General features: G+C 43.1%; 1 long non-coding RNA gene across 1 annotated transcript; it reads right to left on the bottom strand.

Moving 5' to 3' along the window:
- Window positions 1–21,848: 21,848 nt before the first annotated feature.
- LOC130360558 (uncharacterized) lies at window positions 21,849–45,227 on the bottom strand. The gene is made up of 3 exons (XR_008890706.1): window positions 45,099–45,227; window positions 42,369–42,534; window positions 21,849–22,049 (listed from the first exon to the last, which is right to left on the bottom strand). It is a non-coding gene; the product is annotated as an uncharacterized LOC130360558 (long non-coding RNA).
- Between the last annotated feature and the right edge of the window lie 26,862 nt (window positions 45,228–72,089).

Here is a 72,089-nt window from a genome sequence, read left to right on the forward strand (position 1 = left end):
ATTACAAAGACCTATGCTATCAAGACACAAAGACATTTTAAAATAGAGTCCACTCTGTAGCCGTCACTGGTTTACTGTTTTTTACCTAACAAAGTGGTTGTCTGCTCAGAAATTATGCAGACAAAGGTTCTACCTGAAATAAAGATAGCGGGATTCCTTGTGATCAGCTTATTTTTAGGGGACTATTTTAATGCCTTGGCGATGCAACAATATTTTTTTTTCTTTTTGCTTCTGAAAGGTATAACTTTTATTGTAGAAAGAGCCATCTGCTGCTTTTATTGGAACCATTTTGGGATAGATATGACATTTTTTCATCCTTTTTAATGCACACTTTTTGAGGTGAGGTGAAATTCTGGCATAGGGTCTTTTTTTTCTTTTCTTGCATTCACTGTGCTGGATAATTAATATTATGGGATAATTTTTCATTAGCGCAGATTTTTGCACAATGCAAAACCTGCTGTGCAAGTGTGTGGTTTTCCCAGTTGCTGAGCAATTATGTTGCGTACGTAACTTTAAAAAATTTAACAAATGACATGAAGCCCCTGGATAGTGGAAAAAAATAAATAAATAAGAACTCATTCCTATACCAGCTGGTCACTGGAGTATATATATTTTTTTTTTTTTATCAAGAAATTTAGCACCAATCAGTGCATCTGCTAACCACGCCCCCCTGAAAGTGCATAAATAGAAAAAGGATGAAGACAGCACTGACAAATAAAAAATAAGCTCAAAATTAGATGAAAATTTTACTGCAAGTCAATGCGTAAAAGAAAAAAACACTGCGCAAACTAGTTGATAAATTTTAACAAATGTGGCAATAACTATGAAAGGGGTACTCTGGTGGGATTTTTTTTTTAATCAACTGGTGCCAGAAAATTAAACAGATTTGTAAATTACTTCTATAAAAAAAAAAAAAAAGAATCTTAATCCGTCCAGTAATTATCAGCTGCTGTATACCAGAGACGAAGTTGTGTAGTTCTTTCCAGTCTGACCACAGTGCTCTCTGCTGACACCTCTGTCCGTGTCTGTCAGAAACTGTCCAAAGCAGGAGAGGTTTGCTATGGGGAATTGCTCCTACTCTGTACAGTTCCTGACACAGACAGAGGTATCAGCAGAGAGCACTGTGGTCAGACAGAAAAGATCTACACAACTTCCTCTGGAGCATACATCAGCTGATAAGTACTGGAAGGATTAAGATTTTTTAATAAAAGTAATTTGCAAGTCTGTTTAACTTTCTGGAGCCATTTGATATGAAAAATAAATAAATAAATAGTTTTCCACCGGAGTACCCCTTTAATTTTATTAGTTATGTAGTTTATAGTTATAATTTTGTATGTGAAAAGTGGGTATTTTCAATTTTTAATGTTAGGAGTTTGATTAAACATTTTTATTTATTTATTAACTTTTTTTTCTATACAGAAAGTTCCCCTAGGGGACATGCTGACCCTTGCACTTTAATTGCACTATTGCTTGTAATTGAAGGGTGTAATTGAAGTCAAGTTCACTGTTAACTGTGGCATCTAAGGCTGCTTTCACACTATAAAATTCATCCATTTTAAAGATCCGCTTTATTTTCCGTTATGAAAACTCTGAAAATCGTCCATTAAACGTCCGTTAGAAAATCCCATTATAGTCTATGGGAATTTTACATTAGCTGTTTTAATCCGTTATAGTCCGTTATGAATAACGGACTTTATTTTGTGACGGAAGAATGAATGGAAGGAAGAGTGCATGCACTATTTCTTCCATTCATTCTCCCGTCACAAAATAACGTCCGTTATTCATAACGGACTATAACGGATTAAAAGGATAATGTAAAAATCCCACAGACTATAAAGGGATTTTCTAACGGACATATGGGATTTTCTAATGGACATTTAATGGCAGATTTTCAGGGTTTTCATAACGGAACATCAAACGGATCTTTAAAACGGATGAATTTTATAGTGTGAAAGCAGCCTAAGCAGCAAAACAGCTAAAATTGGGTTAATCTTCAGTCCAGGTGTCAGTTGCCCCCTATTTCCCTAGCACATATATAAAATCTGGTCCTGATAAGGGGGGTCTACTCAGGGAAGTGGTCTTCCTGAGAGCTTTGCTGTACATAGAAAGCTGCATTCACCATCATATTTGTATTATGGAAACTATAAAATTCATAAATTAGCTGCATAACATAAAGGCAGAACTTAATACTTGGCTTCAGAAATTTGCAGTTTTCTGTAGACCGAGGACACATTTGGATAAAAGCCCTACCTCATTTTTAGTAGCCTTTATTAAAGAGATTTGTAATTCCACTGAACAACCTTTTCGGCATTTTCAAGAAGAAAGAGGATTTTACACAGTGTACCTGACCTTGTTACGTTGGGAGTACAAAACGTTTCAAGACAATAATGTATAAAAGAAAAACAACATACAAAACAAAGAGACAGAATAAAATAAAAATAGCCACCTAGATGAAACAGACTCAATATTAGAGTGAAAAAGACAAATTCAATTTCCTCTTATCATCTGAAGCAGTTTTCGTAAACTTCAGAGAACTTATAATAAAGTTTCCTTACAGTCGGAATATTATAAATGTCTCTACAATATACAGACGGACAGGAATCCATGTTGTTTTCTACAGTAACTATAGTTAAAAAAAAAATCAACCATCGCCCACGAAGAGTGTAGAGTTACGTATCTACATATCAATCACATCCTGTGAGTAACTATTTTGGATAATATTTATTCTGAGCAAATCTGAAATTCCCTAATGCTTGGCTCCCGGTTCTATAACATGTGGGTTGTCCAGCCAAATAAAAAAATCTTATGACCTGTCCCGGAAAGAGAATAAGCATCTGATTGCGGGGGGTCTATTCACATCAATAAAAGCTGAGCTGCGAGAACACAGCACCATCATTTTACAATTTATGGCACATCCCCTTTGGCACCATTCCTTGTATAGTATGAGGCCCCAAACAGCTGATCTGCAGGGGGCCACTCTGCCAATCAGCAAATGATGGGCTATCCTTAAAAAAAAAAAAAAAATGGGGGTAGATGGATTGCAACATGCTAAATCTGTTCTTTCTTTAGTAGGTAAGCAGAGGTGTCTGAGGCTAAGTTTCCACTTGGTTTTTTGTACTGCAGTTTTTTGTGTGAAACAAAAAAACGCCAGAAAAAATGCCATGCTGCAGAATTGGCATTTTTCTTGGCGTTCTTCCCCAAAAAAATAGTGGAAACTTAGCCTGATACCTTTTTATACTACATTCCCTATTAACATAACTGTGCATGGTCTGCACCCCCCTGTGCATGGTACAAAATACAGAAAAATAATTTTCCCTTTTTGTGAGTTGCAACAGGATTGGTGATGGTGTCTCAAAATAATGAGGAAGAAATTATTTTTGTAAACATTGAAATTTTGAAAATAAAAATGGAAAAATCATCAAAAATCTTGAAAACTTTAAAAATGGTCCCTTTTTTGGGATCAGCGTCAGCAGGCATAGTTGGACTATTGGTAGCTGTAGCCAGGGAACAGCAGACATTGGTGGACTGATGGCAGTCATAGTATCCAGCCTACAGCAGTAAGTGATGGACTGGTGGTAGTTTTAGTAGACAGCCTACAGCAGGCAGTAGTGGACTGGTGGTATTTGTAGCCAAAGGACAGCAGGGGTGGTGGGCTAGTGCTAGTAGTAGCCAATCAAAAGCAGGGGTAGTGGACTAGTGGTATCTGTAGCCGGGCGACAGCAGGCAGTGGTGGACTAGTCATAGTTTTAGCTGGGATTTGTGATGTCGCTCCATGTGGTTGTGTAGAGTTGTAATTTAAAGCAGTGTTTCCCAACCAGTGTGCCTCCATCTGTTTCAAAACTACGACTCCCAGCATGCTCAGACAGCATTTGGCTGTCCGGGCATGCTAGGGTATGTAGTTTTGCAACAGCTGGATGCACAATGGGTGGGAAACACTGCCCTAGTTCAAAAAGTCTATGAGGAATATATCTAATGCATATATCTAATTGTGAGCTCAGAGCAGGAGACTAATATGTCGGAGCAATTATTACTTTCTGCTCAGCATCCAAACAGCTGAGTCTTCATGTGAATATATTAGAAAAAATCCTTGAAATATTTGCATTTGCTATCTGGGTTGTGTATCTGCAGCCACATAGTAAGTGACAGTTGTTGTAATTTACAGGAACATATTAAGGTACACTGCTTCTTTTATTTTTGCTTACCTAATAGAAATATCACAGTTTGATATTAGAGCTTCTCAGAAATACAAGGTAATCTGCAATGCAGATTTACCTGGAACCATAAATAAGGAGAAATCAAATTGCAGAAAACATTCCTGGCACATGGTACAGCTTCTTAAGATTAATGCATTTTCACATAAGCGACTATACTGGAAGTGCATTATGATACACAAGAGCCACAGTGCGACCCTACAATTTCTAAGAGAGTTTACAACCCTAGATAAGTTACCATTGAACCCCAGAATGATTTAAATGGGTACTCCGCCCCTAGATGTCTTTTCCCTTATCCAATTAATTACCAAACCCACAGGCCTTAACCCAGGGTGAAACACCCCTACTATACCTTCAACTTATACTTTACTTGTATAATTATAATGATGAAACTCTCTTTGATTGGCGGTTAAAAGAATCAATTGTTGATACTGCTGTGACACTATATAACTAGAAGTTCACTTACTAGTTTATTAGGTCAAGAGCTTGCAGTGCTCTATACTTGTTAGCCAGAGCATCAGCGTAGTTAAAATCAATAACACTTTGCCCCTCTTCATGTTTCATGTTTTTATCAGGAGGATAAGATTTCTGATTGTGGGGGGTCCGGCTTCTAGGGCCCCCCTTGATCTCCAGGCCAGAACCCCAACATTCTTAATATTTAAGTTCAGAATGCCGGCTTCGGGCTTTCGTTTTCGCGAAGTCACGCTGTGCCTCCTCCTTTCATGTCTATGGGAGGGGGCGTGACAACAGTGGAGTGGTGGAGTGGATAGGGGAGAAGATGTCACGTGGGTGGAATACCCATGTAACGCTTATTTAGCAGTGTCACAGGGGATCTGGGTATTGTGTTGGGCCATAATGTACGGTACATAAGACTAACTAGGCCGATGCCTAGGGCTATCCAAGTGTGGTACCCACAAAGAGGATGAGTGTAGAAAACATATGGTGATGTCATGTGTGGCAGGGTAGTCTGGCTAATCTGATAAATCCCCTTGTGAGTTTATGCAATATTTTTGTCAACAGGGGGTATGCACTGAAAACATAGGCCTTGATCCTGGGGTACATGTGGGGATGTGTCTGGAGATGTACCTGAGGTGTTATGTGCAGCAATGGTACTCCTGATACTGTTGTAACTGAAAAACAAAATGCAGTTTTACTGAAGCCTTCTGTGCAGAATCCAGATAATTTTTACAACACATCAGAGGGAAGGTATAGAATACATTTGTACATTACTTTGTAAGCTATTGCACTGACTACAAATCTCAATATATGCTTATCGTACTTTAGGTAATGTTGTAGGTTAAGGTAGATACTAGAGATGGGCGTGTTTTTAAAAAATTTGATTCGACCGATTCACTGAATTCTCCGAAAAAATTTGGTTCGGTCTGAATATATTTGCAATTAAAATCGCAATTAAAAACTGCTATTTCCGGGCTACAGAGAGCCTTAATGGGGTGTAGAACATTTTGCCTTGCCGTAACATGTATAGGGAGTGTGGTGGAGTAGTAAAATTATACTGTTATTCAGTATGACATGCAGATTACAGGAGTCACTATTAGAATCACTGCTGCAGAAAGGCACAATGCCAGCAGAGTCGGGAGACCATATGGCGTAACAATGGTTGCTTTCAGTCTTTGAATGGGGATTGCTTCCTGTGATTATCTCAATTGGCAGAATATAAAATGACTTCTAAACTCTCCCTGCCTGCCTGCAGTGATGCAATGGATTTCCCCAATGGAAATGGAAATGCCTGTTTTCGGCAATGGCTGCTGAATATATAAGACTTTGACACCACAGGGCTGGCTGCTGATAGGCTGCATGCCGCCATGTGATTAAGGGTGATTCCGCCTTCCCGCCTTCCCAGACTTCCTTGCCCTATGTCCTCACACGTGTAGCCACCATATTAGCCTCTTGGCCCACTAAAAATGTAGTTAATGAAGCGATTTGTTACCACGAAACGCGAGGAAATTCATTTTCGTTCAGAATCAAATTTTTCATGAAATTCGAAACAAATTTGACTTCGTCAGCTTCGATTTGCCCATCTCTAATAGATATCGTCCAATTTGAAAATACTTTACTGCAGAGGGCCAACACAGGATGGTTTACTGTGATGCCAGCACTTGTAAGTCTTTACTTACAGTTTGAGGCTCTATACCCTATTGCAGGGTGCACACTAAAGTTGTTTTTGCACTTACTCTGTCTGGGAGCCCACAAAGAGTTAAGTGTAAGCAGAAGAGTCCTTGGTCAGTTAAAATCTCCCTTTCTGACTAGTCAAAAGTGATGTCGCGAACATAAAATTTTCGGTTCGCGAGCTGCGAATGCGAACTTCCGCAAAAGTTTGCAAACCGGCTAACCAGGCGAGCCGCCATTGACTTCAATGGGCAGGCGAATTTTAAAACCCACAGGGACTCTTTCTGGCCACAATAGTGATTTAAAAGTTGTTTCAAGGGGACTAACACCTGGACTGTGGCGTGCCGGAGTGGGATTCATGGCAAAACTCCCATGGAAAATTACATAGTTGATGCAGAGTCTGGTTTTAATCCATAAAGGGCATAAATCACCTATTATTCCTAAATGGTTTGGAATAACATGCTTTAGCCCCTTTATGCAGCACATATAGCCCCCCTTTAGGCATTACATAGTTAGATTCCCCTCTTTAGACAGCACATAGATTCCCCCATATTAGGCAGCACATAGTTAGAGCCTCCCTTTAGGCAGCACATAGATTCCCCCATGTTAGGCAGCACATAGTTAGAGCCCCCCTTTAGGCAGCACATATATTCCCCCATATTAGGCAGCACATAGTTAGAGCCTCCCTTTAGGCAGCACATATTTAGATCCCCCTTTAGGCAGCACTTAGATTCCCCCATATTAGGCAGCACATAGTGGGATTTGAATCCAATGCCCCATCGCTGCAAGTCAGCAGTGCTAACCTCTGAGCCACCATGCTACCCTTACCATACATCTAATATGCACGGTTGCTAAAATGGACAGAGATGTTAGCAGAGAGTACCAGAAAAATTAGGCATGTACACATGGCTCAAAAATATGGTATTGTTGCAGCCGCAGCTGTAGCAGTGCCCCAAAAAATTGCGGCAGCATAAAAAGTGCAGCACCAGAGGCCAGAAAAATTAGGCATGTACACATGGCTGAAAAATAAGAACAAGAACATATCCAAGAGTCCAGAAGACTCTATAATGCAGGATGGAGAAACAGACAAAGAAATTCTTTTCTAAATAAAATTTTTCATCAAATAAAGAAACAGAGTTCTTCCCTCTCTGTATTTTCCTTTTGAAATTTTAAGTTAAAAAATCACACGCAACAAGTGTTCCTTGGTGTAATGGATAGTACTCTTGAAAATTCAAGTTTAAATTATCATAAAGTCCAGAAGACTTTATAATACAGGACGGTGGTGCGGTGTGACTCTCCGCTTTGAGATAAGTCAACCCCAAGATGGCGGGACACTGCCGTATCCGGGATGTGGAATAGCATCTGTGGAGCTGGGGGGGGGGGGTGCGGGTGATGTGGAGCAAGAAGCAGCAGTGGAAGAGGACTCGGCCGAGGATGTTATGGAAGAGGATGGAGTAGGAGGAGTAGAGGAGGTAGCAGCAGGCCTGCCTGCAAGTCGTGGCAGTGTCACCAACTCCTCTGCAGAGCCACGCATTTCATGCCTGGCAGCCATCACCAGGTTTACCCAATGCGCAGTGTAGGTGATATACCATGCTTTGCAGACCAGGTATCAGTGATCAGATGGACCCTTGCCCCCCTGGTCAGATGGACCATGCCAGACATGCCATAATTTCCTTTTGCACAATGGAGTAAAGGATGGGGATTGCCTTTTGTAAAAAAATAAAATTTGGGCCGGGTACCTTCCACTGCGGTGTCCCAATGGCTACAAATTTTTTTAAAGGCCTCAGACTCCACCAGCTTGTATGGTAAAAGCTGACGGGCTAGAAGTTCCGACAAGCCAGCTGTCAGACGCCGGGCTAGGGGGTGACTTTGAGAAATTGTCTTCTTGCGCTCAAACATCTCCTTGACAGACACCTGACTGTGGGCGGATGAGCAGGAACTGCTCAAGGCGAGAGACGGAGAGGCGGATGGTTGAGAGGGGGTAAGGAGGGCAGCAGTGGTTGACCTGGCTGAAGATGCTGGATCAGGAGGAGGATGGCGGCTTTGACTTTGTGTGCTGCTTGTACTGACGTGTTGATCCCATAGGCGTTTGTGATGTCACATCATGTGCCTTCGCAAAGCAGTTGTGCCTAGGTGGGTGTTGGACTTCGCATGACTCAGTTTCTACTGGCACAGGTTGCAAATGGCCTCGCTGTTGTCAGAGGGAGACACACAAAAAAAATGCCACACTGCTGAGCTTTGCGATGACGGCATTCTGGTGGTGGCAACAGCATGCGTTGATTGGCGTCCCGTCTGGCTGATCCCGGGTGCCGATGCATGCTGTCTGACTGTGCCACTAGCTCCTTGTGATGACCTCCCCCTGCTTCCAACTCGTCTCCTCCTCCTCTCTGTCTCCCCATTTGAACTTTCCCCCTCTTCTTCTCTTCTAGCGGGCAACCACGTGGCATTCACGGACACATCGTCATCATCAACACCTTCACCGCTGTCTGACACCTCAAGAAAGGAAGCAGCAGCGGGTACAACATCATCATCACACCGTACGTCCATGTGTGTAATGCTGCCTGACTGAGACATATCCCTGTTAACTACATCCTCTGGCAATAATGGTAACTCCTCTGACGGATCAAGTAAAGCTGCTGTGGTGCTAGTGTTGGTGGTGGCAGGCGGGCAAGTGGTAGCATGAGAGGTGCCCGAAGCTAAAGTAGAGGAGGAGAAGGACGGTGCATCAAGGTTCCGAGCGGAAGCTTTAGTAGTAGATTGGGTGTCTTGTGATAGCCAGTCAACTAAGTCCTCAGAACTTTGGGGGTTCAGGGTACGTGGCCTCTGAACACTGGCCATTCTAGGGCCAAAGGGAATCCCAGCACCACGATGGCCCCTGTGGGTTGGCCTTCCTCTGCCTGTCATTTTTTTTGTTTAAATTTGCAAAAGTTTCACACCTAATGGGATTTGCACTAGGGTGACACAACTTGCCCTGCAGGCAAGAAAAATGGCAACTGTGACGTGACTAACAGTGACGACTGATTTTATTTAACAGCCAAAAAGGGTATTTTTTTTTAATTTGCACAACTGTCACACCTAATGTGATTTGCACTAGGGTGACACAATTTGCCCTGCAGGCAGGAAAAATGGCAATCGTGACGTGAAATGACAGTGACGACTGATTTTATTTAATAGCCAAAAAAGTTTTTTTTTTTAATTTGCACAACTGTCACACCTAATGTGATTTGCACTAGTGTGACAATGAGCAAAAAAACTTGCCAGCGGAGTTCCCCTTTTATGCAGTGGTCCCCAACCAGGGTGCCTCCAGCTATTGCAAAACACACGGACTGATATATTTCAGCCCTTTGAATACTGTAGTAGTTAGTTGCTTAAAAGAAAAAAAGCTTGCCAGCGGAGTTCCCCTTTTATGCAGTGGTCTCCAACCAGGGTGCCTCCAGCTGTTGCAAAACACACGGACTCATATATTTCAGCCCTTTGAATACTGTAGTAGTTAGTTGCTTTAAAGAAAAAAAGCTTGCCAGCAGAGTTCCCCTTTTAAGCAGTGGTCCCCAACCAGGGTGCCTACAGCTGTTGCAAAACACACGGACTGATATCTTTCAGCCCTTTGAATACTGTAGTAGTTAGTTGCTTGAAGGAACTTAAGTTTGATTCTGGAGTACCCCTTTTAACCAGCGGTTCCCTCCCAACCAGGTGCCTCCAGCTGTTGCAAGACTAACGGACTGATATCTTTCAGCCCTTTGAATACTGTAGTAGATAGTTGCTTGAAGGAACTTAAGTTTGATTCTGGAGTACCCCTTTTAACCAGCAGTTCCCTCCCAACCAGGACTGATATCTTTCAGCCCTAAAAAGGGCTTTTTTGGGTGTTGTCCTTAAAGCAGATGTTACACTAGTGCTTTAGGAGTAAACTGGACCCTGAATACACCACCTAGCAGCAACCTAGCTATCGCTTTCCCTATACAGCAGGAGCAGCTTCTCTGACCCTCCACTTCCTAAGCCTGCAGCATGCTGAATGAGGCTAAAATGGCGTCCGTGCAAGAGGTAGGAGGGTCTGGAAGGGAGGGACTGCTGCTGATTGGCTGTAATGTGTCTGCTGACTCTGACTCACAGGGACAAAGTTTACTGCAATGTTAAAGTATAGGGGGCGGATCGGACTTCACATATGTTCGCCCGGCGATGCGAATGCGAACATGCGAAATTCGCCGGGAACTGTTCGCCGGCGAACAATTTGCGATATCTCTACTAGTCAATTCTCCATCTTGGATCAGACAGGATACTTGAAGATGAATGCCTTCTCAGTGTGTATTGGACGTAGCCTTGGGTGAAAACCTCCTAAATGACCCAAGTGCCTTGATCACTGTAATCCCACCCAGATTCGGCTCAAGGTAAATTGTAGCAACTGTAACTAAACGTGCTTGTAGTAGTATTCTGGATTAAAATAGGTTGTTATCTAGGCTCGTATTGCACATAATACCAGGCACTTCTGGTACAACATAGCAACAGATAAAGAACCAAAACTCAGTATAATCCCCTTACACACTGTAAACTGTAAATATAAATGAACTGCACTGTGTACATTATAGGGTTACTAAGCAATGCTATCACATATAACTTATTCAAGCCTAAGCTATATCCTATTAGATTTTCCATTTACAATTATCTGGAAGCCAATTTTCTTTTTTCCTACCAGATAATAAGCAAACTCTGCAAAATGAAAAGAAATACAGATGACGATGAAAGAAAACAATGACAAGATGATGCAGAAAAAAATCTTCTTGAAATATTATTCAGCTACCATATAGTATATCTTATTATTTACTGAAGATTTTCTGTACCTTGACCACACAATAAAATGTAAATTGAATGTTCCAATGACTGGCACTGACTGTAATTCTACTACTTGCCATCAGGCACCAATTTAAGTTGACCACCTAATACCAAGGACCAATTGCTGACCTGACATGGAGCCCTTGGAGAGAGAAGGCCCAGTCTAAGTTGCTTCCATCTGCTTTGCCATTGCATGGTGAGGACTTGAATAGGACTCTGCTTTATAGAACAACTATAATACTAGCAAACAAAGTGATGGAGAATTAGCTCAATGATCCTTGGAAGGTTGTATGGGGGAGAGTTACCTGGTCTTTTTGTTCATGGCGGTACAACCTGGCATCTTAATAAGGGAGCTGTGATCTGGGACCTTCACTCAAACTGTATCACTGACTTGAGCTATTAACCTCTTCAGGACACAGGGTGTATGGATACGCCCTGCATTCCGAGTCCTTAAGGCCAGAGGGCGTATCCATACGCCCGTGGGAAATCCGGTCCCCACCGCTAGCCGGCTGGGGAGCGGAGCCGGATGCCTGCTGAAATCATTCAGCAGGCACCCCGACACATTGCCCATGTCGGCGATCGGAGAAAATCGCATGTCAATTCAGACATGCAATTTTCTCCAATTCCGGGCTGATCGGGTCTCTGGTGACCCGATCACCCGGAAAATAGGGCTGATCGGAGCTGTCAGCAACAGCCCCGATCAGCCTAAGGGATAGGAGTGAGGTCGCAAAGCTTCGATCTCCTCCTATCCCCGGCCATTAGTCAGAACGGAGTTCTGACCAATGGCAGCGCAGGACAGTGGGTTGCCATGGCAACCCCCGTTCGGCCCGCCCCTGGATGTCGAGGGGATCTGGGAAGAAGATGGAGGCCGTACCTGCAGGAGAAGATGCCTGGGGACCTGGGATCTTCGCTGGAGCCTGCTGGATCAGGTAGGGAATCGACAGTGGGGGGGGGGGGGGGGGAATTGAAAGCGAAAGTAAAACGATCTTTACTGTGGCAACCACTAGGAAGGCCAAACTGCAACTCGCAGCATGCCCAGACAGCCAAAGGCTGTCTGGGCATGCTGGGAGTTGTAGTTTTGCAACATCTGGAGGGTCACAGTTTGGAAACCACTGTTACAGTGGTGCCCAAACAGTAGCCCTCCAGATGTTTCCAAACTACAACTCTCAGCATGCCTCGACTGCCCAGGCATGCTGGGAGTTGTAGTTCTGTAACATCTGTCACTTCAGATTTAGCAATTTTCATGAAATCTTTGAAAATTGCTGCTCTAATTTGAAGCCCTCTAATTTTTTCAAAAAGCAAAAATATGTCCATTTTATGATGCCGACATAAAGTGGACATATTGTATTTGTGAAGAAAATTTAAAATTTTTTGGAATATCCATTTTCCTTACAAGTAGAGAACTTCAAAGTTAGAAAAATGCAAAATTTTCATGACATTTTGGGATTTTTCACCAAAAAAGGATACAATTAACGCCGAAAATTTACCACCAAAAAAAAGTAGAATATGTCACGAAAAAACAATCTCAGAATCAGAATATTCGGTAAAAGCGTTTTCGCGTTATTAATTCGTAAAATGACGGTGGTCATAAATGCAAAAAAGGGCTCAGTCCTTAAGGTGAAAAAGGGCTGCGTCCTTAAGGGGTTTAACGGGTTTACTGACCATAAAACCTATTTTCAACCATCCAATAATTTTATATATTACTGCCTTTATGGGATCTTTCATGCTTTCCTTTTGCTTCTGATGCAAACTGTCTGCTCTGTTGTTTTTTATTGGCCCAATTTCCTGTAACAGACTTCCTGTTCCTGTTGTACACTCTAGCCGAGAATTCAGTCAACATTTTCCAATACACCCACAGGAGCCTCCCACATAGTGGGGGGGAAGATAGAATTGAATTCCTGGCTAAAGTTTCCTGCAGGGGCAGGAAGTCTGCTGCAGGATGCACAGTAGGGCTAATAAAGACAATAGAGAAGTTGGCATTACATGCTAAAGGTAATCCTAAAATAGCATTGTAGGGTAGTAAACTATTATTTACCAATACATGCTAATTTATTAGACATTTACAAATAGGTTTCATTATTGAAAAACCCCTTTAATGTTTAATCTGCTACAAACCACCATGGGTGTTGATTGTACCATTGCCTATGAGAGTCCCATTGGCCTATGAAATGTAGTGCTTAATATAATATTCAGGCTATATGCATAGACAAAATTTTGAGACTCATTTTGAGCCTTAAAAATTTTTTGGGACAGGAAAATTGAGTTTCAGACTTTCATGTAAGTTTAGATTTTATTTTCTGCCATTTGGAATTTTTTCAAGCTATTATGCAGTTTGAAAACTAGCCTTTAATTGTAAAGGGCTGAAAATGTTTAAAAAACAGATATTTGATATTTTTTAAGACGAAAATCGTAAATGGTCCAAAAGAAGTCTATAATAATTACAAACCTAAAACTAACTACAGTAACTAAGACATTTTACCATTCACTTCTATTTAATTAAGGGGGGGGGGGGGGGGATAGCCATCTTTTGGATGTACAACATCTAAAAATGGCTCCCAAAAACTGCAGCCTTACTGTTAGGACATTACATTGCTGTCTATCCTGCAAATCTTGACTTCTATCTTAGGCTAAATACTTTGAGTTCCCAAAATATCTATTAATTGCTATGTTTCTCTATTGTTTACTGTAAACTGTACATGCACTGCATATAAAGGCCCTTGTATATTACTGGTAGGTGACATTCTCATGGTTCAATGAACTTCAATATAAATCATTTGTACTTTATAAAAATATATTAGATTATATTTGTCAGTCACACATTTTTGTTTAGGCTTTGCAATTTACATAAAAAATGAATTGTGAATACATCTGTAACTTTTTAAAAGTCTGAGATATATATATAATCACTTTTGTGTCCAAACGGCAGAGGAGGAGGATGGAATGAATCACCAAAAATAACCAATTATATTAGTTTCTATTGCCATTCTAGCAGAGCTTGAGTAATACTGGTAGTTCAAAAATACATCAGGCAAATGTTGGTACGTTTTGTACGTTCTTCATATTTCCCAAATTTGCATTTCAGTGAAGAAAGTATTTTCAGAGCTACTGAACTTTCCAGCCAGGCATTTCTAAATAAAATAGAATCTTTTCAACTGGTAATAGAAAAGCTCACACAATTATGTATTGGAAAATGTCAAAGTATTGTCACACAAATTATATATTTTTAAATTTTGTAGCATTTTTTTTATTTAAACATATTAACAATGCTCCTCCCAGAGGCGGTCAGCTCACTATACCAGGGATCCCTCTACATATCTAGCAGAAAAAAGACAAAAGCAAGACTAAGCAGGCACGTCCACCCTGCCACATTTACTGAGTTGGACACCATTAACATTATTGCTGGAATATCTGTAGAAATTTGATTTTTTTTTTTTTATTAGTGTTGTTAAAATTTGGTACCAGATTTAACCACAAACAATATAGTAGTTGGAGAGAGGCCTTGGCATGCCAACTTGCTACAGCCTTCACATTGCTTAACACACTTTGCATAGAGCTGTGTACATGATCGGCAATATGTACACATAATAGTCTGTGGCACCATATGCAAATAGCACAGAACACAATGGAAACTTTGTAAGTGGAGCAGGGACTCCTATCAAAATCTAATAGGAGTCATATGCTCCACTTACTGAACAGTAAGCCAGTAATATATTATGCATTGATGGCTTACTGTTACTAAATTTGATGGGCTGTGCACTCTACAATCGATCTAGGGAATCTTTGTTAAAGGGGTACTCCGGTGGTCAACGTGTTATTCCATTTTTGACTTACCCTATTTGTTTTGTTTCATTTCTATTCTTGTTGTTTAGGCGACTCTATTTCCGTTCTTTGTTGTCTTTTTATCCCCCGCTTTGTTTTCCTATCTTTGCTTCTATTTCCTGTTTCTTGCTGTGCTGAAAACTATAAATCCCAGCATGCCACAGGCCTTGCTGGTTTGGGACGTCTCCTTTTTTTTTGTTTGTTTGTTCCGCCCTTTACCCATCCTACTATTTTCCCCGGGTCGGCCCCCTTATACACAGCATACTAATATAATCAGCCCTGGTTAGGATAAACTGTCATACACACACACACAAAAGGGACTACAACTCCCAGCATGTGTCATTCAGGTGTCTTCAGTCTGTGGTATAACACCAGCATGCTGCCTCTGTAGTCTCCTGGGGGTTGTAGTTCACCACACCTCTATAGGGCATACATCAGTGTTTACCAACCAGGGTGCCTCCAGGTGTTGCAAAACTACAACTCCCAGCATGCCCTGACAGCCTTTGGGCATGCTAGGAGTTGTAGTTTTGCAACAGCTGGAGGCACACTGGTTGGGAAACACTGGTGTAAAATGAATAGGCTAGAACAGTGTTTCCCAACCAGTGTGCCTCCAGCTGTTGCAAATCTACAACTCCCAGCATGCCCAAAGTCTGTCAGGGCATTCTGGGAGTTGTAGTTTTGCAACAGCTGGAGGCACACTGGTTTGTAAACACTAGCATACACACACATAACAGGGACTACAACTCCCAGCATGTGTCATTCAGGAGTCCCCCCCCCCCCCCTTCACATATAGAGATCATTCCCAGTATGAGATTTATTCCCTTGCAGTCCATACATCCCCAGCCCGTGCACCTTCTCATCCTCCCCTTCAGATAACACTTCTCTTCTCTGTGTTCCTTCTCCTGTGCAGACCTGCGTCCTTGGAATACAGAGCAGGGGGGGAGGGGAGGGGAGGAGCTGTGTACTCAGCTGGATGAGATGAGGGGTGTGGCTTCTTTCTCATGCAGACAGAGAAAAAAAATGCTATGACATCTTGTCCTCAACAGACTCAGAACAGTGGACAACAGTAAAAGAAAACCCTCTGAACTACAGAACTTCCTGCCCAACAAACAGGTAAGAAAAACACACACATGCTGCCAAAACATATAACACATGTATATTGCAAAAAAACTAAACTTACAAAGAACGATGCCATATAGTCAAAAAAATTTACCACCGGAGTACCCATTTAATGCTTAGAAGTATGCCAGGGATGGTTAATGCAATGCCAGCTAACTTTTAACCCCTTAAGGTTTTCGGCTTTTGCATTTTCATTTTTTCCTCATCACCTTCTAAAAATCATAACACTTTAAATTTTGCACCTAAAATTCCATATTACAGCCTATTATTTGCACCACCAATTCTACTTTGCAGTGACATTAGTCATTTTACCAAAATATCCACGGCGAAACAAAACAAAAAATTGATTGTGCGACAAAATTGAAGAAAAAATGCAATTTTGGAAATTTTGGGGGCTTCTGTTTCTACGCAGTGCATATTTCGGTAAAAATGACACCTTCTCTTTATTCTGTAGGTCCATATGGTTAAAATGATACCCTACATATATAGGTTTGATTTTGTAGTACTTCTAAAAAAAATCTACTTTCAGGAAAATGTATACGTTCAAATTTGTCATCTTCTGACCCCTATAACTCTTTTATTTTTCCACGTACGGGCCGGTATGAGGGCTCATTTTTTGTGCCGTGATCTGAAGCTTTTATTTGTATCATTTTTACATTAATCGGAAATTTTGATTGCTTTTTATTCATTTATTTTTGCCGCTTACGCGATTAATTTATAATTTATAATATTTAATTAATTATATATTTTTATAGTTTGGACATCGCCGATCGGACATAACGGAGGCAGGTGAGGGGACCTCCACTTGCGTTCTAGCTGATGCAGTGATCAACTTTGAACACCGCGTCTAAAGGGTTAATAGCGCGCGGCACAACGATCGGTGCCGCACACTATTAGCCCAGAGGACCGACCGGGTATGACGCAGGGTCACGATGTGACCCCGCATTTTATACCAGGACCCGGCACAGGGCATACAGGTACGCCCTGCGTCCATCAGAGGTTAATCTAGTCCTGTTGTTGTATCAGGTGAAACACATGGTTTCTGGTTAACACATGATCACCCATGAGGTGAATTAAACCAAAATTCTGTTATTATGGTGTTCGATTGTGTGCATTGGGACTATCTACAAGAGGTTCTCTGTAAATTTCAGTTTCCTCCTAAATTACAGCGTGCCATTATGGTATTATATTCTTGTCCTTCTGCAAAAGTATATGCTGCTGGTGCAGTATCCCATAGATTCATCCTTAGTAATGGCACTCGGCAAGGGTGTCCCATGTCCCCTCTTATTTTTACATTAATAATGGAACCTTTTGCTCATCATATAAGGACGTCATCGGCTATATCAGGGATTCAGATAGGACTGCAGAACCACCGTATTGGTTTATTTGTCAATGACATCATTATTTGTTTAACTAATCCACAAAGTTCACTGCCTACAGCTACAGCAATAATAGAGAACTTTGGGAATGCTAGTTACTACAAGATGAACCCTACCAAGTCCACCATTATGGGTCTTAATTTATCTACTTATTACAAGCCACTATTGTTGAATCTTTTATTAGCTCGCGCAGTTGGCTGTGCACAGCCGGAGATACATAGTGGTCATGCAATAACATGGAACCAAGCGCACGGCTTGTGCGAACATGAGCTATACAGTACGTCATCGGAGGCGGAGAACATGAAGAACGGGCGAGTGTATGTTTACTAACGAGCGCCTAGCAACAACGCAGGCGTAGTAGTGTATTGAGACGGGATCTTCCTCTAACAGTACGCGCAGACTTACTTTGCGCAGCACGTCAGGAAGGGATCACTGCTTCCAAAAGGTGAGCGATACTGTCAATCATGGCTAGGCCTGCCCTGATTGGCAAGTGATGGTGGATAGATACAATTGGATAGTATTGGGAATGATGTATCACACACTAATTGGTCCTTGATGAAATCCGTCATCAGTTCAGTTGGTGGATTGGTTCAGTAACCCTTGGTGTATACAATCCCCTTCCTGTGATGTCACAGGGGAGGTTTTAAAACCCCTAGTATCTGCGTTTTTTAACCAGTGCCCGCTTACCTCTTGATAAAGCTGGTGGTCCAGCGAAACATGTCGAGGGGGGCAGTGTGAAATATTTTAATATAGGTAGCCATCTGTCCAAGCATCCAGTTTAGTGGTGTTCTGCAGGCACCGCTATCTGAGGTGATCTATATCAAACACTGAACCAGTTGGTTATTTCACATTTATTAGGAAAGTGGATTACAGTGGCTCTTAGTATTTTAATATAATTTGTGTGCATATAATACAATAAAGATTGCACTTTTAATCCACGTCTTTAAGGTGTATTGGAAGAATGGATAATTTTTGGGTCATCTCTGGATGATCTATAGGAATTTATTGGATATTGTGACCCTCCATACATCGGTCTCTCTCTTCCTTTTTGGTTAATTTATCTACTGACGCAAAAGAATATCTGCAAACTAACTTTCCCTTTTCTTGGTCAGAAGGTCAAATTTCGTACATGGGCATTATACTGACTGCCCATCCCTCTAAAACCGCAAGTGTAATGTTTTCCTCTCTGAAGTCTCAAATAGCTAAAGATATTGCTGACTTTTCTTTCCTTCCAGTACCCTAGGTTGGTCGCATAGCAGCAGCAAAAATGGTCTTTTATATTGCCCAGTCAGAGAGGGAGGGATGGGGCTTCCTTGCTTACGAACCTATTATCATGCACTTTTAATAGACCAGCATAAAAGATGGTGGTGGCAAAAAGAACACACACACACACACACACTGGGTAGACATAGAATCTGACTTATAAGTTCTCCCTCCTTGTGCAATTTCCTTTCGTCTCTACGTTTCAATCCTATTTCTCTTCCTTCCTCCTTTTGCTCCTCTATCACAGCAGCTATAAAAGTCTGGAGTAAATTGGAATACATGAGGGTCCTGTGTCCCTGGCGGATAACAGACATTCTTCTTGCAGCGATCAGCAGCTATTTAAGCGATCTGGACCTCAGACTTTGGACTAGAGTAGGTATACACACTGTCTCTCAACTTTTTGACTCTTCAGGTCTTCGCTCCTTTTCCTCTGTCACCTCGGCTTTTTCTCTCTCTCACAAGGAGTTCTATAAATATCTAAGAATATGCCATTTCTTCTGCTCTCTAGCCTGGCCCCAGGTAACAAGTAGAACAAGATATGAGAGTTTTTTCCTAAATAATAACGCATTGTCTAAGGGTATCTCTATCGCCTATACTAAGCTTCTTCAGATTAATAAACCCCAATACATTGACCCCCTGACCTACGATGGCCCCGACATACGATCATTTCAACATACGATGGCCTCATAGGGGCCATCGCATGTTAAAGGCAGCATCAACATACGATGCTTTTGTATGTCGGGGCCATCGCATAAACGGATATCCGGCAGCACAGACTGCTTCAGCGGCCACCGGATAGCCGTTTACGGTGCCCTATGTGGTCCGCTGACGATCATTTATCTGTCCTCGGGGCTCCGGCGCGTCCTATTTGGGATCCCCTGCATCGCCGGCGCTCTCCATCGTCGTGATCACGTCGCTGCGCACGCCGTCCCGTCATCCAATAGGAGCGGCGTGCGTGACATGATGGCGGCGACGGAGAGCGGTGACGGAGAGCGAGGATGTCGGGGAAACAGAGGCCATCCCGGGGACGCGGCTACAGCGATGGAAGGCGACATCCAGGGCAGCGGTGACGGTCCAGAGTGGCGGGGACACGTGAGTACAACTTCCTCTACCAGTGGTCTTCAACCTACGGACCTCCAGAAGTTGCAAAACTACAACTCCCAGCATGCCCGGACAGCCGTTGGCTGTCCGGGCATGCTGGGTGTTGTAGTTTTTCAACATCTGGAGGTCCGCAGGTTGTAGACCACTGTCTTATACTTTACATTGCACGGATCCCTCAACATACTATGGTTTCAACAAACGATGGTCTGTTTGGAACGGATTACCATCGTATGTTGAGGGACCACTATATTTCACATTTCAGCAGCGATGGTTGGAGGACCTGGGACAAAAATTTACAGATGAGCAGTGGAGGTTTGTATTTGATATACATAGAAAAGCTTCCAGTTTGTGGAGAGATTCAAAATGTTCTAATCATTTTGAATCTCTACGAAAATTGCTATATAGGTGGTATTATACTCCTGCTCGTCTCACCAGACTATATCCTTTATTCTCTAAATATTGCTGGAGATGTGGCAAAGATGTAGGTACACTAATGCAAATTTGGTGGACGTGTGATCATATTTGTCCCTTTTGGCTGGATATTGAGCACCTTCTCGATCAGCTCCTTCCTATTCCTTTCAGTTAGGGTCCTGAAGTAGCCTTTGACCCTCAATAGACCACCTGATTATTATCTATCATGTTCTTACTGTGGCAAGAATCTCCATTGCTCATTGTTGGAAATCAGTATATATCCCAGAAATCGCAGTTATTAAAGCTACTGTTCATCGTAATCTTACGATGGAGGGACTCATAGCTAGGCGCTCGGGCATGCGTGGGGCAAGAACTCATAGATGGAGTAAGTGGGCTGATATTATATAACAAACTTCAACCTGTTTTAGAGATTTAAGTATATTTTGAATATTTTCACAGTATTTTTTTTTCCTTTTTCTGGTTTTCCCTTTGTTTCTAATTATATTTGCTTCCCTTAAAGGGGTACTCCGCCCCTGGCATCTTATCCTTTGGATAGGGGATAAGATGTTAGATCGCCGCGGTCCTGCTGCTGGGGACCCCGGGGATCGCCGCTGCAGCACCCCGCTATCATTACTGCGCAGAGCGAGTTTGCTCTGTGCGTAATGACGGGCGATAAAGGGACCGGAGCAGCGTGACATCATGGCTCCGCCCCTCATGACATCACGGCCCGTCCCCTTAATGCAAGTCTATGGCAGGGGGCTAGACGACCACCACGCCCCTTCCCATAGACTTGTATTGATGGGGCGGGCCATGATGTCACGAGGGGCGGAGCCATGACGTAACGATGCTCCGGCCCTTTATATTGCCCATCATTACGTGCAGAGCGATCTCGCTCTGCGCAGTAATGATGGCGGGGTGCTGCAGCAGCAATCCCCGGGGTCCCCAGCAGCGGGACCCCGGCAATCTGACATCTTATCCCCTATCCTTTGGATAGCGGATAAGATGTCTAGGGGCGGAGTACCCCTTTAATTTAATAATTGTTAATACCGTAGGGACCACTTTCTTTTTTCTTCCCCCCTTCCTTTTTTTTTTTTTTTTCCTTCCCTAGCTTCATTATATTGTGTATGCTTCATTTTATTTGCACATTATGATTGTTTGAAAAAAAATTAAAAAAAGAGTTTAAAGTTTTATTGCCTTGTTTTTCCTCCTGGAAATATATGAATAAATTGACACCTGGCTGTTGCTAATGCCCTTGGCAATGGGTATGTCCATACACACCTAACATATTTATACTTATATGAGCATTATTACAAGAGAAATCACACAATGTAACAGCATTTTGTAAAATAGACATGTTGGAGGACAATCAGATCCACTTAAAAATTAGATTAGATTAAAGACATAATGCACAGACTTAGTACTCCCCCATACACCTCCTCCCTATTATAGGCATATTCTATGGTAGAAGTAATGATTGTATTGACAATTATTAATTTAAAATACTATGCTGGACTTCAGTACCTTATAATCAAATTGACCGGGTCCAAAAATAATTAAACAGTAGGAGCTTAGCTCCTATTATAGTGCATTTCTTTTCCATGGGCTACCTCCAATATTGCAGTTCAGACGGATTGGAGTGTGTGGGGCCAATCTGTAATAATCGACAAGGCCCATGGAAAAGAGCCCAGATCGGAGCAGAGCTAGGGATAAGAACAAGGAGTAGAATAACAGGTTCCAGGTGAACAATCCCAAGGAGTATTCAGGAACATAGTCAAGAGCAGGTTCAATCAGGAATCTGGATCAATATAACAAGGAGAAAGAACAATAATAAGGAATGAACCACATTAGCAGACAAGGAATCAATGGCAGAATCTCCTTTAAAGGATTTATCTCATAATGTAAACTTATGACATTTCAACAGGATAAGTCATAATTGTCTGATTGGTGGTAGTCTGACTTTTAGAACTTAATAGGGGGTCCCAAGTGTCCCTGTTTGAATGGAGCAGTAGTCAAGCATAGACACTACTGCTCCATTTAAAGGGGTTATCCAGGATTCAGAAAACAGAAATAATTTCTTTCAAAGACCTATCCCTGTCTGTCCCTAGGTTGGGTGTGGTTCTTCAGCTCAGTTCCATTGAAGTGAATGGAGCCAAGTTGTAATACCACACCCAAAGTGGAGACAGACAGGGAGCCATCTTTGAAAGAAAATAGACCTGTCTTTGGACTTGGCTAACAAACAGGGTCTATCAGTAGTGTTGAGCGGCATAGGCCATATTCGAATTCGCGAATATATGGACGAATATTCGTCATATATTCGCGAATATTCGCATATTCGTTATCTCCTCGTTTTATTTTCGCGTATGCGAAAATTCGCGTATGCGAAAATTAACATATGTGAAAATTTGCATATACAAAATTAGCCTACGCGAAAATGCGCATATGCGAAAATTAGCATGTGCTAATTTTCGCATATGCGAATTTTCGCGCGGCAGTCTCACACAGTAGTATTACAGCCTTCTTTACACCACACAAGCTGGAAGCAGAGAGGGATGATCACTGTGATGTGTACTGTGAAGAAACAAATAAAAAAAAACAAAAAAAAAACGAATATTCGTAATTACGAATATATAGCGCTATATTCGCGAAATTCGCGAATTCGCGAATATGCGATATTCGCGAATAATATTCGAATTGCGAATATTCGCGAGCAACACTATCTATCAGGAACCTTATTCTCTTAAGGGGGCCTCAGTGGTTGTACCTACACTGATCAGACACATCATTTATCCCATCGTTAGGTGTTAAGTTTTCTTTGTGGGGTAACCAATTGAAATAGGGAGCAGGATGATGGGGCTGTGACGGCTCACTGGGACCTAACACTGGAAATAGGTAAGGTAAGTGACATTATCACTTTATTGGAGGCGGTAATCATCGATTTTATGCCAAACCTTTTCTTGTGATAAAAACTGTGTATACTCAGTGGAAAACCTGTTTAAACATTTTGTTTATCTGATTAATTACCATATTTTTTAATGTTGTATAAAAACCTTGTTACTTGTTTTTATTTACAGCAAGCATTTTGGTTTGTTTTGTTTCCTGATTTTACTGTAACAAATTCAAATCTGTTCCCAGCAGTTTACAAAACAATGGAATAGGAATAATAAGCAGGCAGTCTGCAGTACATATCAAGCGGCGAAAAAGAGATACCCACTTAAAGACTTCTAAAAATACAGCCACGTCTGCTGAATGCTGACAATTAAGAAACAGCTTTCAAAGCCCACTTTCCTTGAGGCACACTGTTGACAGAAGCATATGCCACTCTGTCGCCTTAATCTGGATTAACTCAATATGCAAAAAACATCACTTTCATTTTGGAAGTGTTAGGAAAAACCGAGGATCCTTGTCTGCAAATAAATACATAATTAAATGTAAAAATATAATATATATATATATATTGTGAGAAGGGGAAAACCATCGTGGTGGATGAGCGATATGTGTCACCAAGGCTCCTGATGTCTGCAAGAGCGAGTTATCACAATATATATATATATATATATATATATATATATATATATATATATATATATATATATCTGCCTCCCAAAATACATATGTATTCTCAAATAGCGCCAATAAAAACTATACGTTTGTATAAAAAAAAAAATAAATAAATAAATAAACCCTTACATAGAGCTATCACGCAAATAAAAAAGTTGTGGGTATTGTAATATGGCAACACTAATTATTAATTAGATTTTTTAATGTTTCTATTGTGGAAATGCAGGAAAAAGTAAAGATAAAAAATGTTTATAAATTTGCTATCATTTTTTCCCCCTGCTAATAAAGAGTTAATAAAAATGTACCAAAAATATATATAATAAAAATGGCACTAAAATGTACAGGCTGTCCTGAAAAAAACAAGCCCCCATATGGCTTTGTTGATGAAAAAATAAGACATTTATAGTATAAGAAAAAAAAACTGGGCATTAACCCCTTAAGGACCAAGTCCATTTTCACCTTAAAGGGGTTATCCAGGAAAATATTTTTTTATGTATATCAACTGGCTCCAGAAAGTTAAACAGATTTCTAAATTACTTCTATTAAAAAATCGTAATCCTTTCAGTACTTATGAGCTTCTGAAGTTAAGGTTGCTCTTTTCTGTCTAAGTGCTCTCTGATGACACGTGTCTCGGGAACCAACAAGTTTAGAAGCAAATTGTCACGATGCCGGCTGGCAGGTAGTGGATCCTCTGTGCCAGAGAGGGATTGGCGTGGACCGTGCTAGTGGATCGGTTCTAAGTCACTACTGGTTTTCACCAGAGCCCGCCGCAAAGCGGGATGGTCTTGCTGCGGCGGTAGTGACCAGGTCGTATCCACTAGCAACGGCTCAACCTCTCTGGCTGCTGAAGATAGGCGCGGTACAAGGGAGTAGACAGAAGCAAGGTCGGACGTAGCAGAAGGTCGGGGCAGGCAGCAAGGATCGTAGTCAGGGGCAACGGCAGGAGGTCTGGAACACAGGCTAGGAACATACAAGGAACGCTTTCACTGGCACAATGGCAACAAGATCCGGCAGGGAAGTGCAGGGGAAGTGAGGTGATATAGGGAAGTGCACAGGTGAAGACACTAATTGGAATCACTGCGCCAATCAGCGGCGCAGTGGCCCTTTAAATCGCAAAGACCCGGCGCGCGCGCGCCCTAGGGAGCGGGGCCGCGCGCGCCGGGACAGGACCGAGGGAGAGCGAGTCAGGTACGGGAGCCGGGGTGCGCATCGCGAGCGGGCGCTACCCGCATCGTGAATCGCATCCCGGCTGGCAGCAGAATCGCAGCGCCCCGGGTCAGTGGATCTGACCGGAGCGCTGCAGCGGAGAGAGTGTAGCGAGCGCTCCGGGGAGGAGCGGGTACCCGGAGCGCTCGGCGTAACAGTACCCCCCCCTTGGGTCTCCCCCTCTTTTTAGGGCCTGAGAACCTGAGGAGCAGACTTTTATCTAGGATGTTGTCCTCAGGTTCCCAGGATCTCTCTTCAGGACCACAACCCTCCCAGTCCACTAAAAAAAAAGTTTTCCCTCTGACCTTTTTAGAGGCTAAGATCTCTTTGACAGAGAAGATGTCCGAGGAGCCGGAAACAGGAGTGGGAGGAACAGATTTGGGAGAAAAACGGTTGAGGATGAGTGGTTTAAGAAGAGAGACGTGAAAGGCATTAGGGATACGAAGAGAAGGAGGAAGAAGAAGTTTGTAAGAGACAGGATTAATTTGACACAAAATTTTGAAAGGACCAAGATAGCGTGGTCCCAACTTGTAGCTAGGGACACGGAAGCGGACATATTTAGCGGAGAGCCATACCTTGTCTCCAGGGGAAAAAACGGGAGGAGCTCTTCTTTTCTTATCCGCGAACCTCTTCATGCGTGAAGAAGCCTGTAAGAGAGAATTTTGGGTCTCTCTCCATATAATGGAAAGGTCACGAGAAATTTCATCCACAGCGGGCAGACCAGAGGGCAAGGGGGTAGGGAGGGGGGGAAGAGGGTGACGGCCGTACACCACGAAAAATGGGGATTTGGAGGAAGATTCAGAGACTCTGAAGTTATACGAGAATTCGGCCCATGGAAGGAGATCTGCCCAGTCATCCTGACGGGAGGAAACAAAATGTCGCAAATAATCACCCAAGACTTGATTAATTCTTTCTACTTGTCCATTGGACTGGGGATGATATGCAGAAGAAAAATTTAATTTAATCTTGAGTTGTTTACAGAGAGCCCTCCAGAATTTAGACACAAATTGGACGCCTCTATCCGAGACGATCTGCGTAGGCAACCCGTGAAGACGAAAAATGTGTACAAAAAATTGTTTAGCCAACTGAGGCGCTGAAGGAAGACCAGGAAGAGGGATGAAATGTGCCATTTTGGAGAATCGATCAACGACCACCCAAATAACAGTGTTGCCACGGGAAGGGGGTAAATCAGTAATAAAATCCATACCAATCAGAGACCAAGGCTGTTCGGGGACAGGCAGGGGATGAAGAAAACCAGCGGGCTTCTGGCGAGGAGTCTTATCCCGGGCACAGATAGTGCAGGCTCGCACAAAGTCCACAACATCCGTCTCCAGAGTCGGCCACCAATAGAAGCGGGAGATGAGTTGCACAGATTTCTTGATGCCCCCATGACCAGCGAGATGGGAGGAGTGACCCCATTTGAGGATTCCGAGGCGTTGGCGTGGAGAAACAAAGGTCTTTCCTGGAGGAGTTTGCCTGATGGAGGCTGGAGAAGTGGAGATCAGGCAGTCAGGTGGAATGATGTGTTGCGGAGAGAGTTCAACTTCTGAGGCATCCGAGGAACGAGAGAGAGCATCGGCCCTAATGTTCTTATCGGCAGGACGAAAGTGAATCTCAAAATTAAATCGGGCAAAGAACAGAGACCACCGGGCCTGGCGAGGATTCAGCCGTTGGGCAGACTGGAGGTAGGAGAGGTTCTTGTGGTCGGTGTAAATAATAACTGGAAATCTTGATCCCTCCAGCAGATGCCTCCATTCCTCAAGTGCTAATTTAATGGCTAGAAGCTCTCGATCCCCGATGGAGTAGTTCCTCTCCGCCGGAGAGAAGGTCCTAGAAAAAAAACCACAAGTGACAGCATGCCCGGAAGAATTTTTTTGTAAAAGAACAGCTCCAGCTCCCACTGAGGAGGCATCAACCTCCAATAGGAAGGGTTTGGAAGGGTCAGGTCTGGAGAGCACGGGAGCCGAAGAAAAGGCAGACTTGAGTCGTTTAAAGGCGTCTTCCGCTTGAGGAGGCCACGACTTGGGATCGGCATTTTTTTTGGTTAAAGCCACGATAGGAGCCACAACGGTAGAAAAATGTGGAATAAATTGCCTGTAATAATTGGCGAACCCCAAAAAGCGTTGGATAGCACGGAGTCCGGAGGGGCGTGGCCAATCTAAGACGGCAGAGAGTTTGTCTGGATCCATTTGTAGTCCCTGGCCAGAGACCAAATATCCTAGAAAAGGAAGAGATTGGCATTCAAACAGGCATTTCTCAATTTTGGCATAGAGTTGATTGTCACGAAGTCTCTGAAGAACCATACGGACATGCTGGCGGTGTTCTTCTAGATTGGCAGAAAAAATTAGGATATCGTCCAGATATACAACAACACAGGAGTATAACAGATCACGAAAAATTTCATTGACAAAGTCTTGGAAGACAGCAGGGGCGTTGCACAGGCCAAAGGGCATGACCAGATACTCAAAGTGTCCATCTCTGGTGTTAAACGCCGTTTTCCACTCATCCCCCTCTCTGATGCGGATGAGGTTATAGGCGCCTCTTAAGTCCAATTTAGTAAAGATGTGGGCACCTTGGAGGCGATCAAAGAGTTCAGAGATGAGGGGTAGGGGGTAGCGGTTCTTAACCGTGATTTTATTAAGACCGCGGTAGTCAATGCAAGGACGTAGGGAGCCATCTTTTTTGGACACAAAGAAAAATCCAGCTCCGGCAGGAGAGGAGGATTTACGGATAAAGCCCTTTTTTAAATTTTCCTGGACATACTCAGACATGGCAAGAGTCTCTGGGGCAGAGAGAGGATAAATTCTGCCCCGGGGTGGAGTAGTACCCGGGAGGAGGTCGATAGGGCAATCATAAGGCCTGTGAGGAGGTAGAGTCTCAGCTTGTTTTTTGCAGAAAACATCCGCGAAGTCCATATAGGCCTTAGGGAGACCGGTTACTGAGGGAACCACAGAGTCACGGCAAGGGTTACTGGGAACCGGTCTTAGACAGTCCTTGGAACAAGAGGGCCCCCAACTCTTGATCTCCCCAGTGAACCAATCCAGGGTTGGGGAATGAAGTTGAAGCCAGGGAAGTCCAAGGAGAATTTCCGAGGTGCAATTGGGGAGGACCAAAAGTTCAATCCTCTCGTGATGAGATCCGATGCTCATTAGAAGGGGCTCCGTGCGGAAGCGTATGGTACAGTCCAATCTTTCATTGTTTACACAATTGATGTAAAGGGGTCTGGCGAGACTGGTCACTGGGATGTTGAACCTGTTGACGAGAGAGGCCAAAATAAAATTTCCTGCAGATCCAGAGTCCAAGAAGGCCACGGTAGAGAAGGAGAAGGCAGAGGCAGACATCCGCACAGGCACAGTAAGACGTGGAGAAGCAGAGTAGACATCAAGGACTGTCTCTCCTTTGTGCGGAGTCAGCGGACGTCTTTCCAGGCGGGGAGGACGGATAGGACAATCCCTCAGGAAGTGTTCGGTACTAGCACAGTACAGGCAGAGGTTCTCCATGCGGCGTCGTGTCCTCTCTTGAGGTGTCAGGCGAGACCGGTCGACCTGCATAGCCTCCACGGCGGGAGGCACAGGAACAGATTGCAGGGGACCAGAGGAGAGAGGAGCCGAGGAGAAGAAACGCCTCGTGCGAACAGAGTCCATATCTTGGCGGAGCTCCTGACGCCTTTCGGAAAAACGCATGTCAATGCGAGTGGCTAGGTGAATAAGTTCATGTAGATTAGCAGGAATTTCTCGTGCGGCCAGAACATCTTTAATGTTGCTGGATAGGCCTTTTTTAAAGGTCGCGCAGAGGGCCTCATTATTCCAGGACAATTCTGAAGCAAGAGTACGGAATTGTACGGCATACTCGCCAACGGAAGAATTACCCTGGACCAGGTTCAACAGGGCAGTCTCAGCAGAAGAGGCTCGGGCAGGTTCCTCAAAGACACTTCGGACTTCCGAGAAGAAGGAGTGTACAGAGGCAGTGACAGGATCATTGCGGTCCCAGAGCGGTGTGGCCCATGACAGGGCTTTTCCGGACAGAAGGCTGACTACGAAAGCCACCTTAGACCTTTCAGTGGGAAACAGGTCCGACATCATCTCCAGATGCAGGGAACATTGGGAAAGAAAGCCACGGCAAAACTTAGAGTCCCCATCAAATTTATCCGGCAAGGATAGGCGTAGCCCAGGAGCGGCCACTCGCTGCGGAGGAGGTGCAGGAGCTGGCGGAGGAGATGACTGCTGAAGCTGTGGTAGTAACTGTTGTAGCATAACGGTCAGTTGAGACAGCTGTTGGCCTTGTTGCGCTATCTGTTGTGACTGCTGGGCGACCACCGTGGTGAGGTCAGCGACAACTGGCAGAGGAACTTCAGCGGGATCCATGGCCGGATCTACTGTCACGATGCCGGCTGGCAGGTAGTGGATCCTCTGTGCCAGAGAGGGATTGGCGTGGACCGTGCTAGTGGATCGGTTCTAAGTCACTACTGGTTTTCACCAGAGCCCGCCGCAAAGCGGGATGGTCTTGCTGCGGCGGTAGTGACCAGGTCGTATCCACTAGCAACGGCTCAACCTCTCTGGCTGCTGAAGATAGGCGCGGTACAAGGGAGTAGACAGAAGCAAGGTCGGACGTAGCAGAAGGTCGGGGCAGGCAGCAAGGATCGTAGTCAGGGGCAACGGCAGGAGGTCTGGAACACAGGCTAGGAACATACAAGGAACGCTTTCACTGGCACAATGGCAACAAGATCCGGCAGGGAAGTGCAGGGGAAGTGAGGTGATATAGGGAAGTGCACAGGTGAAGACACTAATTGGAATCACTGCGCCAATCAGCGGCGCAGTGGCCCTTTAAATCGCAAAGACCCGGCGCGCGCGCGCCCTAGGGAGCGGGGCCGCGCGCGCCGGGACAGGACCGAGGGAGAGCGAGTCAGGTACGGGAGCCGGGGTGCGCATCGCGAGCGGGCGCTACCCGCATCGTGAATCGCATCCCGGCTGGCAGCAGAATCGCAGCGCCCCGGGTCAGTGGATCTGACCGGAGCGCTGCAGCGGAGAGAGTGTAGCGAGCGCTCCGGGGAGGAGCGGGGACCCGGAGCGCTCGGCGTAACACAAATCCCCATAGCAAACCTCTTCTAAACTGGGCGGTTCCCGAGACACGTGTCATATATATACAGTATACATATTAGTAAGTTATTAGGGGGGCAACCAGGCCCAGACTGGCCATCGGGCATGCCGGGCATTTTCCCAGTGGGCCGGGCCGTCTGTGGGCTGGGCTGTCCCCCTGCCTGCTCTTAATACTAAGCAGACACAGCTATAAGAGCTGTGTCCAGGGCCACCATCAGAGGGATACAGCGACTGACAGGTCTGAGAAGTGGCCGCTGCTGCCAGAGTCTTTACTTACAATTTCCCCCTTCAGGCCCTTTTCAATTAGCCCAAGGGCCGCACTGACTCTCTGGGAAGAAAAGAGCAGCTGAGAGCAATGCATCACGCCCCCTCCCATTGACCGCGGCATGCAGCTCAAACAGGTGGGTGGCGAATACAAGATTGCGGGGGTCCCCAGTGGCGTGACCCCCGCAGTGAGACAGGGCATAAGATGTCTCAGGTGCGGGGTACCCCTTTAAGACACTTTTTGTGTGCTGCGGTTTTTTCTACTGTGTTAAAGTTGGAGTCCCTAACCAAGCCTCCTATGACTGCATGCACCAACATACTCTTCATTAGCCTTGGGCAGATGTGATGCTTCTTTTGAACTTTTTTATCTATCTCTCATATCTATCTATTTATCTTATATCTATTTATCTCATATCTATCTATCTATCTATCTATCTAATATCTATCTATTTATTTAACTCTCATATCTATCTGTCTTTCTATTTATCTTACTGTATATATATATATCTATCTTATATTCAGGGACTTTCCTTAGAGGGGGACTGCAGCTTTTTAAATTTTTTTTTATTTACCCTTAGCATACTTAAAGGAAAACTGTCAGCAAAGTCACCCGCACTAAGGTGTGTTACTGTCTGGTAGTACCGGTGATGCTGATTAAAATGATGCTAACCATGCCTGGATCCGTCACCTCTTTTCGCTGTTATATTCCATTTTGTGATTATGGTAATGAGGACCAAGTGGCACAGGCGGGGTGAGAAGCTTGCCTTCGGTCACTGTGACATCGGCCGGGCTAATGAATATTCATTCCCTCCCTTTCCCTCTCTTCTCCGCTTTCCAAACACGTCTTCTGCACATGTGCCGATTCCTGGGTACATCCGGAAGCAGCCTCTGCGCAGCTTCAGTACAGCCCAGGAAGCGGCACATGTGCAGAAGATGTGTTTGGAAAGCGGAGACGAGAGGGAAAGGGAGGGAATGAATATTCATTAGCCCGGTCGATGTCACAGTGCCCGAAGAAAAGCTTCTAACCACACCAATGACACTTGGTCCTCATTACCATAATAACAAAACAGAATATAACAACAGAACGAGGAGGACCTGGGCAAGATTAGCATCATTTTAATCAGCATCACTCGCACTACCAGCCAGTACCACTGGTTAGTGTGGGTGACTTTGCTGACAGTTTTCCTTTAATTGGCAGAAAGGGGGCCCCCTGCCAACCCCTAACCCCAAGTCTAGGCCCAAAACTCTATTCACTTAAACTGCAAGATGGGCTGTGGGTACTTTAAAGCCAGCACAGGGGCTGCCAGCGGTAGGCACTACTTACTGGGCGCACTATCTACTGGGGCACTATCTACTGGGAGCATTACCTACCTGGATAAAGTACCTACTGGGGACACTATTTATCATGGGCATTACCTACCTGGGGGCACTACCTACTGAAGGCACTACCTACTAGGGGCATTAACTACCTGCGGGGCACTAGCTACTGGAACATTACCTATCTTGGGGCTTACCTACTATCTACTAGGGGTATTATCTACCTGCGGGGGTACTACCTACTGGGGGACATTACCTACTACCGACCTTTTGGGGCATTAACTACAACCTACCTGGGGACAACACCTGGTAGCTACTGGGGGCATAACCTACCAGGGGGCACTACTTTCTGGTAGCATTACCTACAACCTACCTACTGGGGGCATTACCTGCCTGGGAGCAAAACGAGGGGCATTCCCTATGTACTGGGGGCACTACCAACCTACTGGGGGCTTCTACCTTATTGGGGAGATTCTCTACCTACCTAATGGGGGCATTACCTAGGGCACTGAGAGTAGGGAACAGGTGGAGAATGTGCTTAACAAGTGTGGAGCCTAATATGTTTGTTGCCTGGCAGATTTTGCAGTGACAATTCATGATTGGAAGAAGAATTCATGACAATCGTAGCAAGACAGAGAAGAAAAGATAAGAGAACAGCTCCAAGAAGACACTTTCTGTGAGTCAGTAGATGTAACTGCACTGTTATCACTTATATGGTCTGCAGCGCCTGCATAGAGCCAGGGTCACTACTCTATGGGCTTTGTATGAGGGATATTGGTTTATTTTCAGTGGTTTTTATACAGTCACTATGTGGTGGTAATGGTAGTGGTCATGATCTAGCGGTATTATTCTAATTTGTATACTGGTATTATTGGTAATATTGGTCTCAGTATGCAGGATTTGGTCAGTAAAAGTATGATGGTGATATGTATAGTGATAATAATTCTCCTTGTATACTGGTATTATTGGTAATATTGGACTCAGTATACAGGATTTGGTCAGTAACAATATGATTGTAATAAGAATGGTGATAATATTTCTCCTTATATACCGGTGTTATTTTGTAACTGTATGGTTTATTTAGAGTAATGTGTTTTCATCATTGGAAATTGTCTTACCTTAACAGGCTCAGTTCATAAAGTGTATTTAACCCCTTAAGGACACATGATGTTCTCATACGTCTCCATTTCCGAGTCCTTAAGGACACATGACGTATGAGAACGTCATGTGTTTTACCGACCCCCCGCAACCATCTGGAGCGGAGCCGGTGCCCGATGCCTGCTGAAATCGTTCAGCAGGCATCGGGGCATATCGCCCTGGGGGGTCATTATGACCCCCCATGTCGGCGATGGCCGCAGATCGCTGCACAATTCAGTCCAGCGATCTGCGGCGGATTCCGGGTCAATCAGGTCTCCAGTGACCCGGTGACCCGGAATTATTGGCTGATCGGGGCCGTCAGAGACGGCCCCGAACAGCCAGAGCCAGCAGGGGTGAGGTGGCACTGGTGCCACCTCACGATCGCCCTGATTCGTTGGCCGAATTACTGGCCGACCAATCAGGGCGCCTGCTGCGGGTGTCACTCCCGCAACCCGCTCCGCCCCTCTTCCGGAGGACGTGAGCGGGTGCGGGACGTGCACCCCGGGTGCTGGGGACCCCGATCAATGTTGGGATCGGGGCCCCAGGAGGAGCGGCGGCGGCGACGACGAGGGACTGACCTGTGCGGTGAGGATCGTTGGAGGTGAGTGACAGCCTCCTGCTGTTGCTTAGCAACAGCTCCCAGCATGCAAAAAGGGCATGCTGGGAGCTGTAGTTATGCAACAGCAGGAGGCAGACCACCACAACTCCCAGCATTCCCTTATGGGCATGCTGGGACTTGTAGTTTTGCAACAGCTGGGGGCACATTCTTTCTATGGAAAAGTGTACCTTCAGCTGTTGTATAACTACAACTCCCAGCTTGCACAAACAGCTAAAGTGCATGCTGGGAGTTGTAGTGGTGCATCTGGTGGTTGCATAACTACAACTCCCAGCATGCCGTTGGCTGTCGGTGACTGCTGAGAGTTGTAGTTTTGCAACAGCTGAAGGCACACTGAGTTAAGTAGCAAACCAGTGTGTCTCCAGCTGTTGCATAACTACAATCTCCAGCATCCCCAGCCAAAGTAGTATGCCTCCAGCTGTTGCATAACTACAACACCCAACATGCCCTTCCGCTGTCCGTACATGCTGGGGGTTGTAGCTTTTGCAACAGCTGAAGGCACACTGGTTGCAAAACACTGAGTTTGTTACCAAACTCGGTGTTTCACAACCAGTGTGCCTCCAGTTGTTGCAAAACTACAACTCCCAGCATGCACTGATAGACCGTACATGCTGGGAGTTGTAGTTTTGCAACAGCTGGATGTCCCCCCCCCCCCAATGTGAATGTACAGGGTACACTCACATGGGCGGAGGATTACGGTAAGTATCCGGCTGCAAGTTTGAGGTGCCGCAAAATTTCTGCCGCAGCTCAAACTGCCAGCGGGAAACTACTGTGAACCCCCGCCCGTGTGACTGTACCCTAAAAACACTACACTACACTAGCACAAAATAAAATAAAAAGTAAAAAACACTACATATACACATACCCCTAGACAACCCGCCTCCCCAATAAAAATGAAAAACATCTGGTACAAAACAGAGCCTCCAGCTTTTGCAAAACAACTACTCCCAGTATTGCCAGATAGCCGTTGACTGTCTAGGCATGCTGGGAGTTTTACAACAGCTGGAGGCACCCTGTTTGGGAATCACTGGCGTAGAATACCCCTATGTCCACCCCTATGCAAGTCCCTAATTCAAGCCTCAAATGCGCATGGCGCTCTCACTTTGGAGCCCTGTCGTATTTCAAGGCAACAGTTTAGGGTCACATATGGGGTATCGCCGTACTCGGGAGAAATTGCCTAACAAATTTTGGGGGGTATTTTCTGCTATTACCCTTTTAAAAAATGTAAAATTTTTGGGAAAACAAGCATTTTAGGTAAAAAAAATATATATTTTTTTACATATGCAAAATTCGTGAAACACCTGTAGGGTATTAAGGTTCAAATTACCCCTTGTAACGTTCCCCGAGGGGTCTAGTTTCCAAAATGGTATGCCATGTGTTTTTTTTTTGCTGTCCTGGCACCATAGGGGCTGCCTAAATGCGGCATGCCCCCAGAGCAAAATTCGCTTTCAAAAAGCCAAATGTGACTCCTTCTCTTCTGAGACCTGTAGTGCGCCAGCAGAGCACTTTTCACCCCCATATAGGGTGTTTTCTGAATCGGAAGAAATTGGGCATCAAATTTTGGGGGGTATTTTCTGCTATTACCCTTTTTAAAATTGTAAAAATTTTGGGAAACCAAGCATTTTAGGTAAAAAAATATATATATTTTTTTACATATGCAAAAGTCGTGAAACACCTGTAGGGTATTAAGGTTCACATTACCCCTTGTTATGTTCCCCGAGGGGTCTAGTTTCCAAAATGGTATGCCATGTGTTTTTTTTTTGCTGTCCTGGCACCATAGGGGCTGCCTAAATGCGGCATGCCCCCAGAGCAAAATTTGCTTTCAAAAAGCCAAATGTTACTCCTTCTCTTCTGAGACCTGTAGTGCGCCAGCAGAGCACTTTTCACCCCCATATGGGGTGTTTTCTGAATCGGGAGAAATTGGGCTTCAAATTTTGGGGGGTATTTTCCGCTATTACCCTTTTTAAAAATGTAAACATTTTGGGAAAACAAGCATTTTAGGTAAAAAAAAAAATTTTTTTTTACATATGCAAAAGTCGTGAAACACCTGTAGGGCATTAAGGTTCACGTTACCCCTTGTTACGTTCCCCGAGGGGTCTAGTTTCCAAAATGGTATGCCATGTGTTTTTTTTTTTGCTGTTCTGGCACCATAGGGGCTTCCTAAATGCGGCATGCCCCCAGAGCAAAATTTGCTTTCAAAAAGCCAAATGTGACTCCTTCTCTTCTGAGACCTGTAGTGCGCCAGCAGAGCAATTTTCACCCTTATGCGAGGTGTTTTCTGTATCGGGAGAAATTGGGCTTCAAATTTTGGGGGGTATCTTCTGCTATTACCCTTTTTAAAAATGTAAAATTTTTGGGAAACCAAGCATTTTAGGTAAAAAAAATATATATTTTTTTTACATATGCAAAAGTCGTGAATCACCTGTAAGGTATTAAGGTTCACTTTACCCCTTGTTACGTTCCCTGAGGGGTCTATTTTCCAAAATGGTATGCCATGTGTTTTATTTTGCTGTCCTGGCACCATAGGGGCTTCCTAAATGTGGCATGCCCCCCAAAAACCATTTGTCGCTCCTTCCCTTCTGAGCCCTCTACTGCGCCCGCCGAACAATTAACATAGACATATGAGGTATGTGCTTACTCGAGAGAAATTGGGTTTCAAATACAAGTAAAAATTTTCTCCTTTTTACCCCTTGCAAAAATTCAAAAATTGGGTCTACAAGAACATGCGAGTGTAAAAAATGAAGATTTTGAATTTTCTCCTTCACTTTGCTGCTATTCCTGTGAAACACCTAAAGGGTTAATACACTTACTGAATGTCATTTTGAATACTTTGGGGGTGTAGTTTTTATAATTGGGTCTTTTATGGGGTATTTCTAATATGAAAACCCTTCAAATCCACTTCAAAACTGAACTGGTCCCTTAAAAATAGTGAGTTTGAAAATTTTGTGAAAAATTTCAAAATTGCTGCTGAACTTTGAAGCCCTCTGGTGTCTTCCAAAAGTAAAAACTCATAAATTTTATGATGCAAACATAAAGTAGACATATTGTATATGTGAACCCCAAAAATATATATTTTGAATATCCATTTTCCTTACAAGCAGAGAGCTTCAAAGTTAGAAAAATGCAAAATTTTCATTTCTTTTCATCAAATTTTGGGATTTTTCACCAAGAAAGGATGCAAGTTACCATAAAATTTTACCACTAAGTTAAAGGAGAATATGTCACGAAAAAACAATCTCGGAATCAGAATGATAACTAAAAGCATTCCAGAGTTATTAATGTTTAAAGTGACAGTGGTCAGAATTGCAAAAAACGCTCCGGTCCTTAAGGTATAAAATGGCCTGGTCCTTAAGGCATGTTTTATAAAAAAAAAAAAAAATATGTCCACAAAATCCAAAAATGTGTCAGGAGAAAGGTTGCGTCAGCTCACAAACAGCCAGGTGGCGACCACGGGGCCGGAGTATTGTGACGTCACGACTCCACGCCCGTGTGACCTCACGCCCCCGCTATGCAAGTCAATGGGAGGGAGCGTGATGCGGTGCAGAGGATCCTGATGTCACGGTCATGTCGGCTTGTGACTTCATGGCCACGCCCCCTCAATGCAAGTCTATGGGAGGGGCGTGATGACCCCTCCCATAGACTTGCATTGAGAGGCATGGTCATTACATCACAAGCTGGGCATGGCCGGGATGTCACGAGCCTCCGGTGCGGCACCCGACGCTCAATAAAGGAATGCCAAATGCAGCAGGGAGATCGCAGGGGTCCCCAGTGGCAGGACCCCCATGATCAGACATCTTATCCCCTATCCTTTGGATAGGGGATAAGATGTCTAGGGGCGAAGTATCCCTTTAAGTTCAAGATAAGAGCCCAAAAGGTGGGTCTGAGCTGTCTGAGATGGTGGTCACCCCTTTAACTATATACTTTAATCTTCTTTCATAATGAAGTTAAGTTTCCAGTATTTGATAAAAGGACGTGAGTTATAATGTGTTTCATCTTACGGACTTAATGATTTTGTAGAATGGCTACCGCTCCTTATGTAAACATCCACATTTCCTATTTGTCATTTTGTTGTTGCTGTTTTTGTCATGCTGTGTGTTTTATTACACTGTCGTAAAACAACTCCAATATATTCCCAACATAAAACACCAAATTGCATTGCAGCCGTAGCATGGTAGAAGGAGGCTGGAAACATGTAATTGACTGAAAATGAAGAAAAATAGAAAATTATTCTTCTGTTACCTCAATGGATGCTTTATAAACTGCCCAGAAATATTCTAACTGTGCCACATAAAATGTATCAATGTTAGCAGCACAGTAAACAATGTAATTTAGTACTTCTTTATTTCACTTACAAACTTCTAGAGGTTGATATATTGACCCCAAGACTCAGGTGCTACAATTCCTTATTCATATGGGGCTGAATAACTCATACTAGAAGTATTCACAGGAGACACTTCAAATTTTTTAATATAGTCAGCCACTTTTCCCCTAAGGAAACGTATGTGAGAATTTCAAACTGCAAAAGAATATAAAACTAGCATAAAGCCTACAGAAAATGTTTTATTGTTTTATTTATTTTTTTTTTTTTTGCAATATTGTTATTTTGGATTTGTTGTAAACAATTAAATTTTTTAGGCATTTTATTCCTATTTTAAACTACAGGAACTACAACAAAAAGGTTTGGAGAGGGATTCGTCACAGGATGTTATATGTTGCATGGTGACAAGGGAAAATACAATTGCAATCTGAAAGTTCAGAGGACAACCGTAGAACTAAAAGTTTTACAGATAGATACATACAGTAGATAGATAGATACCCTGTTGCCCTGAAAATAAGACATACCCATAAAATAAGCCATAGCAAAATTTCTAAGCCACACCCCAAAAATAAGACATAACAGTAGGCGTGGTTCAGAGTACCATCTGAAGACGGGCAGCCCTTTTCATCTGCCCCATCATGACAGCTGCTATCTGTGGGTCTCTCTCACCCCCCACAAACACCCATAAAGCTGCTGCTCCCCAATACTGACCAGTAACAGTCTGTGGGTTTCTCTCACCCCACAAAAACACCAGGGGATCGGGGAAAATCTTTGGCAAGCAGTCTATTACTGAGCCCAGAAATATCATTCAAGTAATGTTTCCAGAAGAAGACGACTTTATTTGAATAACTGTAGATTGTTGTATTGTTGCACCATACTTAATAAAAATAAGACACCCAGTGAAAATAAGCCATAGTGAGTCTTCTTGAGGAAAAATAAATATAAGACTGTCTTATTTTCTGGAAAACATGGTAGGTAGATAGATAGATAGGAGACGGATAGATATGAGATAGATAGAAAGATCGATAAACAAGGACAAGTTGGCAAGCACATACTGATACCAAACTACTGCATGGACACAGCATACAGGTGCACGCTGCTAAGCTGAATATACACAAATAGAAGAATACAGCAGCACACTGCTAGCACAAAGATACAGATAAAACATGAAATGCTATATTGCTACAATGCAAAAATTGAAAAAAATGGAGGTACTTTGCTGACCATTTGGCCAAATAGTTTGGACCATCCCACCACAATAAGGTGACCTCATTGGGATGGACCCTACACTGTGAAAGTGCCTCTGTGCAGTCAGTTACCAGTCTTGTAAGTTCTGGAACATCCAGCACCTTGTAAGATTGGTGCGGTGCAGGAGCCAACATGGAGGTAGCCACTCCCCCATATGTATAACACAAACAAGGACAAGTTGGCCAGCACATACTGATACCAAACTACTGCATGGACCTGGCATACAGGTTCACGCTGCTATGCTGAATATACACAAACAGGAGAATACATCAGCACACTGCTAGCACAAAGATACAGATGTCCATGCAGTAGTTTGATATCAGTATGTGCTGGCCAACTTGTCCTTGTTTGTGTTATACATATGGGGGATTGGCTACCTCCATGTTGGCTCCTGCACCCCACCCATCTTACAAGGTGCTGGATGTTTCAGACCTTACCAGACTGGTAATTGACTGCACAGAGGCAATTTCACAGTGTAGGGTCCATCCCAATGAGGTCACCTTATCGTGGTGGGATGGTCCAAACTATTTGGCCAAATGATGAGCAAAGTACCAACATTTTTTTTATTTTATGCATTGTAGCAATATAGCATTTCATGTTTCATCTGTATCTTTGTGCTAGCAGTGTGCTGCTGTTTTCTCCTGTTTGTATATATTCAGCCTAGCAGCGTGCACCTGTATGCCAGGTCCATGCAGTAGTTTGGTATCAGTATGTGCTGGCCAACTTTTCCTTGCTTGTGTTATACATATGGGGGAATGGCTTCCTCCATGTTGGCTCCTGCACCCCACCCATCTTACAAGGTGCTGGATGTTCCTGACCTTACAAGCCTGGTAACTGGCTGCACAGAGGTGCATTCACAGTGTAGGATCTGTCCCAATGAGGTCACCTTATCGTGGTGGGATGGTCCAAACTATTTGGCCAAATGGTGAGCATAGTACCTCCATTTTTTAAATTTTTTGCATGGTAGCAATATACCATTTCATGTTTCATCTGTAGTGCTAGCAGTGTGCTGCTGTATTCCCCTGTTTGTGCATCTTCAGCCTAGCAACGTTCACCTGTATGCAAGGTCCATGCAGTAGTTTGGTATCAGTATGTGCTGGCCAACTTGTCCTTGTTTGTGTTATACATATGGGGGAGTGGCTACCTCCATGTTGGCTCCAGCATCCCACCCATCTTACAAGGTGCTGGATTTTCCAGACCTTACAAGCCTAGTAACTGACTGCACATAGGCACATTCACAGTGTAGGGTCCGCCCCAATGAGGTCACCTTATCGTGGTGGGATGGTCCAAACTATTTGGCCAAATGTTGAGCAAAGTACCTCCATTTTTTTCATTTTTTTGCATTGTAGCAATATAGCATTCCATGTTTCATCTGTATTTAATCAAGCTTGACAAAGACCGTGTGAGGCAGTTGAAATGTTGCGGCATCTGATGAATAAAGCCTGACACATATTCATCTTATCTGGTGTGCTGCTGCCTTTTTTGGACTGGTTATCTGTGGAGGCCCATGACCAGCTTGAACCCACAAAACATCCATTGGGAGTGTGGTCTTCTTTTCAACTATTAGATGGATAGCTAGATGTGAAAGAGATAGATAGATAGATAGATAGATAGATATGAGATAGATAGATAGATATGAGATAGATAGATAGATATGAGATAGATAGATAGATATGAGATACATAGATAGATAGATAGATAGATAGATAGATATGAGATAAATAGATTGATATGAGATAGATATATAGATAGATAGATATATAGATATCCATATCACAAAGAGATTCTGCAAACTTAGGTGAAGTTTATTGACCGGACAGCATAGCAACGTTTCGACTGCCCACTTGCAGCCTTTATCAGGCTTAACATCCAGTGATACTGGCAAAGTATTTATACAAGTGATGTACAATGATCAATTAATTAACATAATGGGTACATTATATATATAAAAAAAAAACATACTAAAGCGCATACATCGCAAGGTCCATTATTCACAGACAGGTGCTCAATCTGTGTGTCAGAATGTTTCTTGTGCATAAAGTGCAATAAGTGCTAACAGCCTGACAATAAATACATCCATTTCAGTGTATAAACATTAATTGTACAAGAGGTGTGTTTAGGAAGGAGGCAGAGCATACATACATAGATCATCAGGCAAGCTGGTCTGTACTGTACAGTAGCACGCTGTAATGGCGTGGGATGCCGCCTTGGTTTCCCAGTGTTGCACACCGTTCTGTGTGTTGGTGCGCACGGATGCCTATAAATCGCTAGGTGATTCATAGCCGGCATCATCCTCACCATAGTAACGGCTCCCCTGGTGTCTATGCACATGCGCAGATGCGAATATGAAGCATAGGGCACCATAAAGGAAACTGGCAGGATGCATAACTGTTTATGTTTGTGTCTGCCAGTAGTTTACCAAACCAGGGGGCATCAGCTATGGCATTATGTACAGCCTGAATATCCTGTTTATGTGGTATAGAAGTGTACAAACTAGATATATCTAGTGTTTCAAGAATGGCTTCTTCATTAAGGGATACCTGCTTTAACTGCACCAAAAAATCTGTAGTGTCACGAATATAGGATTTTGCCGCTGATGCATAGGTCCTACGGACCTGATAAAGAAAAATAGAGATGTGGCTAGTGACTGAATCCCTCCCGAAGAAAATAGGTCTACCGGGAGGGTCCACAAGTGTCTTGTGGATTTTTGGAAGAATATGCAAGAGCGGAGTTTTGGGGTGTGACACTATCAGATATTGGTGTAGAGGTTCATCAATAAGACCTGTGGATAAAGCTTCATGTAGTACTTTTAAAATGTTCTGTTCTATAGAGATATGTGGATCTTGTCTGAGAACACTGTAAGTGGAAGTGTCTTGTACCTGTCTCCTTACCTCTGAAATGTACTTGGTCTGATCCATGACCAGAACCGCCCCTGCCCTTGTCGGCAGGTTTGATGATAAGGTTGTGGTCATGGATCAGTCCCTGTAATGCTAGATTTTGTGTATATGTCAGATTGTGTGTCCTAGAAGGAAGGTTGGCCCGTATCCTCTCCAGCTCCCGCTTTACCAGAGAGTGGAAACTATTCACTGCACTGGAGAAAAAGGGAGGCTAGAAGGTAATGGGATTCCTAAGTGAGAAATCCGATGACTTAAATGGTAAAGAGTCCACATGTGTATCAATTGTATTAAGACTGTTTTTAGATTGAAACCAGATTTTAAGCTTAATGCGTCTCAGAAATTGAGCCAAGTCCAATTCAGTCTGAAACCAATCAGGTGAATTAAGAGGACAAAAGTTCATTCCATGAGACAATAACTGTAATTGATCATCATACAATGTAACTGAAGAAATATTTACCAATTTATTTTTGTCTTGTGCTTCTACTGTAGTTGTTGAGGTTGCTGTATAGACTTAGCTGCTTGTTGACCTCTTGTCTTTATATGTTCGTTTGTGGCGCTGGCCTCCTCGTAGGGTTGGTCTCTTTAGAGATGAGAGCTTGGTTCTAAAAAAGCAGCATTCTCTGCTGTGGGGGTAAGAGACTGATTAGTAGATGTAGAATAGAATGCACCCTTGAAATCTTTTACTCTTTTTCCTCTCCTTGTGTTAATATCACTCCAAGTATATACACGTCCATTCGCATAGTCCAAAGCGTCCCGGGACCATTTTTGTCTTTTTATATTTTCTTGCTCCGACTTTAATTTTTGCAAATACCTTGTCTGGTTAGAAATGAAGGCAACACAGTCAGTTTCAGTAAGAAGACCTAGTGTTGTAACTTTGGTCTTAGTAGTAGCATTGTCTCTATGCAAAAATTCAAGGCTTAATAATAACAAATCAAAATAATATTTATTGGAGATGATTCATATCGCTGGCGAAACTCGATGTCACCAGCACAGGAATTTTCTCTCGGCTGGATACACATTCCTCTAGGAATCTTCTGTTCTTTATAATACTCTCCTAATGTTACTCGGTGCATGTAAAAATTAGGCATCACCATCAACATCATTGAGAATTCTATCAACATCATTACCAGTATAGGTGTATATGTCAGGTCTAGTTACCAGTCCAGAAGTCATCATATGAGTTTCCATGAGGTAGCAGATAAATCACAGAGGGGTGCACGCTCCCAAGAACCAAATAGCCAAGAAGAAGAGCAGAGCAGCACAACCAAACAAGGAAAGCAAATGGCAGGTGCCATCAGATAGTTGTACCAGGTCACCGGTCAATCCAGAATATCCATACCACAAAGAGATTCTGCAGCACTCCAAGATAGGTAAAAACTTAGGTAAAGTTTATTGGCCTGACAACATAGCAACATTTCAGCTGCCCACTTGTAGCCTTTTTGAAGCTGAAAGGGGTACTCCGGTGATTAAGATTTTTGGCTATATTGCATCTTCTTTTAATGTTCATGTTTTTTGCAATTGACATATATTATATGTTTGTGTAGCATGTGTCTTTTTTTCTTACCTGTTTGTGGGCCAGGAAGTTCTGTAGTTCTGTGTTGGATCTCTGACTGTTGTCCACATGTTAGGATTAGGCTGTGGACAACATGTCATTTTTTTTTCTCTGTTCTTTCGAAACTGCATGAGAGAGATAAGCCACGCCCCCTCCCCTCCCCCTCCAGGTGGTCACAGGTGTGCATGAGAGCAAGAAGCTCCTACACAGCTCCTCATCTCCCCTCCCCCTGCTTTGTCTTCTGAGGATGCAGGTCTGCACTGAAAGAACACAGAGAAGATAAGTGTTATCTGAAGGGGAGGATAACAAGGTGCACAGGCTGGGGATGTATAGACTGCAGGGGAATAAATCTCGGACTGGGGATGATTTCTATGTGTGAAGGAGGGGGGGGGGAGGGGGACTCCTGAATGACACATGCTGGGAGTTGTAGTCCCTGTTATGTGTGTGTATGCTAGTGTTTACAAACCAGTCTGCCTCAAGCTGTATCAAAACTACAACTCCCAGCATGCCTGGACAGACTTTCGGCATGCTGGGAGTTGTAGTTTTACAACAGCTGGAGGCACACTGGTTGGGAAACACTGTCCTAGCCTACTCAGCATACGCATCATGTTACACCAGTGTTTCCAAACCAGTGTGCCTCCAGCTGTTGTAAAACTACCACTCCCAGCATTCCCTGACAGCCTTTGAGCATGCTGGGAGTTGTAGTTTTGCAACAGCTGGAGGCACACTGATTGGGAAACACTTACCTAGCCTATTCAGTATATTACAAACAAAGTGCATTGTTTCCCAACCAGGGTGTCTTCAACTGTATCAAAACTACAACTCCCAGCATGCCCAGAGCGCTTTTGGCTGTCCAGGCATGCTGGTAGTAGTAGTTTTGCAACAACTGGAGGCACCCTGGTTGGGAAACACTGGTGTATGCCCTATAGATGTGTGGTGAACTACAACCCCCAGCAGACTACAGAGGCAGCATGCTGGTGTTATACCACAGACTGAAGACTACTGAATGACACATGCTGGGAGTTATAGTCCCTTTTGTGTGTGTATGACAGTGTATCCCAACCAGGGCTGATATATAGTTGTGTGCTGTGTATAAGGGGGCCGACCCGGCAAAATATTAGGGTAGGTAGAGGGCAGGAAGAAAAAAAAAAAAGGAGCTGCCCCAAACCAGCAAGGCATGTGGCATGCTGGGATTTGTAGTTTTCAGCACAGCAAGAAATGGAAGCAAAGATAGGAAAACAAAGTGGGGGATAAAAAGACAACAAAGAACGGAAATAGAGTCGCCTAAACAACAAGAATAGAACTGAAACAAATAGGGTAAGTCAAAAACGAAAAAACACGTTGACCACCGGAGAACCCCTTTAACATCCAGTGATACTGGCAAAGTATTTATACAAGTGATGTACAACGATCAATTAATTAACATAATGGGTACATTATATAAAAAAAACATACTAAAGTGCATACATCGCAAGGTCCATTATTCACAGACAGGTGCTCAATCTGTGTGTCAGAATGTTTCTTGTGCATAAAGTGCAATAAGTGCTAACATCCTGACAATAAATACATCCATTTCAGTGTATAAACATAAATTGTACAAGAGGTGTGTTTAGGAAGGAGGCGGAGCATACATACATAGATCATCGGGTAAGCTGGTCTGTACTGTACCGTAGCACGCTGTAATGGCGTGGGATGCTGCCTCAGTTCCCCGGCATTGCACTCCGTTGCACTCTGGGATTAACAGTTATGCATCCTGCCAGTTTCCTTTATGGTGCCCTATGCTTCATATTCGCATGTGCGCATGCGCGTAGACACCAAGGGAGCCGTTACTATGGCGAGGATGATGCCGGCCCGTGATTAGTTCTATCACCTAGTGAGTCATAGGCGCACCAACACACAGAACGGAGTGCAATGCCGGGGAACCGAGGCGACATCCCACGCCATTACAGCGTGCTACGGTACAGTACAGACCAGCTTGCCCGATGATCTATGTATGTATGCTCCGCCTCCTTCCTAAACACACCTCTTGTACAATTAATGTTTATACACTGAAATGGATGTATTTATTGTCAGGCTGTTAGCACTTATTGCACTTTATGCACAAGAAACATCCTGACACACAGATTGAGCACCTGTCTGTGAATAATGGACCTTGCGATATGTGCACTTTAGTATGTTTTTTATGCACTTTAATATGTTTTTTTTTTATATAATGTACCCATTATGTTAATTAATTGATCATTGTACATCACTTGAATAAATAATTTGCCAGTATCACTGGATGTTAAGCTTGAAAAAGGCTGCAAGTGGGCAGCCGAAACGTTGCTATGCTGTCAGGCCAATAAACTTCACCTAAGTTTCGCCTATCTTGGAGTGCTGCAGAATCTCTTAGATTCTCTTAGATAGATAGATAGATAGATAGATAGATAGATAGATAGAAAGATAGTTTTTATACATAGATAGATCTTTTTTTAATGTATTTTTTGTGTGACATTGGGCCCAAACAAGAACCTCCTATTTCTTCCTTCCAAATAAATATGCAGATACTCATTTTACTCTTTATGTGAGGGACAACAACAGCATTATTTCTTAGATAACACCATTAGCATGGGTGTACATACAATTAATGGGGCCCTATAGTAAAATTTCCCAAGGCATGATAGATAAATAGATATAGATTTTCATCAGCTGGGTGTCCACATTAGGGACCAAGTGGGGGTGACAGCCTCTACTTTGTTAGGCTAAGCTTAGTAAACCTGGAGTGGCAAGGAATTCTGGTAGCATGCTCAAGAAGGGTGGCAGAGAGCAGGTATCAAGGGGGATTAGGAGATGGCCGTTCCAGGCTGCTGGTTGACTTGCCGCCCTCTCACCGCTACCCACACTTCTTTGGAAGTGAGTACTGTACTGGGCACACATAATCAATGCCAGGGAGGAGGAGATTAGTATGGCTTAAGTTTTAATTTTAGCAGCACCTGGGAGCATTTGTAAAACAAAAAATGTCCTCATTCAACTCCTTTAAAGTCTGTCACAGAGGTGAAATTGGGCTCTTCCCCTCCCTTAATACTGTATGTCTGCCACTGAGTAAAAGCTATTGCCTATGGATTGCTTTGGTTAATAATACCCAAATCCCTGTTTCTAACCTCAAAGCCTAAAACAGACTTCTTTTTTTTCTCCAAAAAATAACACAACAGTAATAGGTAAACAAACAGCAAATGATAAATCCTAAACCACCACAAGGTCACTTCTTAGAAACTATAACATTAAACAAGCAGATAATAAAGATTAATCTTTCAACCGGTTGAACCTATAAGGGGAATTCTCATTAGTGGATTCATTGGTATTCTCTTTGTAGCAGCAATACAAAGGTACCACATGCTTTCCTTTAATGAGTATGGTATTTTGTTTCTTCCTAAAGACTTGTAAATTTGTTTGAAAATATTTGGTTTTAGTCTATGTGTAGATATCGGTGAAAACAGATGGAGTTTAATTAGATAAAACACAGGATGTCAACTCAACGGGAATATCTAATTACCTTTCTATGAAGAATAACCTTTATAGGGCTATGCTCACTGCTAATGTTCATTAACTAGACTGTTCTGCTTTATTTTTATGCAGGATATAAGAATGTGAACTTTATATGTTGATTTTTAACCAAAGAAAAAACTAGTTATTACAATTTATCTAATTGCAAATAAAATGTCTGATACTTACACCTCCTTATATTTCATACTGTATAAGATAATGACAATTTCCACATAAAAAACCCAAAAGGTGTCTACTGCTTTAAAAAGAGACATATATGCCAGACCATGAGGCTATGATTCCACTCATTTTAAGCCTAAAAAAAAACTACAGCCAAAGAATTCCACCTGTTTTTTCATCAGTTTAGTCTATTTTTTTCTTTTTGCCATTTTCTTTTCTACAGTAAATGATGTTTTAGGATGAAAATGGCCCAAAAAAGGAAAAATAAGAGAAAAACAAGGACTTAATTTCACCACCAAAAAATTGTACTGAATAGAAATTACCAGTTGATTTTCCATTGAGTTCTATAGAACTTAAAGTGTACCCGTCAGATCCAACCAAATTTATTTTTTAATTTATCACTCAGTATCTAATCCTGACCATGTACATGTCATTTTTTATTTATTTTTTCATTTCACTTTTAATTTAGCTCACTATTCTGAATTCCATTCAGGGGGGGGGGGGGGGGGGGGGGTGGCCTCACTGTGCAGGTCTCCGCCCCCTCCCTCAGTATGCTGTCTGCTCACATCTCCCCTAGCATTAGCAAAACAACAACTCCCAGCTTGTCCTCACTGACAGTAGGGGGACACAAGCTGACAGTGGGAGGATTTTTCCTCCAGCTCTGAGCCCTGCGCTCACAGTTGTCAAACAAGGAAGTGTCCATGACATAGGTGATGACGCATGGACACAGCATGACTAGTAATTGTCCAAGCAGGCAATTACTACTGGGTTTTGCATGCTTTACAACATATCAAAAGTTTTTGCATCTGACAGTGCCCATTTAATAATTAAAAATTGGCCCTTTTGAGGAAGTTACACCCAGGTCCTAGTATCTAAGGGGGCCCAAATGTCTATCTGCAAGGTAAAAATACACCTGTATTATAAACAGCCCAAAGTAGGTTTAGTGAGGAGGACATATTACAAATTTTGCATTGGAGTCCTGCATCTTAAAGGAAAACTGTCAGCTTTCTCCCCCCGCATTAACCAGCAGTACTGGCTGGTAGTGCGGGGGACGCTGATCAGTTTGGTCCTTACTGTGCCTGGATCAGCCCTGCCGTTCGGCCATAATCTTCTATTTTGGGAATACACAAATGAGGTGTTAGCTGGCTCCGGCTGGGCTAGCTGGCACTCTGACGTCAGTGCCGCCTCTCTCTCTTCATTACAGAGCGGGGCGAAGAGGGAGAGGCGGAGGGAGGGGAGGAATATTGATGAGCTGGGCGGCGCTGCGGCCAGTGGCACTGACATCAGAGTGCCAGTTAGCCTGGCCGGTGCCAGTTAGCACCTCCTTTGCACATTCCGAAAATAGAAGATTACGGCCGAACGGTGCTGCGGATCCGGGCACGGTAAGGACTAAACTGATCAGTGTCCCCCGCACTACCAGCCTGTACCGCTGGTTAGTTCGGGGGGAGAAAGCTGACAGTTTTCCTTTAAGTAGCAGCTACTGTTACGTTATGTGCTCCAGCCGCACACACTGGCTGTGAGTGCATGGTCCCGTTACCTGCTGCTGCCGGCGGGGCTGGGACTCGCATCGCAGGACACGCTTATATGTGAGCCCCAGTCCGTCACTCACCTGGTGCTTCTCCTGCCTCCCACCTCTGCCTCTCTGCTCTGACGTGCGTGTCCCCGTCCCCTAGGGCGCGAGCGTACCGGAACTTTAAGATTTAAAGGGCCAGTGAGCTAATTAGTGTAATTCAACTGTGGCTCATTGATAAATTCCTTCCCCCTCCTCACTTCCCTGCCGGATCTTTGTTGCCTTGTGCCGGAGAGAAAGAATTCCTGAGAGTTGTCTTGCCGTGTATCTGATCCTTTGCTCTGTGACTTGACCTTGCTCCTCTGTCGCCTGCCTACTGACCTCCTGGTATGTTCTGACTACGCTACTGTGCCGCCTGCTTTGACCTTCTGCTATCCTGACTACGAGCTGCCTTATCTCTCCTGTGCCTCGCATCTCCTCAGCCACCTGTGTGGTCGAGCTCTGGTGAAAACCAGCGGCACCTTACCTTGTTTTATTTATTTACCAGCTCCCTGGTACGGTCCGTGTCATCTGCCACACAGGTCCAGCGGATCCACATTCACCGGAGTTCCTGTCTTCAGAAACGTGAGTGTTACATTTATAATGTAATAAAAAAAATAAAAAATAAACCCATTGTTTTCATGGCTCTTTACTACTGGCATCAATGAATGACTAAGCCTAATTTGTGTGTGTGTGCATGTGTGTATGTGTATTGGTGTGTGAGCATGTGTGTGTGTCTGTGTATGTGTGTGTTTGTGTGTATGTCTATTGGTGTGTGTGTGTACGTCTGTTTGTGTGTATTTGTGTGTGTGACCGTGTGTGTGTGTGCATGTGTGTCTGTTCTGTTTTAGTTAATTGATATTTACTCTCATTAATAGTATTAATAGTTCCCATCCAGGAACAGAATCATTAAAAATGATAAAGAGACCATAAAAATGTGAAAAGATCTGACACATTTTGGTAAAACACCTTTGTCAAGGAATAGCCTGATAGTTTAGCATAGTATGGTATAGTACAGTACACCAAAAATGTGACTTCCACCGCCTTCCCATGAGTCTGAGCTGCCAATAACTCTAATGATGTCTATGCTTTCAGTACCCTTGTATTAACTTTATGTTTAACTGACCACATAGAGCAACATATAAATTTGACATTGTTAAAATCAATTTACTGACTGTACTGTTATTGGGTTATGATGTTATTATTCAGTACTGAATATTCGTTGTACTTTGTAACCTGCAATTAACTTCCTAAATGTGAATTGCCCACAGTACAATTTTCCATCCTAGACTCCTGGATTAAATATGAAAATTCATCTCCTCCTCCCCTTACCTTGGTAATCTATATTTTAGTAGTGCAAATACTCAAATTTTTGGTGTGATGGATTTATGGTGAGCAATGGATTATTTTAGATATGCATGCAAATTATTCATGCATGGCAAGCAATGATTTACAATAGGCGGTGAATCTCGAGCTGAGCCTCAAAAAAGCATTTGGAAGAGTTAGAGCAGAAGCAATGGCACAAAAAGGTTCCATTCATTAGTGAGACGGATGGCCTCAATAGTGGGGCTATATCACATTTTTGTGATTGAAAACAAGTAGACTACATGGATATTTGTTAAAGAGGGCAGAGGTAGACTGTCTATGATGAAAAAGGGAGTAGGTGTAAATTTTAATTCTTGGCAAGCGCAAGTGAATTTCTTTTGCAAGAACAGTGGATAAATTTTTTCAGATTGCTTACTACAGTACATGCCTGCCTTACAGGATACGACAGATGATGGATAGGTAAATACTGTATAACAAAAAAACAAACAAAAAGAAAAAAGAATATATATATATATATATATATATATATATATATATATATTGTAATGACTCGCTCTTGCAGATAGGCACGGAAACAATACTTTTCAAATCAAAGTTCAGTGTTTTATTCACACTTGGCAAACAGTCTTTAAATGCAGAACCAAGGAAAAAGGAACAGTCCACCTGTATTCCTTAGGTGTATGTTCACGCCTGAGTCCATGCCATGCGGCATCAAGCAAGTCTTTTCCAGGCAGTCTGCTCACCAGCTGCCAAACTCTCAGGGAAGATCTTTACACTCAGCTCTCTCTGGCAGTGTGAGCTGGAACTAGCAAATCCTTTCCCAGCTGGTGAAGCAGGCTGCCTTTAAGGCCAACAAAAGGCGGCCTGGATTGTGGGGAATGGCCCCCACCCAACACTTGACCATTTCCAATAAGAGCCTTCCCGGATTAACTTTGCAGCTGTTCTACAGCTGCAGTGTCAGTCAAATATGAATTATATGTGATAAAATATTATATAATAGATAAATAGAGAGAGAGTAAATATGTTGATAGATAATAGCTTAACCCCTTGGGGACTGAGCCCATTTTGACCTTGAGGACCTGAGCATTTCTTGCAATTCTGACCACTGTCACTTTAAGCATGAATAACTCTGGGATGCTTGTACTTATGAATTTGATTCTGAGACAGTTTTTCGTGACAGATTCTACTATAAGTTAGAGGTAATTTTTTGTCGATACTTGCATCATTTCTTGGTTAAAAATTCCAAAATTTCATGAAAATTTTGAAAATGTAGCATTTTTATAACTTTGAAGCTCTCTGCTTGTAAGGAAAATAGAAATACAAAATAAATTATTTATTGAATACGATAAACAGTAGAAGAAGGAAAATAACACAGCACTCACCACATACTCTTTATTCACCGTCTTCTTTATTCGGTTCTTTAAAATGCGCAGACAGGTACTGCAGGAGAGCAGAGACCTGGTGTGCGGGGGGATGTGGGTGGGGACGGACCGTTGCGTGCTCTCAGCACTTTGTCAGGCCATGCGTCATCACGTAGGGGGTGTGCTCTTATACCTGTCGGCGCAGGTAATCTAGCCTATCACCAATATGCAAATTTATATACAAGGGAAAAACAAATTAAAAGCAAGCTCCTCCTAATTCTGCGAGTCTCACAATATACAATTTTAACTTTTTTGTATATTGTGAGACTCGCATAATTAGGAGGAACTTGCTTTTAATTTGTTTTTCACTTGTATATAAATTTGCATATTGGTGATTGGTTAGATTACCTGTGCCAACAGGTATAAGAGCACACCTCCTACGTGATGACGCATGGCCTGACGAAGTGCTGAGAGCGCACAACGGTCCGTCGCCACGAACACATACCCCCGCACACCAGGTCTCCGCTCTCCTGCTGTACCTGTCTGCGCATTTTAAAGAACCGAATAAAGAAGAGGGTGAATAAAGAGTATGTGGTGAGTGCTGCGTTATTTTCCTTCTTCTACTGTTTATCGGATTAATTGAAAGACTATACAGGACGCATTGCACCACCGAGGCTCATACATAAGGACAGGTACCAAACACCACTCATATAGCTATATCATTCCCCAGCCTGACACTGGTGCCGGTGTATCTTCACTAGTATAGTATAAATTATATATTGATTCACATATGCAATATGCTTACTTTATGTTGACATCATAAAGTTGACATATTTTTCCTTTTTGAAGACATCAGAGGGCTTCAAAGTTAACAGCAATTTTCCTATTTTTCAAGTAAATTTCAAAATCTGAATTTTTCAGGGACCAGTTCAATTTTGAAGTGAATTTGAGGGTTTTAATGTTAGAAATACCCCATTATGGACCTCATTATAAAAACTGCACCCCTAAACGTATTCAAAATGACATTCAGAAAGTTTGTTAACCCTTTAGGTGTTTCACAGGAATAGCAGCAAATTGGAGGCGAAAATTCTAAATCTTCATTTTTTACACTAAACATGTTCTTGTAGACCCATTTTTTTTATTTTTAAAAGGGGTAAAAGGAGAAAAAGCACCACATTTGTAACCCAATTTCTCTCGAGTAAGGAAATATCTCATATCTGTATGTGAAGTGTTTGGTGAGTGTAGTAGAGGGCTCAGAAGAAAAGAAGCGACAATGGGATTTTGGAGAGCGAATTTTGCTGAAATGGTTTTTGCAGGGCATGTCACATTTAGGAAGCCCCTATGGTGCCAGAACAGCAAAAAACACCCCACATGGCATACTATTTGGGAAACTACACCCGTCAAGGAACTTAACAAGTAGTAAAGTGAGTCTTAAAGGGGTACTCCGGTGAAAAACTTTTTTTTTAAAATAAACTGGTGCCAGAAAGTTAAACAGATTTGTAAGTTACTTCTATTAAAAATCTTAATCCTTCCTGTACTTATTAGCTGCTGAATAGTACAGTGGAAATTATTTTCCGTTTGAAACACAGAGCTGTCTGCTGACATCATGAGCACAGTGCTCTCTGCTGACATCTCTGTCCATTTTAGGAACTATCCAGAGTAAAAGGAAATCCCCATAGCAAACATATGCTGCTCTGGACAGTTCCGAAAATGGACAGAGATGAAAAAAAAAAAAAAAGTTTTTCACCGGAGTACCCCTTTAACTCCTTGGGGACAGAGGGCGTATGCATACGCCCTCGCGTCCCATCGCTTAAGGACGGAGGGTGTATCTATACGCCCTCGGCATTTCCGATCACTGCCGCTCGTCGGGCGGTGATCGGACCGGGATGACTGCTGATATCTATCAGCAGGCATCCCGTGGCAATGCCTAGGGGGGTTCTGAGATCCCCCATTTCGGCGTTCGCGGCAAATCGCTGGTCAATTGAGACCAGCCATTTGCCTGCGATCAGGGCCATTCGGGTCACTGGTGACCCGATCGCCCGGAAAATTAGAATGATCAGAGCTGTCAGAGACAGCTCAGGAGTCAGGACCATCCTAAAGGATAGGAGCGAGGTAGCAGTGTTGCCACCCCCTCCTATCCTATGCCATTGGTCGGTCAGGCTGACCACCAATGGCAGGAGCAGGGGGGGAACACGGGCGGCGAGGGGGGGAACATGGCCTACTTACCCAGACCGGCAGAGTCGGCATCCCTGAGCATCGGCGGCAGCAGGAGGAGCGGCGACCGGAAAATGCGGCGGAGAAGGCTGCAGTGAAGATAGCAGTAAGTGATCTTCTCTGTGGCCTTCTAAAAGCTGCAAAACTACAACTCCCAGCATGCCCACACAGCCAAAGGCTGTCTGGGCATGCTGGGAGTTGTAGTTTTGCAACATCTGGAGGGTCACAGTTTGGAAACAACTGTGTAGTGGTCTCTAAACTGTGGTCCTCCAGATGTTGCAAAACTACAACTTTCAGCATTCACTGACTGTCTGGGCATGCTGGGAGTTGTAGTTTTGCAACATCTGAAGTGGCACAGTTTGGAGACCACTATACGGTGGTCTCTAAACTGTAGCCCTCCAGATGTTGCAAAACTACAATTCCCAGCATGGCCAGACAGCCAGGGATGCTGGGCATGTAGTTCTGCAATATCTGGCCCTTCATATGTTGCAGAACTACAACTCCCAGCATGCCTGGACAGTCTGGGCATGCTTGGAGTAGTAGTTTTGCAACATCTGGAGGGCTACAGTTTTGAGACCCCTACTTAGCGATTTCCAAAGTGTTCTTCCCCAGTTGTTGCATAACTACAACTCCTAGCATGCCCAGACTTTCCAGGCATGCTGGGAGTTGTATTTCTGCAACATCTGAAGGGCCAGATATTGCAGAACTACACGCCCAGCATGCCTGACTGTCTGGAAATGCTGGGAATTGTAGTTTTGCAACAGCTGTAGGCACACTGGTTGGGAAACACTGAGCTAGAGTCTGTTTTCTAACTCAGTGGTTCCCCATCAGTGTGCCTAGAGCTGTTGTAAAACTACAACTCCCAGCATGTCAGTGCATTCTGGGAGTTGTAGTTTTGTAACAGCTGAAGGTTTGGGTTGCCCCCACCATGTGAATGTACAGGATACATTCACACAGGCGGGTTATAGTGGGTTTCCTTCTATAAGTTTGAGCTGCAGCAAATTTTCCGCCACAGCTCAAACTCCCAGCAGAAAACTTACTGTGAACCCCCGCCTGTGTGAATGTACCCTAAAAATACTACACTAACAAATAATAAAAAGTAAAACACTACATATACACCCCCTTACACGTCGTCCCCCCCCCAATAAAAATGAAAAAAAGTCACATACGGCAGTGTTTCCTAAATGGAGCCTCCAGCTGTTGCAAAACCACAACTCCCAGTATTGCCGGACAGCCATAGACTGTCCTGGCAGGCTGGGAGTCTTGCAACAGCTGGAGGCACCCTGTTTGGGAAATACTGCTGTAGGGTTTTACTGTAGGTAACCGGGTCCGCACCTATTGCAAATTCCTTATTTAGGCCTCAAATGCGCATGGTGCTCTCTCACTTCAGAGCCCTGTCGTATTTCAAGGCAACAGTTAAGGGGCACATATGGGGTATTTCCGTACTCGGGAGAAATTGCACTACAAATTTTGGGGCAACTTTTCTCCTTTTACCCCTTAGGAAAAGGTAAAGTTGGGGGCTACACCAGCATGTTAGTGTAAAAAAATTATACATTTTTACACTAACATGCTGGTGTTGCCCCATACTTTTCATTTTCACAAGAGGTAAAAGGAGAAAATGACCCCCAAATTTGTAACACAATTTCTTCTGAGTACGGAAATACCCCATATGTGTACGTAAAATGCTCTGCGGACGAACTACATGGCTCCGAAGTGAGAGAGCGCCATGTACATTTGAGGCCTAAATTGGTGATTTGCACAGGGGTGGCTGATTGTTGCAGCGGTTCTGACATGAACGCAAAGAAGAACACCCACATGTGACCCCATTTTGGAAACTAAACCACTCACGGAACGTAACAAGGGGTATAGTGAGCCTTAACACCCTTCAGGTCTTTGACAAATTTTTGTTAAAGTTGGACATAAAAATTAAACGTTTGTTTTTTTCCCCTGAAATGCTGGCGTTACCCCAAATTTTTCATTTTTGCAAGGGGTAATATGAAAAAAGCCCCCCAAAATTTGTAACCCTATTTCTTATGAGTATATAAATACCCCATATGTGGAAGTAAAGTGCTCTGCGGGTGAACTACAATGCTCAGAAGACAAGGAGCGCCTTTATGCTTTATGAGAGAGAATTAGGCTGGAATTGAAGGCCACGTGTGTTTGCAAAGCCCCCATGGTGCCAGAACAGTGGACCCCCTCCACATGTGACCCCATTTTGTGAACTACACACCTCACGGAATGTAACAAGGGGGTATAGTGAGCATTTACGCCCCACAGGTGTCTGACAGATTTTTTGAACAGTCGTCAATAAAAATGAAAAATGTAATTTTTCATTTGCACAGCCCACTGTTTCAAAGATCTGTCAAATGCCAGTGGGGTATAAATGCTCACTGCAAACCTTATTAAGTTCTGTGAGGGGTGTAGTTTCCAGAATAGTATGCCATGTGTTTTTTTTTACTGTTCTGGCATCATGGGGGTGTCCTAAATGCAACATGCCCCCAAAAACCATTTCAGCAAAGTTCGCTCTCCAAAAGCCCAATGTTGCTCCTTCCCTTCTGAGCCCTCTAGTGCACCCACAGAGCACTTTACATACACATATGAGGTATTTCCTTACTTGAGAAAAATGGGGTTACAAATTTTGTGGGGCATTTTCTCCTATTCATCCTTGTGAAAATGAAAAGTTTTGGGTAACACCAGCATTTCAGTGTTAAAAATCGAATTTTTCATTTTCACGTCCCACTTTAACGAAAGTTCATCAATCACATGTGGGTGTTAAGGCTCATTGTACCCCTTGTTACGTGCCTTGAGGGGTGTAGTTTCCAAAATAGCATGCCATGTGGGTATTTTGTGCTGTTCTGGGACCATAGGGGCTTCCTAAATGCCCCATGCCACCCAAAAACCATTTCAGCAAAATTTGCTTTCCTAAAGCCAAATGTGACTCCTTCTCTTCTGAGCATTGTCGTTCGCCCGCAGAGCATTTTACGCCCTAATATGGGGTATTTCCATACTCAGAAGAGATGGGGTTACAAATTTTGCAGGGCATTTTCTCCCATTACCCTTTGTAAAAATTGTAAATTTGGGGGGAAAAATGCACTTTAGAGAAAAATGTTTTTTTTTTTCATTTACATATCCAACTTTAACGAAAAGTCTTGTTACGTACCTTGAGGGGTGTAGTTTCCAAAATAGTATGCCATGTGTTTTTGTTTTTTTTTGCTGTTCTGGCACAACACAACTTTACCTTTTCATGAGGGGTAAAAGGAGAAAAAGCCACCAAAAATTTGTAGCATAATTTCTCCCGAGTACGGAGAAACCCCATATGTGGTCCTAAACTGTTTCCTTAAAATATGACAGGGCTCTGAAGTAAGAGAGTGCCATGCGCATTTGAAGCCTAAATTAAGGATTTTCATAGGGGTGTACCCGGATGCAAGCGCTACAATTGCCTCCGCCACCACAAATACTGTACGTCAGTTTTCCCCAAACAGGGTGCCTCCAGCTGTTGCAAAACACCCAACATGCGTGGACAGTCAATGGCTGTTCAGCAATACTGGGAGTTGTTATTTTGCAACAGCTGGAGGCTCAGTTTTGGAAAACTGACATACAAGACGTTTTTATTTTTTATTGGGGGGGGGAGGCGCGACAGTGTAAGGGTGTGTATATGTAGTGTTTTAATCTTTATTTAGGGTTAGTGTAGTGTAGTGTTTTTAGGGTACATTCACACGGGCGGGGGTTTACAGTGAATTTCCCGCTGCGGCGGAAAATTTGCCACATCTCAAACTTGAAACAGGAAACTTGCTGTAAACCACCTCCCATGTGAATGTACCCTGTAACTACAAAACTACTACTCCCAGCATGCACTGATAGACCTTGCATGCGGAGAGTTGTAGTTCTGCAACAGCTAGAGGCACACTGGTTGGGATTGGGAAACACTTGTAGTTAGGTAATAGACTACCGCAGTGTTTCCACACCACTGTCTGTTTCCTAACTCAGTGTTTCCCAACCCATGTGCCTCCAGCTGTTGCAAAACTACAACTCCCAGCATGTTTGGTATGTCAGTGTATGCTGGGAGTTATAGTCTTGCAACAGCAGGAGGCATGCGGATTGGGAAACACTGAGTAAGGAAACAGACAATGTTTCCCAACCAGTGTGCCTACAGTTGTTGCAATACTACAACTCCCAGCATGCCCAGACAGCTGAAGGGCATTTCAGGAGTTGTAGTTATGCAACAACTGGAGGAGAACAGTTTGGAGACCACTGTTTATGGTCTCCAAACTGTAGACCTCCAGATGTTGCAAAACTTTAACTCCAAGCCTGCCCAGACTGCCCAGGCTGAAGGGACAGATGTTGCCAAACTACAACTCCCAGCATGCAAAACTACAACTCCCAGCATGCTGAGACTGTCCAGGCATACTCGGAGTTGTAGTTCTGCAACATTTGAAGGGCCAGATGTTACAGAACTACAACTCCCAACGTGCCTGGACTGTCTGGGCATACTGAGAGTTGTAGTTTTGCAACATCTGGAAGGACACAGTTTGGAAACCACTGTACAGTGGTCTCCAAACTGTGGCCCTCCAGATGTTGCAAAACTACAACTCCCAGCATGCGCAGACAGCCAAAGGCTGTTTGGGCATGGTGGGAGTTGCAGTTTTGAAACTTCTAGAAGCAGTAGTGAAGATCACTTTACGGCAATCTTCACTGCTGCATCTGACACCGCTGCAGCTGCTGCATGCACTTGCCTGCTGCCGGTCCCTGGTCCCCGCGCCATTATTGCAGGTAACTGCCACCAGTCCCAGCCGCATCCACGGCCCCCGCACATCGCCACCATCTTCTCCCGCTCTGTTTGGACATTAAGGGGCGGGCAGAGCTGGGGAAATTAACTTTCACCCCCCCCAGACCCCTGCCCTGCAATTTGCGGGTCAGTCCTGGCCAATCGCAGGGGATAGGAGGAGGTGGCTACCCTGCCACCTCACTCCTATCCTTCAGGATGGTTGGAGCTGTGTCTGACAGCTCCGATCATCCCTATTTTCTGGACTATCGGGTCATCAGAAACCCGATCAGCCTGGAATCGCCGCAAATTGCTGATCTGAATTGATCGGCGATTTGCAGTGATTGCCGACATGGTGGGGGGGGGGCACAGGTCACCCCCAAGCATTTGTTCGGGGTGCCTGCTGAATGGTTTCAGTAGGCATCCCTGACCGGTCCCCACTTGCCGTGCGGTGCAACTGCGGGGGCCCCCCGCGAACGAGACCTCTGCGCTCTCAGTGAGGAGCATGTGTTGTCTACTGGTAGACGGCACATGCTCCATTTATTTCTATGGAAGTGCCAATGATGCCGAGAGCTGTACTTGGGTTTTTTCGGCACTCACATAGGAATGAATGGAGCGCGTGCCAGCTGCAGCACGCGCTCTGCAATCAGCTACTTATCCCCTATCCTGTGGATAGGGGATACATTTGTTTTGCCGGAGTTCTCCTTTAACCACTATAATGTAAACAGCTAAACAACTTCCTAATATACATTGATAAAAAAAAAAAATGAAACTTTCCATGTGTGTATGTAATAATGATACAATTTGGATACAAGATAGATTTGAGTAAACTTTTCAAAAATAGTCAGCTCGCAGCAAGGAAAAAAGGCTCAAAACATGTGAATAACACTGCCTAAAAGCCATAAAGCCCGGTGTAACACTGTTAGAGCAACCTACAAATGTATTCAAGTAGTTATAAAGTGGTTTTAAGATTAAGCTAATGTCAAAGTTCCGCTACATGTAGTAGCCTATGGTCACTTACAGTTTGTTTACAAGCACCCTTGACTAGCGGATTTTATATGCTTCTAGACACTAAAATAAAGCTGTATAAAGTATCCCTGGTTGTTGGCAGATGCCTGCGCGTGTTAAAATGCATATGGAGGTATCAGAAGATGCAATGGCTTTTTCCAAGCCTTTCAAAAATTCTCCTTTTTTTGGGAGTTGCAACAGGATCGTCGCTGGTGTCTGAAAATAGTGAAAAACGTACAGAGTGAAGAAATTGTTTTTGAAAATATTAGGAAAGTTTCCTTTTTTTTTGCAAAAATGCCTCTTTCCAAGTGTTTCAAAAAATTCTCCCTTTTAGAAGTTGCAACAGGATTGGTGTCCCAAAATGGTAAAGAAGAAATAACTTTTGTGTAAAAAGCCGAAAAACATGTTCCTATTTTTTGGGTCATGGGTTGTGTATGTGTAGACCTAGCTGATAGTAGCAGCAGCAAGGGTGGTGGACTGGTGGTAGGGGTAGTAGCCAGCAGAAAGCAGGCAGTGGAGAACTAGTGCTAGTGGAAGCCAGAGGACAGCAAGTAGCTGTGGACTAGGATTACTTCTAGCCAGGCCTTGTGATGCTGCTTCATGTGCTTACGTAGACCCGTAATTCCTAAACTTGGAGACTAGGCAAGTTTAGGAAGTATTACACTCTGGAGAAGACATTCCTGAGAAACCCTTGCTGTGTGTGGGCGAGCATTATCCTTCTGAAAAATGCCAGCTGGAAGCAATGAGAGGCAAAACATGTGGCTGCAAAACATTTTGCACGTATCCCTGAGCTGTTAATGTCCTTCATATGACTCTTAAAATCGTCAACAGGGCAAAATGTCTTCAAGTGCACCGTAGAGGCATGTTTGCAGTCACCAATTTCTCACCAACATGTACACTACCCAAAAGTGGCCTCTGAAATCTTTTGTATAGGACAGCCGGGGAAGCACTTTTATGCCCTTTCATGGTTGAACCCACTGTCTACAGATCACATCTATAACCATGTACACATCTGCCAGGCATAACTGCATGCTGAGTTTTGCAACAATCTGACATTTCTATCTGAGATTATTTAAAAAAAAATTTTTTTTTTGTGGCAGTAAGTGTACTTTGTGTTTAAATCTTTTATATCTTCCATTTTCAAGATATGTGTTTGCTGATAGTAAATAATAACACTATTATTTGCATTCAAAGACAGCAAATCTGCCTGTGATCTCAGCCGAGTTGAGCTTTTTTGATCATTTTTTTCCTGCCATCTTTCCTCTTCAGCACCTGTCTCCAAAATAGCCATAAGCTTCTCATGGTCTGCGAGCTTCACTTCAAAACTGCAAAATACAAATGAACAAATTAAACAACCTGTGTCAAGCTGGAATGGAAATTTTATTATGCAGAACTATGCAGAGGATTTTTATGATTGGTTTGAGTTCCCCTAAACATACTTTATATACCTCTTAACCGGACAAAGTAAATAATTTTGTGTGCGCTATGCGCTGAAAGGGCAAATAAAGTTGAAGAACAACTCTGCAACTTTTTACTGGAATAACTGCGATATTTGAAGCCCATTAAAAAATATGAGAGTCATTTGCATGCAGAATCTATAAACGGCTCCGACCTCCCTATGAACAGTACATGTTTTCTTGTACGTTAAAGGGACATTCCCCTTAATAATGTTTACCAAATATTGACCTGGTGTATATACCTGGTATATTTATAAATCCACTAGTTGCTAGATGCACCATGAGTAGAGATGAGCAAATCGGTTCGACACAAACCATTTTTGTCCCAAATAAAAAAAAATATATACCGTATTTTTCGCCCTATAGGACACACCGGCATATAAGACGCACCCAATTTAAAGGGGCCAAATCTAAAAAAATTAAGATTCTGAACCCAACAGTGGTCTTCAACCTGCGGACCTCCAGATTTTGCAAAACTCCAACACCCGCAGGTTGAAGACCACTGGTATAGGATGTGGTACTCGCGTGTTCCGGACCGGTGCCCTGGATGTCGCTCCATCTCTGTCGCCGCGTCCCCGACGCTCCGGACTTCTTCCCCGGGATCCACGCTCTCTGTCGCCATCATCACGTCGCCGTCATCACATCGCTACGCACGCCGCTCCTATTGGATGACGGTGTGCGTGACGACGTGATGACGTCGAAGGAGAGCACAGGGGATCCCGGCAGGGAGAAGACACCGAGGAGGCAGGTAAGGTCCCTCCCGGTGTCCTGTTATCTGTTCGGGACGCTGCGATTTCACCGCGGCGGTCGCGAACAGCCCGACTGAGCAGCCGGGTTAGTGTTATTTTCGCTTCAGACGCGGTGGTCAGCTTTGATCGTGGCGTCTGAAGGGTTAATACAGGGCATCACCGCCATCGGTGATGTCCTGTATTAGCGGCGGGTCCCGACCATTGATGGCCGCAGGTATTCGCCATATAAGAAGCACCAACTTTCCCCCCCCAGCTTTGGGGAAGAAAAAGTGCGTCTTATACGGCGAATATTACGGTATATTCAGCTAAGTTTTTGGGAATTTGTCTTGGCAAATAGGGTACAGTAGCATGGACTATGTTTTCCACCTTTCATTGGTCTTAGGCTAGGTTCACACTAAGGAATTTACACCTACAATTTCGCTTTGAAATTTCAGGCAGAAATTCCGCTGGCTAAAATGTACTTTATAGTGAATGGGTTTCCATTCAAAAATTCGTACTTCGGAATTTGTGAAGCGGAAATTGTGAACGGAAAATCCGCTTGAAAATTTCCGCCTGAAGAATGATGTTGCTCATTCTTCAGGTGAAAAATACTTGCGGAACACATGGTGGTCTATTGGAGACTGCAGTGTCTGCTCAGTCCTAGTGCCGACTGATTCAGTCGGCGCTGGCCGCACTTGGAATCTCCGTAGTGTGAACCTGGCCTAAGGGTCTATTCACACGACAGAATTTCTGCATGCGGAATTTTGCCTCAAATTAAAGCCCATAGACATCTATGGGATTCAGCACTCCCATTCACACTTCTAAATTTCTGCTTGCAGAATACCGCAAGCAGAAATTCAGAAGTGTGAATGGGAGTGCGGGATCCTATAGAAGTCTATGGGCTTTAATTTGAGGTGGAATTCTGTAAGCTGAAATTCTGCCATGTGAATAGACCCTTAGTGAATTGCATTAAAGGGGTACTCCGGTGAAAAATAGTGAGGATTATCAGATTAAAATTAGTGGGTGGGGGGAGGGATTAAAGGGGTACTCCGGTGAAAAACTTTTTTTTTTTTTTTTTTTTTAATCAACTGGTGCCAGAAAGTTAAATGGATTTGTAAATTACTTCTATTAAAAAAATCTTAATCCTTTCTGTACTTTTTAGCCGCTGAATACTACAGTGGAAATTATTTTCCGTTTGAAACACAGAGCTGTCTGCTGACATCATGAGCACAGTGCTCTCTGCTGACATCTCTGTCCATTTTAGGAACTGTCCAGAGTAAAAGGAAATCCCCATAGCAAACATATGCTGTTCTGGACAGTCCCTAAAATGGACAGAGATGTCAGTAGAGAGCACTGTGCTCATGATGTCAGCAGACAGCTCTGTGTTTCAAAAAGAAATGAATTTCAGCTGTAGTATTCCGCAGCTAATAAGTACAGGAAGGATTAAGATTTTTTAATAGAAGTAATTTACAAATTTGTTTCTGGCACCAGTTGATTTAAAAAAAAAAAAAAAAAAAAGGTTTTCACCGGAGTACCCCTTTAATCTCCCCAATACAGTGTATAAAAGTGTCTGAATGAAGAAAGAACAAACAAAACATGGTGGCAACGGGGCACAGGATCAGTAAGAGGGGAGACTGGAAATACTTGTGGCAATTAAGTGTAATTAAGTGAAGTTCACACCTGCAACTATCCCACACCGGTGGAATATATAACAAATATATTTAAAAAACGGATGACCAGTATACTGATCCTGCAGCATACACTATTGGGATTCATACATTTCAATCTGCCAATTGTAGTCAAAAAGTGACTACGTTGTGAGGGGGTACTGTTTTTTTTTTTGCGGCACTTAAAGGGGTATTCCATTATTTTTTTTATTTGACTATGCTACAGGGGCTGAAAAGTTAGTGTAGTTCATAATATAGTGTCCGTGCCTGTCTCTGATGGTTGATTTCGCATTCTTATGTGATCTTTGCTGTGGATGTTCATTTTTAACAGCATATGAAATTACTCCTGTCTTAGGTTTCCCCAAGATGCAGTGAGGCCAAGACATTACCTCACTAGTCAGGTGATGACAGGGAGCCTGTTCTGCTTCAATGGGTGGAGCAACCACAGGGAATTTGCAACAGCTGGAGGCACCCTGGTTAGAAAGTACTGGTCTTTTGCATGGAATTCAGCTTGTTTGTGATTCAATGGGTGGAGTGATTGATGTGTGGGAGGGAGAAAAGTGGAATTATGGGATTTGTAGTGAAAAAGAAAAATTAGGAAACAGCCAATTCACAAAAAGAAAACCACAGCTTTATGGTAATTTCACAACATAGCCATTTAACCTAAAGACAAGTGCAGATCCTTCCTAGGCATGTCCATTACTGTCTGGCAGGTAAATGCTTAAATCACCTTATAGTGGATAACCCCTTCAGTACAGACAGATAGTACAGGTGACACTAATGGCAATGGTACTGACCTTGTCCCGTTTCGTGCAGTCGATCTTCGGTAATCTTCTCTGGTATCTTCAGCTTCGGGCCCAGGTTGGAGCATGGGCGGAGCTTAGTGACATCACCCAGCAGAGAGCAGCAGCTGTGATGTCACTAAGATCCGCCCATGCTTCAAGTCGGGCCCGGAGCTGAAGATACCTGAGAAGATTACCGAAGGACGACTGCACAGAACGGGAAAATGTAAGTACCATTGTCATCAGTGTCACCTGCACCACCTGTCTGTACCGTCCATGCATTTCAGTTCCACATAAAAAATATATAGGTTGCAAGTATTTTTTTGTTTGTTTTGTGAGGCACAAAAAATCCCCCCCCCCCCTTGTTTTTCACTTCCCATGTAGTTTTTGTGGCTCTTTTTAAAAAGTTGTATATGTTGGTACAGTATATGTTTTTTTTCTTCAATTGATGTTTTATCTTCTGCGCTTTTATGATTACAAGTTAGTGATTCTTTCAGTATGGTACTCATGGAATTTTATTGAAGTTGGGAGGAAAACGCTAGTCTATGGGAAGAAAGAACAATGTCTTAAAGAAAATACCATACCCAGAAGCTGCCATTTTGAAAAGTTGCCAATGGGATTAAAAATAGCCCTAAGACTTAAAAAAAGACACCATGAAGTTTCATATTTCCCTATTGACTTCTAGCCTGGCCCAAGGGAGATCAGGTTTGCTGGGCTCAACTTCCTTATTTTAATTCAGGAGTATACTTTACATACAAATAATATGTTGTGCTTTGGGGCTATATATCACATGTAAAGTGTGGACATTTTAATCACTGTGTTCATGCATGAATATAACTTTTAATATAACTATTTGCATGGCCTCTTTTTATCCACATTTTATTTGCTTATTTCACAGTATAGAAGGTTGCAGCAGCACTTTTTGTTTGATTAAAAAAGTAAAATTGAGGCTCTTAGCACTTTTTGATCAAATGTGTTCCCCATCCATGAGATGGCCTCACTATAGAGTGCTGCTAAAACCATCTTGTTGTTAGTTTGTATTTGCCATGGCGACATGCACCTATGTGTTTGGTTGTTGTGCTGGCTATTTATACATGTTTTATTTTGTATATGCTTACTTACATATTTTTTATAGTTTTGCAATATAATTTTAACTTTCTTGTACATTACATTCCCTGTACCTGCCACTTTTTGACATTAGAAAAGTCAAGGTCCCAACGCTCACCAGTTTCTTCTACAAACATTTGATATTGAAGCCTTAAAGGATGCATTTCTGCAAATATTTTGCCTTCCTCAACATGTGAAACTTCAATAAACAACATTTCTAGCAAAAATTGGTGAGTGCCGGGACTTGGATGTTTCTACATGTACCTATCTCCACATGCACAACTGTCCACGGAGTGCTGACAACTTAGTTATAGCTTTTGATATTGGTCAATTAAATAGTAAAATCTCTATATTTCAGGAAAGAGAGAAGAGACAGGGAACAAAAAAATGAAATATAGAGTAGGAATCAGGGCACCCGAGGCTACAAAATGATTGGTTATAGTGAAGAGACCATAGGGCATGTTGAGAATGCATATTGATCCTAAGCCACTGAACAAGGCTCTGAAAAGAATTCATTACAGAATGACTACAAAAGAAGATATTCTGCCAGACTTATCAAAGGCTAAAACATCCTGCAGTGATCAGTGTCCTTTTAGCCATTTAGGACTCTGATCCGAGCATTGTAAGGGTGTCTATACAGCTTGAATAGCTCTATCGATCTCCCCATACGCAGGAACCTTCTGTACAGCCAAACGCTCATGTGTTCCAAACTTGTCCCCTATACACAGGTGTTTGATCGCAGGGGGCCCGACCATTGACACCCCTCCAGTCTCCAGAAGGGGGCCCATGACTTCCCGCTAAGCACTCAGGCCCTCACTTTCTGAGATGTACTAGCCTCAGCAGTGATGCCCGCTCAGCCAATCACCAGCTGTGGTGGAACATCTTACCTCTGTGTGCTCTGGCCCCCACCTTCAAAGACGAACTGGTCTCAGCAGTGAAGGCCCTGTCAGGCAAGCTGCAGCTATATCCCACCTCAGCCATTCATTGGTTTAGGGGGCCGTCACTGTCGAGACTAGCATGTCACGGAAGCTGGGGACTGAGCGCTCAGCAGAGAAGCACGGCCCTGGTTCTGGAGAACGCGGGGGTACCATCGGTCAGACGTCCCCTAATCAGGCACGTATCCTCTATCCATGTTTTTACTAAAGAGTGGATTAGTAATCCACTGCCAGAAGGCTCTGGTGGTGGCTTATCCTTTTGAGAACAAATGGCTTGAGCGGTTGATATCGAACATGCCGATTATTCTCTCCCTCAACATTATGTGTCAGGGAAAAGTGGCTAGACTTCTATATAATTAAGACCTCCTGAAGCTGGCATGTTTAGCTGACTTTCAACTAGAGTGCATGGCGACCTAAGGAAGGAGAAGAGAAAAATTGCTGATCCCCTGGGACAGCATGATACAATTCTTACTATATCCCACAGTTTTGATAGCATGAATTTTATTAAAAGTTTTGCTGGGATTCTTTATGCTATTTGGTGTATTTTCTACTTTAAATGTTATTCTGAATTACATTATACCATTGTTTAACATACATTTTAATGTGATGAATGAACTGCCATCATTAGACACCCTGTGTTTTTAGTATGCATGCAACTATGCATTGTCATATTTTATTCAGTTGTCCTATTTTGTCATTCTGCGTGAGGAAACCATTTCTTTTATACTACTGTGAACATGCTAATTGTGTTTCAGGTTCTAGATCTGTCAGTCATCCGATCGCCTGACCTAAATTAATTGCACAGCCTTGTAATACACATCAGAGAATGAAAATAAAAGATGAGGTCAACACTGTAGAAGGTGGAAAGGTTTGTGTAACATGTCATTATTTCTCTAAACACATGGAGACAAGAAGGCCTATCTATCCTACGGAAAATAAGGGAGATTTGATAATTCATTATGACTGCGGCTCTGTTGCCTTTGGGTTAAGTGTGTGTTTAATCTTTGCCATGCCATTTTCTGTTACTAAACTTCATTATTCTCAGACATTACTGAGGCAAAAGCAGATAAGTGAATAAAAAGCTCAGTGTTCAGGTTGTAATGCATGTGAATGCCTTGCAGTAGACAGGAAAATATCATAGAGTTATTTGCAAATATATCATTGTACCAGGGGAGTCATGTACTCCAGCCCTCAGAACCGGCGTACCTGTCCAGGGGGAGCAATATGGCTGCAGGCAATCACCGTGGCAGGAGATATCACTAACTAGAAATGAATTTTCCCATCTCAGATGTAGCAAATAATGGAGCTATAATTAGTCGCAAAATTACTACTGGATTTAACTGTGAAAAAGATTAAAGGGAATCTGTCAGATGGTTTGACATCACAGCAGCAGGTAGGGGTAAAGGCACCTTCACAGGATCACCATTAAAAAAGCAAACCTCTGCTTTTGGGCAAAGCTAATTTTGTTTAGTTAACCCCTTTCCCTCCCCAGAATGTATGGATGGGTGATAAAAATTATGTAACTTTTCAATAGCACATAATAACCAAGGTTATTAAGGACTTGCCACGTGCTCACCAGTTGTCAAAGAATATCATGTCTATAGACATTTCAAGATGGATCTACCATGCTGGATTAGGTATTTAGGAAGAAATCCCAGATGGTGAGACAAGATTTATGGACATATCTACATAATCCTCCTACATTATTTACTTATGCTAAGGACTACCTTTACACGAAAATGTATTGTTTTATGTACTGTCTGCCATGATGTCAAGAAGATTACAATAAATGTATGTTTTTTATACAAACAAAGAGCTCCCTCTCTCCATGGTCAGTCCGGGTTATACATTAGGGATCCGGTTATAGGAGGAGAGACGAAGGCATCCCATATTCAAGTATTTACAAAGGATAGCTTCAGCTGGAATGCCGGTTTCACATGGCGCAGGACACAGGATACCGACAGGTAAGTAAAATCAAGTAGTGATTTATTCTCCCAGCATGCAACGCGTTTCACTGCCTAAGCAGCTTCATCAGGCAATGCCTGATGAAGCTGCTTAGGCAGTGAAACGCGTTGCATGCTGGGAGAATAAATCACTACTTGCTTTTACTTACCTGTCGGCATCCTGTGTCCTGGGCCATGTGAAACCGGCGTTCCCGCTGAAGCTATCCTTTGTGTTTGTTTTAAATTGGGCCGGTTGGCTGCGGACACCACACGTATATGTGCTCACCATTGTTGTGTATGTGGGTACCCAACTATTTCAGGTGAGCGGCTTAATATAGCACATAATATACCATACAGATTTTTATTTTATTACACCACGGAGCGCTGTATCCCCCCATGTTTTTTCAGATATTCAAGCACTTGGAAGACCTAAACCTAAAGGACCATTGGAGGACACCAGGAAAAATCAGCTGATGACCATTGCTGGAGATAAGACATGCCAGACACAGGGAAGTGATCTGAAAACAGACGTACTAGCAAAGCAGGCTGACGGATACAAGTGTGCTATCTTGTGAGTATGGCTTTAATTATTTTATTATGGCAGGAAAAAGTTTTGTGCAACTTCCAGGTTTATCTTGTGATGAGACAGATTTAAAGACAGTATGGCTTAATCTTTATACAGAGTGTGAAACTAAGAACAAAGAACTAGAGAAAAAATATATATCTGTAAATAGGGACTGAGCTAAGTTAAAGAATATTTGTCACATGGTAAAAATATTCAATTACTATGCTAACCAAGAAGAGAATAAGACTGGTAGCAGTACAGATATTGCTATACAGTGTGATAATGACGTAAGTCAGAGTCAAACTATGTCTGTGTCGTGACACGTGATACTGACTTTGTGTGTCAGAGTATTAAGGAAAGTACAGTGCAATCAGCTGCTGACATCTGTCAAAGTGACAGTTAAATGCAAATAAAGGAGCAGATTTTAAATTTAAAAGAGCAAGCATATTTAACCCCTTAACGACGCAGGACGTATATTTCCGTCCTGCGCCGGCTCCCGCGATATGAAGCTGGATCGCGCCGCGATCCCACATCATATCGCGTCGGTCCCGGCGCTCATCAACGGCCGGGACCCGCGTCTAATACCACACATCGCGCCGATGTGCGGTATTAACCCTTTAGAAGCATCGGTCAAAGCTGACCGCCGCTTCTAAAGTGAAAGTGACCCGACTGCTCAGTTGGGCTGTTCGGGACCGCTGCGGTGAAATCGCGGCGTCCTGAACAGCTGACAGGACACTGGGAGGGCCCCTACCTGCCTCCTCGGTGTCCGATCTGCGAATGACTGCTCCGTGCCTGAGATCCAGGCAGGAGCAGTCAAGCGCCGATAACACTAATCACAGGCGTGTTAATACACGCCTGTGATCTGTGTAGAAGATCATTGTGTGCAGTGTTATAGGTCCCTATGGGACCTATAACACTGCAAAAAAAAGTTAAAAAAAAGTGTTAATAAAGGTCATTTAACCCCTTTTCTAATAAAAGTTTGAATCACCCCCCTTTTCCCATAAAAAAAATAAAACAGTGTAAAAAAAATAAAAATAAACATATGTGGTATCGCCGCGTGCGTAAATGTCCGAACTATAAAAATATATCATTAATTAAACCGCAAAGTTATAGGGGTCAGAAGATGACATTTTTAAATGTATAAATTTTCCTGCATGTAGTTATGATTTTTTCCAAAAGTGCGACAAAATCAAACTTATATAAGTAGGGTATCATTTTAACCGTATGGGCCTACAGAATAATGATAAGGTGTAATTTGTACCGAATTTATGCACTGCGTAGAAACGGAAGCCCCCAAAAGTTACAAAATTGCGTTTTTTCTTCGATTTTGTCGCACAATGATTTTTTTTCTGTTTCGCCGAGCATTTTTGGGTAAAATGACTAATGTCACTGCAAAGTAGAATTGGTGATGCAAAAAATAAGCCATAATATGGATTTTTAGGTAGAAAATTGAAAGGGTTATGATTTTTAAAAAGTAAGGAGGAAAAAACGAAAGTGCAAAAACGGAAAAACCCTGAGTCCTTAAGGGGTTAATGAAGATAAAAATAAGTCAAATGCCTGCAATTCATGAGAAATTACATGCAGCAAGAAATGCAGAGACTTTTTTAAAATATGGATACCGGAAACAATTTATTGAAGAGTAGAACAGTCTTTCCAAAATGAAAATTGGCTTAAATTTACTGATATAAATAAGTTATCTGTACTTTGTGAAGGCTTACATGACATTCCTACATACGAGCTGTTGACAACATTATGAATAGAAAAAAAGGAAGAAACATATTCTTTCATGACTCTCTATGAGCGTGCTTTCAGAAGGATTCTGGGACATGGGAAAGATAGTATAATGATAACAACATTTATACATTAATTTCCATTTTTGAATCAGGTAATTTTAGCCAAAGCTTCAGAGAAAAAGACATTATTAGAAGCTACTAAAATAACTGGCTTTGCTAGAAAGCATGAGCAAAGTGAGATAGGTAAACTACCTAAAAAACCCCCAGTATCGCAGCAAAAACAGCTAAAGACACTAGGCAGATGAAACACATCCCACAGACACCTCAGAGAGACTATAAATCAACAAATAATACTTTGCCAAAAGAGAATGTGACCCCAACATTGTCTAACAAGAATTACAATAATCAAGACAAAATCTGTGAACAGCGCAGAAAAGCCTTACATGTTCAAATAAAGCCATATAAAGATGATATAAACATTATAAATCAATTAAAAAAGGTAGCAGCCCTTCAAGACAGTTTAAATAGTCATCCGACAGATTGCCACAAGGTGTCAAATGTGACAGCTGAGTGCACTACTTCAGGCCAGTCTGTAAACAGCACAGCTGTTGTTAAAGCAGGAACCAAAGAATTGAAATGTAATCCTACAACTTTAACTAGGTCTTCTACACATAGCACTGTGATTGACAGGTCCAATAGAAAATATGATGCATTATTAAAATTGCTTAGGAAAAAGAATTTAACCCGATAACGACCATGGACGTCTATACTTGTCCAATGGCCGTTACCGGGGTATGACGTGGGCTCCCGACTCGAGCCCGCGTCATACCGGCCAGCCCCCAGCTGATTCCTGTAGCTGGGGGCCGGCGTTAATAGCCGACATGCGGCGATCGCCGCGGCCGGCTATTAACCCTTTAGATCGCCGCTGTCAAAGTTGACAGCGGCGTCTAAAGGTGCCTGTATACAGTCCCTGGTGGTCCAGTGGGGTGTATCGCCCCCCCGCAGCGCGATCGCGGGGGAGCGATCCACTACTGAGGTAGCCTGAGGGCTTACCTCTCCTGCTGCGGCGGCTCCGGTGCTCTGAATGATAAAGCCTGGCAGGACCAGGCTTTATCAATCGAGCACAGAGCACGCAGATCATTGTGGTTTTATGAAACCACAATGATCTGTATGAGGAATCTAATGATTCCTCCTTAAAGTCCCCTAAGGGGACTAAAAGTTAAAAAAAAAAAGTTTTAAAAAAGTTTAAAAACACACACATTAACCCCTTCCTTATTAAAAGTTTAAATCACCCCCCTTTTCCCAAATTCCATATTAAAAATATGTAACCATAATAAAAATAAACAAATGTGGTATCGCCGCGTGCGTAAATGTCTGAACTATAAAAATATATCATTAATTAAACCACACGGTCAATGACGTACACGCAAAAAAAATCCAAAGTCCAAAATAGCGTATTTTTGGTCACTTTTCATACCATGAAAAAAGGAATAAAAAGCGATCACGAAGTCCAATCAAAATAAAAATGGTACCGATTAAAACTTCAGATCACGGCGCAAAAAATTAGCCCTAAAAACCACCCTGTACATGGAAAAATAAAAAAGTTATAGGGGTCAAAAAAGGACAATTTTAAATGTATAAATTTTCCTGCATGTAGTTATGATTTTTTCCAGAAGTACGACGAAATCAAACCTATATAAGTAGGGTATAATTTTAACAGTATGGACCTACAGAATAAAAATAAAGTGTCATTTTTACCGAAAAATTTACTACGTAGAAACGGAAGC

The sequence above is a fragment of the Hyla sarda genome, chromosome 3 (assembly GCF_029499605.1).
Source record: "Hyla sarda isolate aHylSar1 chromosome 3, aHylSar1.hap1, whole genome shotgun sequence".
Classification (NCBI taxonomy): Eukaryota; Metazoa; Chordata; class Amphibia; order Anura; family Hylidae; genus Hyla; species Hyla sarda.